This window comes from Astatotilapia calliptera, chromosome 19 (genome assembly GCF_900246225.1).
Source record: "Astatotilapia calliptera chromosome 19, fAstCal1.2, whole genome shotgun sequence".
Lineage (NCBI taxonomy): Eukaryota > Metazoa > Chordata > Actinopteri > Cichliformes > Cichlidae > Astatotilapia > Astatotilapia calliptera.
Genome location: NC_039320.1, coordinates 23053526 through 23125415, shown reverse-complemented (window position 1 = coordinate 23125415; position 71890 = coordinate 23053526). Strand labels below are relative to the sequence as shown.

The 71890-nt window shown below is 40.9% G+C and overlaps 3 protein-coding genes across 4 annotated transcripts; 1 reads left to right on the top strand and 2 right to left on the bottom strand.

The window, feature by feature from the left end:
- Positions 1 to 18853: 18853 nt before the first annotated feature.
- On the bottom strand, positions 18854 to 47520 carry rnf144aa (ring finger protein 144aa). Of its 2 annotated transcripts, none has more exons than XM_026151998.1 (8): positions 47255 to 47520; positions 30149 to 30299; positions 26719 to 26823; positions 25901 to 25961; positions 23650 to 23866; positions 22157 to 22304; positions 21726 to 21815; positions 18854 to 19793 (listed from the first exon to the last, which is right to left on the bottom strand). In XM_026151998.1, the coding sequence occupies exons 2-8, from the start codon at positions 30281 to 30283 to the stop codon at positions 19662 to 19664; spliced, it is 888 nt and encodes a 295-aa protein (XP_026007783.1). In that variant the 5' UTR covers positions 30284 to 30299; positions 47255 to 47520; the 3' UTR covers positions 18854 to 19661. The 2 variants fall into 2 exon arrangements, with proteins under 2 accessions (XP_026007783.1, XP_026007782.1); XM_026151997.1 differs by having other exon boundaries at positions 46774 to 47519.
- A 2347-nt stretch (positions 47521 to 49867) lies between these two features.
- On the bottom strand, positions 49868 to 52299 carry rsad2 (radical S-adenosyl methionine domain containing 2). Its single transcript, XM_026152752.1, has 6 exons — positions 51913 to 52299; positions 51670 to 51831; positions 51326 to 51555; positions 51095 to 51244; positions 50489 to 50521; positions 49868 to 50264 (listed from the first exon to the last, which is right to left on the bottom strand). The coding sequence occupies exons 1-6, from the start codon at positions 52229 to 52231 to the stop codon at positions 50100 to 50102; spliced, it is 1059 nt and encodes a 352-aa protein (XP_026008537.1). The 5' UTR covers positions 52232 to 52299; the 3' UTR covers positions 49868 to 50099.
- A 388-nt stretch (positions 52300 to 52687) lies between these two features.
- On the top strand, positions 52688 to 56416 carry cmpk2 (cytidine monophosphate (UMP-CMP) kinase 2, mitochondrial). The gene is made up of 5 exons (XM_026152751.1): positions 52688 to 53470; positions 53724 to 53838; positions 54229 to 54430; positions 54626 to 54859; positions 55736 to 56416. Exons 1-5 carry the CDS (start codon positions 52877 to 52879, stop codon positions 55854 to 55856), a joined length of 1266 nt encoding a protein of 421 aa, XP_026008536.1. The 5' UTR covers positions 52688 to 52876; the 3' UTR covers positions 55857 to 56416.
- The last annotated feature ends 15474 nt before the right edge of the window (positions 56417 to 71890 follow it).

Genomic DNA, 71890 nt, shown 5'->3' with positions numbered 1-71890 from the left:
CCACAGGACAGACTCAATGACCGCAGTGTAGAACTGGATCAGCAGCTCCTGTGGGAGACTGTACTTCCCCAGTTGTCTCAGGAAGTACATCCTCTGCTGGGTCTTTTTGAGGATGGAGTTGATGTTGGTCTCCCACTTCAGGTCCTGGGAGATGGTGGTACCCAGGAACTTGAAGGTCTTCACAGTTGACACAGGGCTGTCTGATATGGTGAGGGGGAGCAGAGTTGAGGGATGTCTCCTGAAGTCCACTGTCATCTCTACAGTCTTAAGAGTGTTCAGCTCCAGATTGTGCTGACTGCACCAGATTCCAAATGCCACAGTTAGACGAAAGTCTGTCAGTCAATGTTACAGATCAAAAACCATAACAGGCTTGGTGGGTAAAGCACTTATCATATATAACACAGCAGCTGTGTCCATGCACTGTGCCATGATAGAAACGAGAAACTGGTAAGGTGGGACATGAAGCATGGACAGTAACCATTTGAATAAAATGGCAAAATAAAGGCTTTCTCAGAATGAACATTTGGGTAATTCAGAAAGCATTTTTTACTGCGCTGTAACATCTGTACTAGGGCTGCCACGATTTGTCGACTAGTCACGATTAGTCGACGACTGATTTAATAGTCGACGTGTCGTTTGAAGCTTTGTAAGATCGCAAAAGACGCAGGAATAATAGCAGGATTTAAGAGTGTAATAACGGACTGAAACAGAAGATGGCAGCACAGCATGTACAAGGATGCCAGCTGCCGTTAAACCCCGAAGAAGAAGAAGCAGCTGTGTCCCAGAATTCATAGCGCGGCCCAGCTTAGTTTCCAACAATGGCGGTAGTTAGTTAGTTTTAATATTACTCTTATTATTCTTTCTGGGTCACAAAATAAACGTTTAACATATTTTCAGGCGAGAATGTAGCTGTGTAAACCTCAAATATCTGCTCAGTTTATCAGGACACCACATATTTTCAAAAGCGCTCCGACGTTTTCAGAGACGTCTGTTACCCACTAGCTTGATAGCTAGCCGGGGGCTAGGTCACTAGCGCCGTGAGAACACCGGACTCCCGGCAAATTGTTTTCAAACCCACCGCCGTCTTTCGCGACTCAGGTTAAATATATATGAGTCACTTAGATAAATTAAAAATGTTATTGTTTGGCTTTTTTTTAGTATTTTATTTGTTCCTGAGTAAATCGGTTTGGCTGAGATTAAAGTTATAGTTTTTATACAGCTGAATAAATGTCAAGCAGACAGCTGATTATCAGAAGTGTGAGATGCTGGAGAATATACTCCGGTGTCCTGTTATATTTTAGATAGCAAGGAGTTTATTAAACTTTACCGAAACAATCTGCAAATTTCATTAAAATTGAATAAACTATCATCTTGTCTTTATTTTTAGTTAGCACCTTAAAAGCTTAAAGCTGTAAGCTAATGATAGTTATATAAGAGCAGATGCTGCTGGTGCAATAAGCTGTAGTTTTACGTCCAGTGGATGATGATCTGATTAGTCGACTAATCGCATAAATAATCGGTGACTAGTCGACTATCAAAATAATCGTTTGTGGCAGCCCTAATCTGTACTAAATCCTTTTGTCAGGATTTGGATCATCCCTGCTGTCATATGACTCAGACGCATACAATTAAAATCATGGGAAAGTCAGGACTTGCTCATATATTGTGTCCTTGCAGCTTTGCCACACAGTGACACCACGTCCCCGTTTACTGAGTGACATCTGTCACTCATTTAAAAAAAATCTTCACTCTTTCAGAAAGAATGACGTTTTTAAATATATGCATTGCTTTGATTTGAGAACGCCTTGTCACACGAAAGGGTTCAGAAAATATTACAACTCTGCAAAGCCGAAAGTTTTTTGCCAAACTTTCTTGCACCTCTGTGGATCGTGTAGCGTCTGGGTGTGAGGGGAGCCCTTAGTAATGAGCAGACAACAGAACATGGTGAGGTATGGAGCAGTGCAGGTGAGGAGAGGGGAGGTAAAAAGCTGACAACGTTAATATGGAACGAAAAGGAGAGTGCAACCTGGCAGTCACTCAAATCCTGCACCTGCACCTTTATAAAACAAGCTCTCCGGTGTGTCTCTCTGGCTCCCTCTCTCTGTTTTTGTTTCTCTCTTTCTCCCTCCCTCTCTCTCTCCCTTTCCTTTCCATGTGCTGTGGCTTGGGGCGTTGTCATTTTCGGCATGTTTTCTCTACACTGTGCACTCTGTGTGTGTGTTAATTGCAGCCATCCTTGGGGAAAGGGGGAACGATGAGTAGGACCTGTTTGAGAACTGCCGTGCCAGGTTCTGTGGTACGACTCAGCGTGGAGCTGTAGACACCTGGTCTGCCTGAAGGGCACGAGGAAGGCACGCTTGCTCTCTCTCTCTTCTCCCTCCTTCTGCCCTCCCTTCACTTTCTATTCGACCTCTCTCTCTTTCTTTCCTCTCTCTCACTTTCGCACATACTCTCTCTGTCTTCGCTCTCCTCGAACTCAGAGAAAACAGCTGCTCTACAGCCTGCACACAGGCATCCCCCCTTACCAGCCCAACCTATCCCATCAATCATGGCACACTGCTTACCCCTGCTTGTATGAATGCAAGTGTGCTAGAAAGGGAGAAACTTGGAACTTTGTGGGTCAATAACTCTGAAAGAACTTATCCAGGAGGCCTAAGGCCGCTGTTCCAGCTTTAAATGTTTCAGAAATCACGACAATACTTCCCTGACCATCCTCAGCATCTCTTGGTTGAAGCGAACTACTCAAATAAGGCACAGTGATTATTAATAATTATACATATATTAATATGAACAAGATCATGAAGGTTTATAACAAGATGTGGTTTACTTTGACAATTTAGGCCATTGTTTCTTTTAGTAATGAACAAAATGTAGTTACTAAAGTAACTGCAGAGATCTGAAAACATGCCTGCTCCCATTCCTGAACCAAAGTTACTGACAACAGTGGTGAGCTGATCAAGCAGCATTTCAACTGCATTTCTTAAAATGTTGGGATTTCAGGTCCCAACAAGTTCTGTCATGGGACTTTGTGCAGACCTCAAGTTAAAGTACACCTCATGATTCAATAGGTTGTTGAAGCATCTTTAATAGCAGTAACTTGAAGTAATAAGTTTTTTGCCAGATTTTATTAGTCTCTCACATCATTGTGTAGATATTTAGGAACGCTCTTCATTACCACATTGCTTTAGTTCATTGAGGTTTGCAGGCATTTGTTCATATTTATGGTCTCATTACAGCATTTCAACCAGTTAAGGTCTGAAAACCTTGATTCTTTTCTTTTTCAGACTTTCAGCCGTAGAGATGTTGCAGTGCTTGGGATCATTGTCCTGTTGCATGGCACAGTTTCAGTCAAGTTTTAGCTGTCACACAGCTGGCCTCACATCTGACTCTAGAATACTTTGGTATATAGATCCTGGTCCTCTGGCTGCAAAACAAGCCCAAATCATCATCCCTCTACCACCTTGCTCGACAGTTGGTATGAGGTGTTGTGTTTGGGTTTCTTTTAGACGTGGCACTGTGCAGTATGTCTGTCACATTCTTCATAGAGAAAAGAAGCATTTTCCTGGCATCCCTTGCAAACAAGCCACACTTGTTCAGCCTTCTTCTAAGTGCACTGTCAGGAATTTTAACATTTAATATGATAACTGAATCTGAGAGGGGTTAGACATTGGAGTGAAATAGCTGGGACATCAACTCCTGGAAATATTGCGGCATTGTGTGTGGCACCTGAACGTTCCAGAGCAACAAACTGCCAAAGAAATCTATTTTTATAGAGGTGCTCACACTTCCTAATGAGCAGTTGATCAATGCTTTTGATTAGCAGCACCTGGCTGCAACGTACCCTTTCAATTCCTATGGAAACAGTAAGATTGTACTTCTGTGAAAACTATTTTTCACATATGGCTGCAGTGTTACAGTTTGAGCTAAAACACATCATTTAGGTCAACTCGCCTCAGGTGAGTTAACCTGAAAAATGAGTTTTTAAATGGGGAAAATGCATTGTTGCTTCCATAGAACTCAGTAATTTAAGGATTAGTTCTTTGCTTTGTTACAGAGAGTTACAAGTTCATATACATACACACTTCTCATATGAAGCAGCTTGTACTTGTTACTTGTACTTGCAATACCCACTGGCAGATTTTTTGCCGTCATTACATCTGTGAATTGATCTCCTTTAACATTAGACTGATTATTGGAGTGGCCAAACCTAGACTGTGATCTGTGTCTATCACCAGAGTACAGCATGTATTTATAGTCTGTGGTGCTTTGTCACTGGTCCTTGGCCTTTCCACTCAACTTTGACATTCACCATTAGCGTTGTGGCCTTATGTGCACATGGTGGGTGAGTGATGAAAAAGTTGCCCATTTTCATATTCAAGTCTGACATATTGAGCAATGGAAAGATGCTCGTGGAGTGCTTGTGGGCAAAGACAGTGACATACGGACTCTCTCTCACTCTCTCTGATACACATGCGCACACAACTCTTGGTCAGCAGCACAGATGAGTTCTGGGAAAACAAGCAGCTGCAGGAGGAGGAAAGGACCATAAGGCTGGACTGCTTGCCAAATTTCATCATCTATTATGGATTGCCTGAGATGCACACTCTACTGCAACCAGGGGCATGTCTCAGATTCACGTGCACTAACAAATTTCTGTGCACACTCATGCACACTCACATGTGCAACTTGAGATCCGCTTTGGTGGTGCATGTCAAACCTCTAAAGTCTATCTAAACAGAACCTAAAAGGTTAAACTGCACCTTCAGTACTACCTATGATACAGGACGCCACATCATTGATAAAAATCTACTTCTGTTACCAAAACAATTGGCATTCGTGTTTTCTTTATTGCGTACATGTACAGTATGTGGCTTGAATATTAATCCTTAACTTATCATGAGTAAGATGTGCCAACGTCAGAAAGTTTCAACTTCCAGACAGAACCTTAAGGTGAAATGAATTGTTGCATTTTTCAACACAGAAATGTGTCCACGCAAACAATGATTCTTTAAGTGCAACTAAACAGCTGAAAGAACCACTTCACATATAAAAACCAGAAAAAAAACCACCCACATTAGCATTCGTGCCAGATGTTAGGCAATCAAGACAATTTAACTGTAAGTGGGCGACTGCTGGATTAACTTGGTGTATTAGTATTGTGACAGCGAGCCATGAGGACATAAATAAAAATGTATATAGGTGTGACTTCTTGATTCACAAAGGATTAGAGTCTAGAAAATATATTGTCCTTGTTGATAGGCTGCTGAAATCTCATTAGAAGTTATCTCTAAGGGTGCAAAGTTTTGCTGATTTGCACCTCAATTCAGGTAAATATGTGAAGGCTTTATGTCATAATTAGTTAAATGTATCAAGCTGCTATCTTCTTATTTAAGCTCCTGCAGCTCAGATTCATGTTTTTAGTTAATCCATCCCAATTCCCTAGATCTTAGATTCCCTGCCATGGTTACTGCTGCTTTTTTGCCAAACGGCAGAACAATTGCTACAGTCAGCCGTTACTTAGAAAATGATAGATGCTATATTCCCTTCATACTTTATGTTAATAATGCACGATACAAGCTTACGCCATGTAAAAAATAAAAATAAAAAAAGCCCTGACAAAAGCCAAAAATTGTCTTAAGGTATTGGGTCACTATGTTCTGCCAGAAAACTTTCAATATCACGCTTTCTGCAAGTCTTTTGAGTGGTTTTAAAGGGATGGACCACCATTCTTCTAAAATATGTTTCCGCATTTGAACATCTGAAATATTCAAGTTCTGGGTTGTGATCTTGAAAACGTTGAAGGCCACAGTATCGTCTTTTTTTATAATCGTCAAACCAAGGCCTTCTCAGACCGTTTTATCATTTATTCACTCGTAATAACTCTCAGAGAACAAATGGGCCCAAACCATGCCTGCACAATGCATAAAAGAGAACTCAGTATCATGGGTTCAGATTTTTCCTTTTTAAATATGTCCTGTTCAAGAACATCCCATATCTTTGCCTTGAGAAACTCTTGGGTTGCTGTTGCAGTATACTTTGGGTTATTTTCCATCTGCACTGTGAAATGCTGTCTGATCAGTTTCACAGCATTAGCCCAGTACACTTCATAATTCATCCTTCTACTTTTATCAGCAGTCACATCATCAATAAACACCAGTGGTCCTCTAACAGACTGACGGCCATGCATGCCCATGCCATAACAATGCTGCCACCATGCTTGAAAGATGAGCTTGAGATCATAAGCTGTTTCATTCCTTCTCCATTCTTTTCAATTCTCATCATTATGACACAAGTTGATCTTGCTTTCATCATCCAAATAATTTATTATTCTAGAAATGGGCAAGCCTTTTTGTTTTTAGATACTTTGTGTCAAAGTGTAATGGGGTTTCATATTCTTGAGTGTAACTAGTGGCTTGCACCTTGTTGTAAACCAGGAGTATCCAACTCCAGGTCTCAAGGGCCGGTGTCCTGGAGGTTTTAGATATCACCCTGGGTTAACACACCTGAATCAAATGATTAGTTCATTACCAGGCCAACTTCAAGACATGTTGAGGAGGTAATTTAGCCATTTAAATCAACTGTGTTGGATCAAACACATCTAAAACCTGCAGGACACCCTCCCTTGAGGCCTGGAGTTGGACACCCTTGTTGTAAACCCTGTATTTCCATTCAAGGCGTCTCTTGATTATGGACTTTGACAATGATGTGCCGACATCCTTGAAAGTGTCCTTGACTTTGGTTAGATGTTGTGAAGTTGTTTTTCATCACCACAGGAAGAATTTTGAAATCTTTATGGTCTTTTAGTGTTAATGAGCTGGTCGGTGCATTGAGTCTTTTTAATACTTAATCACATTCTTTGCCTGCTCCTGAAGTGTTTTTGTTCTCTGATAGATTTATTTACATTTTTAATATCTTTGGACCTCATATTAAGAGTCCAAGTGAAAAGCTCCCAAAGATGAGTTCAGACCTTGAAATCAACACAAAATATTTTTTCTGCTTAGTCATGGAAGAAAAAGGGGACGGGGCTCATTTGTCCATGAATATCCTTTTAAGTCAGTTATTACTTTTAGCCTAGAAAATGGGAGACTACGTATAACAATGACTGTAATACCTAAAAAGTTGATTTCTTTCTTTCATTAAACCCTTTAAATTAAAGCTGAAACCCTGCAGATTGTTTGATTTAAAATCCACAGTGGCTGTGGATTAGGGCAAAATTTTAAAATGTGTCACTGTCCAAAACAATTATGGACATAAATACACTATATGCAGTTTATAGAAAAAAAAAAGGATCAAATTAAACTTATTTTTACTTTGCTTCATGCAATCTTTTGCTACTTGCAAGTAGGTCTTCCTAAGCATCAAACTTACCCAACCCACCAACCTGCAGGCTTCATCTGTACATCTCTGACATTTGTGTATACTAGGAATTCCCTCCACCCAGACTGTTCACATACTGGAATTACTTACACTCACTTTTTGCTGTTATTTTCCAGGTGAGTAGAGCTTAAAAGCAAGGTTTAGGTTCTAGGTTTTGTGTTTATAACTAAATGCCAAATAAATGCCTTCATTAAGACACTCTCTGAAAATGGTGCAGTTGTCCGCTCTCTGCGATGGGACACTGCTCACCCCAACTGTGATTGCAGCCGTGTGAAGCTGCTATAAAACAGGTTGGCCCTCTAATGTGGTCTAAGTTCATTACCCTCCTCCTCAAATCCTGATCTTTGTGTTTGCTGGTGCTGATTGGCAAGTCTTGACACCGAAGACACGATGTTACTTCTTTTTTTGTTTAGTGCAGCTTTTTAGCAAATTTATCACTTACCTTTTTGTCTTACTGACACTTAGGACACTCATCCAGATTTTTTCCCCTAAAATAAACAAATCCATAACCCTAAAATGAAGTTTAGTAATTTAGTATTGGACTCCTCGGCGAGGGGAGCGTTGAAATGTGTTGCGCAGTACATGCCTTGTGGCCCTCGACAACACGCACGTTCGTCCTGTGGTTACATTTTACAGAGTGGTCTTGGCATTCTTGGTCCCATCTTCAGGCAAGGAAATGGGATAACTTGTTGTTGTGCATGTTTGTGTATCTTTTCAGAGGGAACACTTTGGCAGGCACCATTACAGCCCAGCAGTAAATTGCCTTGTAAATTACAGTGCCGGGGTAATAAAGCCAGATTTGTATATCACCGGGAGTGGAGACTGTGTCTGTCTTGTAAATTTAATTAAACAGCAGGTGCAAAATCAGGTCATATGGCTTTGATGTGCCCCATGTGAGAATGACAACCAGACAAAGATTCTAATACGAGCGGCATTTACATATTTTTGCATGTGGCGTGCGGCTTGTACGGAGGTAGGGGGAGCCTCGCCTATCACCTTGTAGTGTATTAAATTTCCCCCAAATTAAAGAGGATTTTAAATTAGCTGTCACCTTCAATTTTAATAGATCTACAACTAAATAAATGCTTAATCTCTTTAAAGAAAAACATCCCCTTGTTTGTTTAGTGTGCATATAAATGCTGCTATTACCTATAGCTAGTGAAGACTGAAACACTTTTGGACTAATTGGCTCTTATTGCCTGTCTCCTGTACATTGCACCTCATCACTAACCTATTAGAGTGCAATTAAAGAACTTCTAAAACTTCTCAACTTAAGTTAAAAAAAAAAAAAAAATCAATGCATGCTGGATGATATTGAGAAAAACTGCAGTTTTTCTGGCCAACTGGAGTTGTGTTTTAATATAGATCTCCTTCAGGCTGATGTGCACTGAAGCCAAAAATCATCCTCTTATGGCTATGCTTGACCTCTGACACTGTCAACGCGCTGTCTGGGTTCCAGAAGGCCCTTTCCTGTACATGTCTTTGAGCTCTCTGCCAGAGAGCCTACAAATGTGTCAGCGGCATCAGTTGACCTGTCTGCAACACCTTCGCTTGTTTCTTCTACATTTTTTTCTCTTCTTCTTTTTTTTTTCTTGTTGGGAGGAAGTGGTTGATAATTACCACCTAGGATGTAGCCATCTGTGCCGCCCTTTCACGGCCTGTTAAGCTCGCTTTTCAGAAAGTTTACTGTTGACAGAGGGCACGTGAGAGGAGTGAACACCGGGGCATGCTAAAAAGATTGCACACTCAAGCAGTATTAGAAGCAGCGCTAAGGAGCTGATTTACAGGCTGAGGAGGAGGAGGCGGCAAAGGAGTAGGTGCTAAAGAAGGATGGGGTTGGGTATGCTCATTAATGTGCTTGCATCCAGAATAGTAATACTGGAAATTTACATCTAGTCAACATCAAACCATTTAATCTGATCATTACTACTAAGCGAGTTTAAAAGTGACCACAGAAGTTCACCATCTCCAGCTTGTTTTCATCCCAGCGCGCACGCTCTGCTCGTGTTCCGGCTCTGTAACTTTTCATCAAACCTGCCCATCACTCAGAGCTGCCCATTGTCGTCAGACGTGAGGGACACCTGTGTTTCTGCAATAAAGCACCAGTTATCGTCAAGCTGTCGGATATCTGTCACTATGGCAGGCTCGATGTGGAAGCCTTCACTGTCAAAACCTGTCACTTCACTGAGTCTTTAATGAGAAAAAGCCAAGTTGGAACCACAGGCACAGACGTGTGCGTCTGAGTGAGTGAGAGATGGAGCAGGCTGAGGGAACAGGTGCATGGCTGGAAGCTGTGGTGGTGGTCGGAGCAGTAGGGGCTCGGTAGAGTACGTCATTCCTGATAGCTGATGATTCCAGTCCCACTAATCAAACGCACATCAACTGCCAGTGACTAAAAGACACATGACTGACATTTCATAAAGAGCAGCGGGATGGAAATCGATCCGGCTCCGTTTTACAAACTTCCTCTTAAACTCGCAAAGGAAAATATTTTTTCCCCACTCTAGCCTCGGGTATTATAAAAAAAATCAATTTGTGAGCTTCAGATAATTTTCTTCCTAAACCAAATATAAACTGAACTGGAGCATCCTTCCATGATTGATTTCCCTGCAGTTCATTTTCCACCTGGCAATATCCTCATTAACTTGAGTGCGTTTGTATTTGCCTTTGCGTTCATGGCAAACCCGACTCCGTAAGATCCTCACCAGTGCGTCATCTTGACAGAAAACAGAATTTGTTAAGATTTCTTCCGGCAATCGGCAACTGTTATCCTCACCAGGCAGGCCTGCTGTCCCGGCAGGCTTTTCAGAGGCCAGGTGAGGAGGCTCAGGTGAATGCCCCAAGGCAAACTTCTCGCAGATAAAAATCGAGAGAAAGGAGGGATGTTGGGGAATGAGACAGGAGGCAAGTGGAGTTGGAAAAAACAGGAATAGTTTAGAGAAAGAAATGGGTTTAGGCGATGAGGCAATGAGGTGCAATCGCAGGAGGCTAAGTCAAACAAAACTCGGTGCAAAGGGAGAGGATGCCGATGACACATGAAATCAACAAAAATGCAGAATACACATTTTTTTTCATCATGGATTAGTCCAGGAAAATACATATTCTTATTTTAACTTCACATAAAAGTGATTTTTCTTCACCAAACTCTGCTGTGTTTGAATGAATTCCAGTACTTTTATTCACTTTCTTGTCCAATTTGAATGGGAATACTCATCTGAGTGTTTAACTAATCTAAAAAAACAGCTATGCAGTTGGAATAAACGTGAAACTACAGTCAGCAGCTTAGCTTAGCATAAAGAATGGAAGCTAGGGAAAACAGCTGTCCTGGATCTGTCCAGAGGAGAGAAGCAAGTGAACCCTGTGAGAGGAATAAGTTTTTAAAAAGAAACTACAGACTATTTTTTGCACATAACTGTGATGTCCTGAAGTTTCTTCTATGCCAAAACCTTGTAGTTTTCTGCAGGCTTAGAAAAACATGTTGGTCGGTAAGATGTTCAGCAGTATCAGTCTTCTTATCCAACTTTCAGCATTGATATTTTGCGACATCCACTTAAAAAAATTATTTTAAGACTATCCATTCTTTTTTTGAGCCCATCTTGCTGAACCACAGGAATCTAATGAGAGCTAATAGGTGTCACAGCCTTGAGGGACAATGAGCAGTACAGCTCCACGCTGGGATAAAATAGATCAGAGGCGGAACCCTGTCACCGTATGTCAATCACCAGCTGATGTACAATGGCCCCTGGTCACAATTAGAGCCCTCTGTGCAAGTATGAGCAAATACACATGCCTAATATTAAACCTTAACCTCCATTGGGAGCTAGCAGGGAGCTCTTAGCTCATAATGTCAATGTGTGTTTACGGCATTCTTTCCTTAGTGGAAGTCTCCATCAGAGTGACACGTGAGAGTGAAAGAAAGGAAAGTCAGAATGGGTGTGAAAGCTCAGTGGGACAGAAAATACTGAACGGTTGTATTGTTGTATTCTGCACCTACCAGTGTTTCCTAAGTGACACATGTGCAAACAAATAGGTGAACAGAATGAATGTGTGGTTTATTTATCCCCAGCTAATTTGAAAAAATGTGTTGCAGGATCGAAAAATAGGTGGAAAAAGAAAAAAAAACATCTTAACCATTCTGCACTGAACACATCACTTAATATTTGATATATTTAAAGCCACTGTGTGCCACTACTCACAAACACAATGGGATGTTTTTCATAGCACTCTAGTTCCCTCTTCTGGCAAATGGATTTATGGTTAATATCGAGTGAATGGTGAATATTGCTTTCAGCACTATCGATTACGTCCCACTGGCGCACCTTATGGACTGGATGGCTCATATGGATGTTTCTACTGATTTCTGGTCACTCAAAGAAAATCTAAAGAAAACATTTATAGCTGCAAACATTTAACTGAAACCTTTTGAGACTGAGAGAAGTGAATATCTACATAAACACATTGACCAAAATCAGAAAGGCATTTTTAAGTACTCTCTAATTCAGTGTGTATGTTTTACTGCGGTCTTTAAATCTGTCTTTTCTGCTCTCACATGAGTGGTTCCCAATTTGTCAATAGCTCTACATGAGGTCATGACATAAATCATGCAAAAATAAAGCTGTTTGATAAGGTAAAATCTGCTGAAGTGTTAGTAGTTTAAAGACTTGAACTGTTGCTTCAGTGACTGGGAATCGAAGTCCAGAAGATTTTGAGTCCCTGCTCTGAATATTCAACTACTAACAGGTCGAGCAGACAGATCATGCAAAGCACCGTTAAGATAGTTCAATTTGTATTTCATGCATTAGACACACTAGGTTCACATGCATTGTATAATCAGTTTAAATTAAAAAGTAAATAAAAGGCTTCTGACTATTTTAAGACTTTCAATTCTCACTTCTCAATTTTGAAAGCTTAAAGCTTAAGAGCATTGTTGATATTGTAAGTACAGAGCAGCAGATGAGGGGGGTGTTGATGGGGAGCAGGATGACGACTTGGCAGCAGAGTGTTGGAAGGTAAAGCCAGAACAGACCAGCCTGATGGGCTGGCAGCCAACACACGTGTGATAGCAGAATCTTGTGTTCTGTAACAGAGCAGGTGCAAAGGCCTCGTCTCTTCTCTTCCCATCCAGCCCCTCTTTCAGTGCCGGGGCTTGGCTCTCGGTTTCCAGTTTCTCTGAGGTTCAGCTCTTTGTCTCGCAGGTGATACACTCATCTCTGTCTCTCCGTCCATCCCCGCACCTCCTGGCACTCTCTCCCTGCATCATACTTCATTTGCTCCAGATAACACATCAGCTTCAGCGCCCATCCACAAACCTTGTCACCATGGTGCCCACAGATGGCAACTTCCTGTGGTCCTGCCTAGTGATTGGTGGAGCGACTTCCAAACAGAGAACAGCTGGTGAGGGATGATATATCACCGAGCGTTTGCACTTTCATTTTCAGGGTTGTCTTGTTAATGCTCCCGATCCAGCATCTGGCAGGAAATAGAAACAAAGGAAGAGAGAAGGAGAGAACAACCTGTTCTTTGGCAGACCTTAACAAAAGGCCGATACATCTTTGATGAACACAAAGAGATGCAGTGGAACAGAAAGAGCCGCAGTGAATAAGAAGGAAAGATGCTTGGTGCAAGTTAAATAAGGACTAATCGAAATATTATTGTCTATATGATTCAAAGTCATTTTTTTATACAAGTTATTAAATGAACCAGACAGGAGGGTTAGAATAAATTAAAGAAAAGAAAATAAACCTGTGAAAGGTGACAAAATTAGCTTTTTGTCAGATCTGTTACTCTCTTCTCTCTTTAAGTCACTTTGGACTTCAGGTATCTCTTAATAGAAAATTACACATTTGGAACACTAGAGGAAGCTATTTGACAATTGCATGAGCCAAAAGGCGTCTTTGAGACATGTTAAGAGATTTATGGAAGCCTGTTTCTGCCACTAAAAAAACCAAAAACAAAAAACAAGTATCCATAACTCGAAATTTCTAAACATAACGTGAAATTACAAGAAACTTTTCTCAAAATTTTAAATTAATAACTTGAAATTTCGAGTTAGCTCTGCCAATCAGTAATGAGGTCACTTTCTTGTTACCCGGAAGCATATGGCGCAGAGTAACGCGCACTCAAAAACGGATCGCAACAAATTGGCGATTTCGCGAGTACGTTTGCTGATAGTAACGCCATGTGATTCAGCTAATAACACAAGGATTTCATCATTTTTGAAGTCACGCTGAAAATACTCTGCAATCTGTGCATTCATGACTGGATGTAATGCCGGTAGCTTAGCTGTAGCATTTGTACCTGAGGGCTTCAGCTTCCGGGTAACAAGGAAATGACGGCATTCACGTAGATTACTGATTGGCACTGCTAACTCGAAATTTCAACTTATTAACTCAAAATTTCGAGAAAATAACTCAAAATTTCAAGTTATGGATCCTTTTTTTTTTTTTTTTTTAAGTGGCGGAAATGGGCTTCCATAGAGATTCATTTCCCCTGCATGCCACACTTAAATACGAACTGAAATTAATCACAACTGTAAAAGACGTCTCTAGGTTACATTTTTCACCTATTTGTAAGCAGCTCCAGTTTGAGAACCACTGGCATCAGTGAAAGAAGAGGACACAATCACGAAAACAACAACCTTTAATACCTGGTGTCACAGTGTTAGTGGAACTGTAGATATATTAAGATGCCAATTCTAAAGTTGTACAGAATGGATTTAATGCAATTTTACAATGGTCATAGCTTTGTTATCATTTAACCTTTAATTACTCAGTGAACTAGAGACATTGTTTTCTCATAGTCCTGTGTATGCAAAGCAGTTTCTTTGAAAATAACCCACCTACGGGAGTGACCGATAATTGTAACTCATTATAATTAATATACGACCAATAAAGGGGCGAAAAATCCCTCTATATAAACGGATAATACAAATACACAAACTGATGTAACAAGTGTACAAAACATAAAAAAAGAAAAAAGTAACAGACACATGAAGGCCATCTACTAAATATAGGAAGGCTGACCAACATATTTTATGGCTGAACATCAAAGTGCATTTTCTAAACGAAAGAAGAAGAAGAAGAAAAAAAAAACAAAAAACCCAAAACAGGATGACGACTTTATCAGTGCCACCATATGAAAGCTCTTTAGAGGCTACAATATTATATTTACCATGTAGAAGTCAAAGAAAACTCATGCAGCTTCATCTCTTGACACAACAAGTTATAAAATATAGACTGCTGCTCGTAACCAAACTTGATCTGATAGTTACAAAGTTGATTTTGAGCCTTTGTAAAATACTCTTTCCATTCAGGGCCCCAAGTAATGACAAGCAAGCCCTTACTCAGGTCATCCTATTCTCCAGCACCTGTGCTGATGAATCATCTGCATGAAGTGGTTGTACTCTGTAGGCCTTTATGTCGAGCCCTGAAAAAACAAGTAATTATGCTGCCCTTATGTTTGTTGCATAATACAGTATCTACCTGTTTATTAATGCCAGCAGACATTGGTAAAGAAGAATGTTGAGTTTGAAAAAGAAAAGAAACAAAGTGTCCATGATTTGTTACTTTGTGCCTTTCAAGAATTTGATGGACTTTTAGTTTTTGGACTTAAATGTTTACTAGTGGTATCAGCCCCCTCCTGCTGTTCCTCAAACTGTTAAAACCCCTAAAAAACAAATTTAACAAACCAAACAAACATTTGTGATCATCTGCATCGACTTTTCCATAGAGTTCATTTTAGCTGCTAAACTCTTCCAGTAAAACACAGCAGGCACCATATCACGCACGTCACAGATCATAGCAAGAAGTAAAACGATAAAATCCATATTATACAGTGCAGCGCTTACATAAAGAAGCAATCATTTCAACCCTGTAAAAACTGTTAATACATTACAAAGACGTGATCAAAATGCACACACAGCTCAGCTTCCTTTTGCCTTCTGGGAAATCTGCTTGGCACGATTGTCATTAAAACAATGAGAGTTTCAGCAATTTAAATGATTTGCAGCGAAGAAATGTTGCTTTGAAAGGTAGTAAATTTAACCGAATTCAGTGTCAAATGATCATGCTCCTACAGAAGGCAAGGCCAATGAAAGCAACCCAAGCTACAGGTAACGCATTCAAACCTGAAGGCTACTAATAATAACAATGTTTTTTCTAAAATTTTATATAAGAGTTAAAAACAGGTGAAAACTGGTGGGAGGTGCAGGTGATCAGCTACTGTTTAGCTTATACAGTATTAGCTACTCTTGTTAACCCCTTTATTGGCAACTGTAGCCACACTTTTAATGAAATGCTACATGAACACTGATGAATTGCACCAGAAGGGAAGCGAGAAACCGAATGGCTTATTAAAACACTGGAATGGCTATGACAGGTTGGCACAGTGGTTAGCACTGTCGCCTCAAAGCTCGAACCTGATGTTCAACTCTGGTCTTTTCTGTGTGGAGTTCACATGTTTTTCCTTCTGCGCCTGTGTGGTTTTTCTTCAGGTGCTCTGGTTTCCTGCCACACTCCGAAGACATGCAGGTGCTATGAGAGTATAAATTAAATGTCTCCATTTTAAACTGAAAGGTTTCTACTTTTTTCCTAAACTGACTTACAGTTTTGGTAAAGAAACAAACAAACAAACAAACAAACAAAAAAAAAGCACAATCTCTTTCAATTGCAGGCTTTACGTGTTGGGACATAATAAAAGAAAATCAGTTGGTCTTTAGAAGGTCTTAAATTGGGTAAATACCACCTCAGATGATTAACAAAACATGATGTGTCACACTGCTTCAATATTTATTTAACAAAAACTGAGATAAAATGCAGAAACCGTGGGTGAAAAACTTCAGTGCAGACTTACTGCTTCCATAGGAAATAAGAGGGGACAATAGCAGCCAGATGCTGCTAATCAAATGCACTTGTTTAACTGATCATGTGCTAGTGTGACCAGCTCTATAAAAGCAGGCGTCAGTTTGCTGGTCTGGAGCACTCAGGTGGCTTTTAATGAGGGAAGACCTCGGCAATGATCTTAAAGAGCGACCGCTGCTGCCCATCAATCGTGGAAGGCCTTCTCCAAACTATTTTACAGTGAAAGATTTTTCACATCCATCCAATCATTCTCTTCTACTCTCTTCTATCCTTACTGGGGTTGTGGGGGGCTGGAGAATATCCCAGCTATCATAGGGTGAGAGGCGGGGTACACGCTGGATAGGTCGTCAGTCTGTCGTAGGGCTAACGCAGAGAGACAGACAACCACTACTCACATTAACACCTATGGGCAATTTAGACTCACCAGTTAACCTAACTCCTCTAACTGCAGGTCTTTGGACTGTGGGAGGAAGCTGGAGTACTCTGAGAGAACCCACGCAGACACAGGAAGAACATGCAAACTCCCTGGAGAAAGGGAGATGGTTAAGGCTAGATGGTGGAGTCGAACTCAGCACCTTCTTGCTGTTAGGCAACCGCTGTGAGGGAACAGTGCTAACTGCAAAAACCCATTAACTACATCTCAAGACTCTCCAGGCCTCAGTTAGGATATTAAATGTTAAAGATGACAGTACAATTAGAAAAAAGAGAAAAACAAACAAGTATGGCTTGTTTGGAAGTGTTACCAGGACAACGTCTCTTCTTTCTATAAAGGACTCCTTAGGTTTGCAAAGCTGAATCTGAACAACTTGCAAGGCTTCTGGAACAACATAGATGAGACCAAAGTGGAGACGTTAGGCTATAAAGCCTAATGCCACTTATGCTGTGTTTGGTTTTCACCAAGTCAACACAGACCCCTCAGACCAACTATCAAGCACGGTGATAGAGGGGTGATGATTGGGGCTTGATTTCGAGCCACAGGACAACTTGCAATCTTTGAGTTGACCATGCACTCATCTGTAAGCCAAAGTATTCTAGAGTTAAATGTGAGAACACCTGTCCATAGCTGACCAGGACAATTATCCAAAACACACCAGCAAATCTACAACAGAATGGCTGAAAAGAGGGGGAAAAAAGGGTGGGGTGGGACGGCAAATCAAGGTGTTGCAATGACACAGTCAAAATCCAGACATCAACCCAACTGAAATACCGTGATGAGACACTAAGAGAGCTGTGCATAGATAATTGCACAAAAACCTAAATAAATTAAAGCAACACTGAAAAATAAGCATGCCAATATTCCTCCACTGGACCCAGAGGACCAAATATTTTCTTTTATTATGTCCTGGTCTGAAAAACCTCCGAACTGACAGTTGGCGTACTGTGATTATAACCAGGTAAGATTGTTTTTGTAAAAAGGTCATTTCATCTTTCTGAAGACTGCAACTTCAGGTTTCCAGAGAAGACAAATTTCTTCTCTGGAAACCTTAAAACTAACCTAAGGACAAAAAAACCAAACAAAAAAACCCAATGCACTGTATATAATGATCATAAAATGGATATTTTCCAGATGATTCCCTGATTAAATTAAAGCGACGATATGCTGACATTCTGCAGCTCTCATTACACAATACTTCCATACAATTAATCATGGCCAATCAATAACCTTATCATTACGGTAATGCACAAACTTGCATAGATAAAGTGATATAGTATAGAGCAGCTTGATATTCATGTGCCCAAAGAGTTAACATGCTTTTTAAATTTATTCTATAGGCTTTTCTGACATTCCTGCAAGGAATAGCTGCTTTTTGTTGGAGGTCTAACTACCAACAAAACAAAACAGACACTCGGACCACTAACATATGCAAGTTTGCAGTTTGAGCCAGCGGGTATTTGTTAAGACTCAAAAAGTGGGAGATCTGAGTTGATCTTGAGATCATTCACAACCATAGCTGGATTGATCGCTCTCCTGCTTAAAGAGGCTCAGAAAATACAGGGCCTAGATCACAAAGAACACCATTTGAGAACAATTGTTTATATTATATGTAGAGAGAGATATCCTCGGTTTTTTTGTTTTTCTTTTTTTAACAGTATGGCTATTAACAGAGTGGCATATGAATGACATCATAGAATCGTCTGGATATAAAGGGCTTCACTGACTAGTCCTTAAAACATGCTTTCCCTGGGATCATTTGGATCTGACTTGTTCTTTTAGTGCATGGGGGGCTTGCCTGATTTTCACTACTTTTAATTTAAGGCCATTCATTTCTATTTGGCTAGACTGCCGCCTAGGGACTGAGAAATACAGGAGTGACATCTCTTTTAGTGAATTAAATTAAAACAACTCCACAGCACGTGGATACGAGGTCCTTTGATAGAGTTTAATTTAATGCTAAAGGGGAGTGCCGCTCAATTTGTGACATTTGTGAATTTAATGTAGAATGCAAAGACAGTAAAAGAAAGTAAGGTGATAGTTAACCAAAACAAGACGCGATTATCATTTTATCACAGGAAAAACTTTTTTTTTTTTCCTTTTAATGTATTTGAGAGGCAGTCCCCTTTAATATGTTTGCCTAATAGTTGGAAAAACACTGTAAAGTACAACACATAGACACTACTTTGAGCACAGTTCTATTAAAAGCGCAGGATTATAAAACATTGACATCATCAAGAGGACGTGCTATACACTGAGCTGAGAGTGACGCTAGCCTCCCATCTCTACCTCAGTCGCAGACATGACAAAGAAATCATGTTCTGTGCGCAAATCGAGTGAACACCAAACATCCGTGGTGTAACTCTATTATGCTACTGACTGAATCTGTAGAGCTACATCGAGTGTGGTGGTGAGGGAAAAGCTTTTGTTGCGCATAACAAACCGACAAAACAGAGCGATGAAGTAAGAGTTCTTTCTAAGGTGGCTCCTGCATGACATGGTCCATACAAGAATAATAATAAAGAAAAAAAAATCGTTTCTTAATGTTGATTTTTTTTTCCCCCTCCTTCACTTGCAATTACCCACCAAAGTGCAACAACAAATTAACCCACACCTCAGGAGAGGAGAGGGGGGGGGGGGGGGGGGGGGGGGGGGCAGCTGAAGTGGTGCAGTCATCCTCCATGTCCCCAGTCTGGCAACTTCTCATACATTTGGACACAGTAGTCCCTCAACGAGTCTCATGTCCACTAACCTTTGACCCCTGCACCTCTCTCCCTTGAGATAAACATGTAGGGTCGCTTTTCTGCCATGCCTCCCTCATGCAGAGCAATGGATCCCCAAGCGGCTTGGCCTGGTGCAGGTTGAGCCCAAAAAAGAAGAAAGCTTTCAAAGCTGGTGGGATGGGGAAAAAAAATGTAAAAGGGGTGAAAAAGGACAAAAATAGATAGGCCCATCCTTGAAGCGGCTCCCTGTGCCAACTCAGATGGTGTTTTTTAGGTTGGCAATGGGTCATCATCGCCTTTGCTGCACTTGCACTTGCAGCAGAGTACGATGGGAGTGGCCAGGAGGAGGAAGGGAGAGGCAACCAGCAGGAGAAGGCCAAAGCCAGCAAAGATTCCCACAACCTGCAGGGACACAGCAGCGAGACATTAAATAAAACAACAACAACAACAACAAAAAAAAAAACATTATTTAAATAAATGCAGCACTCTTTTAAACATACAAGCAGCCATGCATTTAATCTATTAATCCTGCAATTCAAGTAGCGTTAACAGCTTTCAAGGTCATTTCTGAAAGTTTTATTGCTGATTTTCTCTTCAGTATGTGTCATATAAGTTACCGATATTTTTTTGAGCAACTGTGCATATACTGTTTCCCAAGTGTCCCAAACTATGAGCACGATTTCTGCAGTAACACATGTTCACCAGTGGATGTCACCAAGTGCTTTAAAATTATCTTTTTTTTTTCTCAACATGTTAAGAATGATCGGTTTTATTCCAGTTTTACAATCTATATTTTCATAATTGGGCAAGCCCTTCACTTCACTTCTTTTCTTTTTTTTTTTTTTTTTTTTTTTTTTTTTACTCAGAGGGAAAAAAAGGATATCAAACAGTGGAGATGCCATTTTATATCATTAAAATAAGTTCTATACTGCAGTACATAAAGACAGAAAGCCTTTAGTAAAATGTTCTTACTCCCACAGAAAAATAAAAATCTAAGGACATCATGATTTTGTCACATAGTGAGACTGTACATAGCAAAGTCACACATTCAGTTACATAATTATGTACTTCTCCAATCAAGTGGCACAAAGGATGCTTATTTTCCAGCAGAACCATTTTGTGTGGAAGTTATGCAAGTGTTCTACTAAGGAGATGGTTTTTAGGAGTTACCAACACAGTTCTAGATTTAAGAACTGTAGAGTTACATGTTGGTAAAATCCAGCTTTGTTTTGTTGGTAGCCAGGCAACTTAAGTAATCCACCACATGGGGGAGCCAAACTCCAGGAAATTCACACAGCATGATAGAATACATAATCAGCTGTCACATGCAACAGTGACTTATAATAGCACAATGGGTTTTTTCTTCCACCAGTTTATTTGGGAAAATATATTTTGCAAGATTGCTTGCATGCAGGGTTCTTTTAAAATAAATAACAACAACAAAAAAAAAACCCCTGCATTAACTGAGCGTTGGCTAATGCATTAACTGTTATTTTTTCAGCGAAAAGGCCTTGTGTAGTGAAAAACAAACAAAAAGTATCAAGTACAGGGTCTTCTTATTAACAGATCGTTGTGGCACTTTGAAGCATAGCATGTGACATTGCTTCAGAACGATGGTACGTGGCTACAACAGAAGATGCTTTGCTCTGATACACCTTGGCTTTATAAAGCAAGCGAAAGGGAGGCTTGCATATATGTGAAAGCCCAAACGGGTGTGAAATGAGGAGAGCGAGACAGAGAAAAGAGACACATACAACACTGAAGCTATAGCTGGCCTCCACCAGCTGAACTGTAATCATATGACTCAGCCTGCCCTACTAGGCAACAGATGCCAATGTGTATGCTAATACTGGGAAAATAGCAAATATGCTGGACAAAGGGATGTGCTAAGCTATGAATAGATTTTTTGGCTAATAAGTGATACTGAGAGGGCATTTGGGAGCTCAGTCTATGAATTAAGCACTTCAATATGTTGTATCATGAGGAAATCTAATCCTTTATATGCAATGTGTAGCTTTATTGGATTATCGCCAGGTAAAGAGAGACCTTGGTTATGTAAACTTTTTTTTTTTTTTTTAAAGCCTTAAACAGCAGGACACTGACCACTAGACACTTGTCGCTGCATGTGGATTGAGTTGTTCTTTTGCTTTTGTGCTGTTACCATAATACGAGCCCATCACTGTATGTGAATGTGTGCACCGAAGGAGAGACAGAAGCAGAGCCAGGGAGCACGTGTGAGGCCACATGCTGCAGCGTGGCAAAGAGAGGGGGAGGCAGAGGGGGAGGGGTGGGTTGCCGAGTGTGACTTGCGGATGGGGAGGTGGGTGTTCTCACCTGTGTTCTGTGCCAGATAACGGACGCCCTGGAGTGCCCCAGTTTGTTTCGACAGGGCCCTTTGTCATAGTGGATCAGGAGAAAGTCATCCTAGCACATGACACACATACAGATAAAGACTTGACCATCAGCTATCTGAATGATACGGGTGGGCGTTCAGAGAAAATTGCTTTTTAAGTGACCTGCGGAGCACGGTCGCCTGTATGCTCACACAATTAGGATTATATAAGGGCACCACAGCTCATTAATCACCAAAATTATATGAGTTCAGCTGAGGCTGTCGCTTTGAACAGTCAAAATAATGAAAATTGCAAATACTCTTAATGTAAAGCTACAATTTTCTGATAATTAGAGATATTGTTGTTCCATGGAGTCAAATAATTAGCAGTGTGAAAATACGTTACAGGATGAGGAATAAAGATGCCACTCACATCCAGGGACTCCAGACAGTACCAGCAGAAGGCATGCTTGCAGTTCTTGCACATCATCTGTGCACAGCCCTCGTCCCTCTCAATGTAAACTTTACATTTAGGACAGCGCTTGATTGGTGCATCATCCTCTTCGTTTTTATAAAAAGAGCTGAGGAGAAGAGACGCAAGTTAAGTGTTCAATTCAATATTCATACTATGTGGCATAACAGGATTTTATGTAGTTCTAAATCAGATTCATCTAAATAAATACATATGTAGGTGTCACCAGTCACTAAAATGACCTTGAACTCAACCCCAGACTAACATTCTCCTGTCCTCTCGGTGTCAGGTTATCTGTATCCATTTCTCCCATTATTTCTAAACAGCTGACTCCGACAACCTGTGCATGAACAGCGCTCTGTCATTTTGCGAATTATCCGAAGACAGCAAACAGGCCCATTGATTTTTCAGGCCGGTCTCCATGAATCTGTCATACTGTTCGTTTGAGTGAAACACAATACAGTCTCAACACCTCCACCACTTTAGCTAGAAACTAGAAAACACTGAACTGTATTTAGAACATGACTTGTTTTTGCCTCTCCCAAGTTTAGCAAATTCTACTGTGTTAAAAAAAAATTCTTCTGCATCATGAAAGAAAAACACTTGTACGACTTGTAGAAACCATAATCTTGTGACAGGCAGAGAGATTAATGTTTAACATAAGCGTAGCCAAAATGAACAAAAAAAAAAAAAAAAAAAAACAAAACAAACAAACACAGGGAAAATGATGCTTTTAGAGATATCTTTATGGTGAACAAGTGTAATTCAAACACCAAGGCTCTTTACAACTATGAACCCTCTTCTCCAGTGTGGCCTCTGAGCTCTTGCGCAGACAGCAGAAGGTTCTGCAGAGCTAATGGCATTTCCAGGGTAAGAGGATAAGACAAAAAAATGGGTCAGCTGCATGCATCTCTGAGCAAGTCTGTTCTACCTTAGGAGACAGATGCTGCACCCTTAAAATTAATGATTAATCTATTTCAGCCAGCCTTACTGCAGGTTAGTTGAAGCAGATTGTTTTATCTCTACCTACAAAATATGTGCTTGAGTGTTGGCTGATGCTCAAGCAAAAAGTGGCAGCAAAAAGACACACTGACTGAATCCTGCCAGGTTTTTCTCACCTTCACTCAGATGGGCTAAGACGGCAACATAGCATTGACAAAACTAGTATTTCTAGCAGGCCTTATACCTGCTGCACTATCACATGCCAAAATGTTATTACTTTACTGAAGTGCTCATGTTTAAATGATTGCCTGTTAAAATTTGAGCAAAAATTAAAAATTAATTATAATTAATGACTTAATAATTATGGATTTCATTAAGGACGCTGCTTAAGGACAAGGACAGGTTTCAGAATTCATTTCATGTCTCATAGCCTGTAAGTATTTTTTGGATTATTGTCCATGAAATGTTAAAAGTGTGAAAGCTAGTGAGTGGATACAAGTAGAAAGCAGCACCTGTTTTCTCCTGGTAGGAAGGACGTAATGGGCAGGTTGTTCTCCTGGCAGGCCTGCCCGGGGTGCCAGTTGGCCTTGCAGGCTGAGCAGAACTCGAGGGCACATACAGCACATTGGACCAGCTGGGGCAGGGCTGGAGAATCCGCTTCCTTTAGCTGGCACACCGCCTGGCAGGTCGACGAAGGGCACCATGTTCGGCACGGGTCCAGCAATACCTCTGACGACACAAAAAAGGTCCAGGTCATGAACACCGGCTCTCTTATTAGCTCATTTGAGCCAAAATATTTAATGAGTTTCAGATGCAGATTTCTGAAGATGTAGCGCAGTAGACTAGAACCTTCTCTGGCTGCTTGGTGATTTTTTAATGCCCCGGGATTTCCTGTTACGTGTGAAATAATGATACATGTATTCAAGAATAATGTTTCTCTCTGCAAACTTCTTATAATTTGATATCATGCTCTCTGCACTTTATCTTTATGCAACAAAAAAAAACCAACCAAACAAACAAAAAAACATCAGTACTGGAAGAGAAACAAAACCATTTTCACTCATTTTCATTTTCAATTCTTATACAAATAGCAGATGAGTCATGTTAGACATATGAATTTCCCTCTGGGATCAATAAAGTTCTTATTCTTATATACTGAAATGTTTCTTTTGTTTTTTAAAAAAAAAAAAGTTATTTCTTGTGTTACTGCATCTATTATTTGGTAACTTGTTTCCATGGCTTCCAAAAATTCTTTCGAATATTTTTAAAAGTGGTAAAAACAGATTCTGCCAATTCTAAGTACATAGCATGATGCACTTGCCCTTGTATCCCGTCCTTACATCTCCTTGCCTCTCTGCCAAGAACTATGAGCACACATTCCACTTGCACTTTTGGCTCAGCCTGAGAAATATGGAACGGTTACAGAAACTGTTCTGCCTGACTAGACTGGGACATTGATGAGACGGCTCACTGCTTTTATCCAGAATCAACAGCTCTTTCTGAGGATTTTTATTAATTTACAGGGTCCCTTCTGTGTTAATGAATGTGTGTTTGTCTTTATGGATATGCATTTATTCCTGCAAGCGTGATCTGCATGTTCTGTGTATAGTTTGTGCCTCTGTGTAGGCGGAGAACCTGCAGAGTGAGTACCATCAAAGAGTGATAGCACAGCATGGTCACTGCTGTCTCTTGTAGGGATGGAACTAAAATATTGCTGATTAGCATGTCTACACTGACAGTGTGAAGCAAAGCGACACAGACCTGCCATCATGTTTTCAGCTCTGAGATCCAAGCTATTTATTAGAAAATGAACTGCTGACACTAAAAGTACACGGGGGAAAGAGACAATGGGAATTTAACAAAAATACAAGGGATCAAATGGTGATGATCCCTAAGGCTAAAGAGGCCAATTAACTGTAGTTCCTGCAGTGGCCAGTTGAAGCTGGCTGCAAAAGTGGGTCAATCCCTTAATGCACATTACCTGTTAGTTTCATCCAGCCATGCAGTTTGTATCGATGCCCCCTGCTAACCAAGCTAGCTAGCCTTAGCTAATAGCTTAGTACACTGCCCTCTCTTGTACACTACTGTACACTACTAAGTCACCCTTCAATTCTTTAGACTTCGCTTCTAAGCAGCCAGATTTTCATGTAATCTTTAAAGAGGTCTTTAACAATAGCTCCCCAGGTTTTCTGAAGGTCTGAGCAGTGAATGTCTACAGCTGTGAAACACAATCGAGGTTCTTCATTTGATTTGGGGCTGCATTTAAGCCAGTGGTGTTCGGGAGCTTGTAAAAATTGCTTTTTGCTTACTGTATTTCCATGTATTTTTGCACATTTCAATAAACTAATGACTATTTGTAGTGAAATTCAATTTAATTGAATCAAGAATGAAATCCAATTGTTCTTCATTTTGTACATAACAAAATGTATGCAAAGAAAACTTGAAAACACCTGTCAGTGTTGAAGAGTGAAATTTATGGGGCTAAGAAGGATTTTCCAAATCTATTCTAGCAGTTTTCCACAGACACCCCCTGGTGTAACTCAATAGCGAAAATGTCCACAGGGGTAAAATGATTAAGTCTAGATAGAGCAAGCAACAGTTTAGCTCCACATGCAAAATGAGACTGTCATCCTTTTGTGTGTAGTATCTCTGCAGGACAGACGGGTCCATGTGACTCCGTTTGATAGTCATCGCCCATACTGCGCCTACTGGTGAACTCTGAAGTGATCACTGAGGTACTGAAGCTGCCTTGTACTGACTCACCCCTTTCAAACTGAAGTTTCTTGTATCTCTGCATCATCTCTGTGGCCACCATGCACTCAATCTGCAGGAAGTGAGGAGAAGAGAAGTGGGAGTGAAATGAGCAGGTCAGTGTGGACATTTGTAGACAGAAACTGCAAGAAGCAATTATAAATTCTCCACGCGAGTTTCATTTCCAGAACAATGTCATAATCAAAATTCCACAAAACCTGAACTTGCCATTTGTTTGGGCCTTAAATCTCATCCCCACAGTAAAATAGAAATTGATTGCCAAGTGCAGCCAAGGTGCGTACGCAGGCCCACACATGGTTACTCATTTAATGGGCATTGAAAAACATTCAGGCTTTGAGAATTACAAGAATGGAAAGGGATGATGCATGCTGTGCCTGACTGGCTAAAGTGGCTTTGGTTCTATTAAGGGCCAGGGACGCTAATTAGAAACTGAATGCTGCTGTGTGCTAAACTATGCTGCGTCCTATGGTAAACTGCCTGAAGAAGGAGCAGTTTGACCTCAATGTGACACCTGCTATGGAAAAAGACATGCAGGATTGCTCATTGTAATTGAATACACACATGAAAGTGAAGTGAAATGCACGTCTTAGTTAAGGATGGTGCTTTAAATTGACAATGTTGTTTTAGAAATATAGGTTTAACCGATATACTCAATAGTTGCACAAAGTGCATTAACTCTGCTACATCTGCACATACAGTGCTGCGCCTGTGTAGAAATTTAAAAAATGACTACTGCTAAATGGAAAACGAGTGACTGAGTGGTCCCATGTCCAATGCAGAACTAAGACGTTCTAATAATGGAAACGCACCTCATTTTCTTGCAAGTGTCCTCTTTTAGGACAGGCAGAGTCCGGACAGCTAATTGCAGTTTCAAGGCCATCTTTAATCAGGAGTTCCACATACTGCTTCAGGCACTGAGGAAAAAAAAAAAAACAGACAAGTATAACATAAATCCAGTAAAATCTCAAGTTAATCAGCAAGATGAAACAAAAATGAAAGCATAACCAGCGGCAACAGATAAGGCAAACAAACAGTGGCCAGTCTTGGGATCACTATGCATGTTAGATGTACACCAAATGGTGGCACTTTTTTCTGAAAGGCTGACAGCTGCACTAATCAATTGTTTTACACTACCAAGTGATCTGTCTGTGAAAAGCATGTCTGTGATGCTTTTCAGCTTCTTTTGACTCACCATTCTGGTTTTTTAATGATTAATCAAATGGATAGTGCTGTAAAAAAAACAAACAAACAAAAAAAAACCCAACCCAAAAACAAATTCTATTCACCTAAAACCTGTAACATGCCCATCCTTCACTCCCTGGTCAAGATATATGCAGACTATGCAAAAGCCAAAACAAAGCTAAAGACAAGTAATTATCAGACTGAATGATAGCCACAACTATTTTTCTAATGGTACAACAGTAATAGAGATGCCCTGCTTTAGCATGTTATAACATTTCTTAGCGCAAACACATGAATTATGCTTTTCATGTGAAACTTCTATGAGTCATTTAAGGGAAGCCAGTAAGTTTCACAAAGCTGAGTGTTACCAAAGACACACACCGACATAAACCTTCTATGTGCCACGGCTGGCTATTTTCTAGTTGTTGTTTTTTTTAAACTGTTCATTTTATGTCAGCCAAAAAAAAAGGGAAAAAAAAAAAAAAAAAAAAAGGAAATGGTGAGTTATTAGTTACAGACTGCAGTACGCTTGCACTCTGGAATAAAGTGTGCTAAAGAAAGTTTGGCAATTACGGCTGCACCCCAGACTGAGTTCTAGGAAATGGCAGCTATTTTTAAGTTGTCATTCATGAGCATTGTTTCCTCATCCCTGGAAAAGATTGGTTTACATCTGCTAACCAATTGAAGGGGGGGGGGGTTATCGTTTCTTAGCCTCAGCTGTTACACTGGAGGGATGTGAGACTGATACTGCAGCCATTTCGGTGTATGACTTTTACTGGGTCTAAATTTAACACAGAAGTTACATTTACTGTACTTCAACGCAGAGGCAGATCTTACTTAATCTTACTATTATTAGATAATTGTAGCCTGTTTAATAATAGTAAGATTTATGTTGTTTGAATTGGAGTTTTAGGAAAAAAAGAAATTAAAATGTATTTTAATCAACAATATTCAACATTTGGACACCACGGCTCCAGCTGCAGGCCCAAGGCTGGAGCCCACCAAAACAACTCCCTGATAACGACTGTGTGATGACTATTCTTCCCGCCCCATGAAGGACACCTGGATTGGCTGGAGGACTGTTTACTTAGCCTGATAGGCCGAAGGACACTGTCTCAGCTAAACTATGGACACGCACACACACACACTTACACTGATAAGCACTTACTCATCCCCCTCCCTTTCCAACGCCTTCGATGCTTGTGCCCTACCGGGGATGATAGCAGTCAACTGGACCAGCACAGATGCTGCAAGACCAGATGCGCTGTCTACGCCGGCTCTCTCTTACCCTTTACCCGCCCTGTTGCTTGTCTCGTGTTTCTATGGTGTATTGATAGTCATGTGCTTTTGTGCTGAGGTGTTTTTTCTTTTATCAAACTGTTCTCCCACTAGGAGCTCAGTCTGAGTGGAGTCTTTTTTTCTCCTCCTCTTACCTCATGTAGTGTATTTTCGTTGTTTTTTTCCTATCAGCCTACCTTCTGACATGTCTGCCCAATGTGATGTTTGTGTAAAGTTGGTCAGGAGGTTCCTTTGTGAGTGCGCATGCGCCATTAGCGTGCTGCCTGCTGTAACCCCTAATTTCCCTCGGGATGAATAAAGTATTCTGATTCTGATTCATATAGCGCTAGTTCACAACAGTAGAACCCCATTGATTGCAACATCCCTTATGAACAAAAGCTTTGCGGGGGCAGGAAGGAAGAACGCTCCTTTTAAAGTTAGAAACTTTTGGCAGAATGTGATTTAGAGAGGGACAGCTGGTACCCAGAGCATAGAGAAGCAACAAACAGGACGAAAACACAAACTACGAGAGAGTGTAGTCAAAAGTTAAGGACATATATTAGTGGTATATAAATACACAACTGAAGTTCAGCTGAGTGGAGGAGAAGTGCTAAGTGCAATATGGAAAGAGCCCTAGCAGGACAACTAAAGCTGGGCAAACACTGTGCGATTTTTCCAGTCGCGTTATTCAGCTTCAGCTCAAACTGTACGACTGACTCGCAGGGGTTAGAGGTTTGTAGGTCATGATGCAGGGTCTCACACAATACGGCCCGATGCTCTGATGCGACCTGAGTGCTCACACTGTGCGTCCATAACATGAAGATGATAACACAAAATCTGTCTCTCCCTCTTACTCACACTCACACACACACACACACACACCATCAACTTTGCTAAATTGCTAATGAAAAACATTGATCAGGCAGCTGTGATTGAGCAGCAATGTCCATGGTTGTTGTAGTCGTGATAATTTTGTGAGGTGACATCGAAAAGGCTCAGATGAGCATGCCAAAGTTCTACAAGTTGTGCCTCCATCGCTTGTGTCCAGATGACATGCTGCACTGCCGTGCTGCTCCGTCTTTTCACTTTCATTTCTTTGTTTGCGTGTGCGCAGTGTGAGAGGCTGCGGTGACACCCTCATGACGGCCGACAGGTTTTCAAACAGGTTTGATCTTCTTACGACCAAACGATTGATGATCGCGAGCTGGTCGTGAGGTGTTAATCGCTTCTCGTTACCCCATATATACTACACTATGCACGACACACGATTAAGGCGAAACTCGGGCCGATCCCCAAAACGGTCGCACGACTGAAAAATCGGCTCAAAATTGGGCCAAAATTGCACAGTGTATGCCCAGCATAAGTGATAGCTCTGAGTCAACAGATCCAGTCATAAGTGTAAGGTTTATCAAAAAGGAACATTTTAAACCTAGCCTTAAAAACAGAGAGGATGCTTGCAAATAGCTGATGTTCTGCTTCTCATTGTACTTTTGGGAACTCAAGAAACTGCAAGTAAGCCTGCAGTAAATGCTCTATTGGGATCATAAGGTACTACAAGTTGTTAAAGATTATAGAATCTTATCGCTCAGGACTTTATATAGAAGAAAGAAGGGTTTAAATTCAATTTTGGATTAAGCTGGGTGTCAGTGAATAATATCTTCTGTGGTATTAACTTCATCTCCTTTTCTGGTTCAAAAAGGACTCCAGGGTTCCTTAAAGTAGTACCTGAGGCCACAGCAATGCCACAAGAAAAGGGAAAAAAAAATCCCCAAAACTTACCAGTGTACAAAAGACACATTGGCACTGTGTGATGGTGGTCATCTGCTCCAGAGGGAACTCTCCAAGGCACAGCTTACATGAGACCAGAGGGTCCACGGCCAGCTCCCACGTGGGACGGTACCGCGCCGTGGTCATCTTCACCGCCACGGAGCTGAAACATCAAAAGACACAGCAGGGAAGAGGAGAGAAAGCAATTAGTTAAGCTCAATGTTTCCTGGAAGATAGTGAAACAAATACTGCTGGTGACAGAATAAATAAAAGAAAAAAAAAAAAAAAAAAAAAAAAAAAGAGTCTGTGTAGCTTCGAATTGGTTTTTTTGTCTGTTCACTTAATAAATCCCCCGTCCAAGATTTGCTCTGACTCAATGCTTTACGAATTGTGTCCATCGAGATTGTGCACACACAAATGGGCTCGCTGTATGCACAATGACACTAGCTCGCCGCCTAAATGGCCGTTGTCAGTTCTGTTCATTTTTATTTCAGGCCTCATGCTTTCTGGCATTAAAGAAAACACGGTTCAAAAAGCTTCTGAAGCTCCTGTAGTTATCTTCAACAGCTTTCACAGCTCCCTGTGAAATTTTCACTTGGTATGAAGTTACACTTTTTTTCCTTCACTGCGCGTCATTCCATGTCTCTTATGAGAGTCAGAAAGGGTTATTTTAGGCCATCTCGTCTCACTCTCTCTTTCTCTCTACAGCTGAGAGCAAAGAGCACCCACTCGGCTGTTTACAGGAAGTGCTCCCGCACATACACAGCATCAACACTGTCAAGCTCTCCCCGTGCTGCTTAGCAACTGGCTAAAGGAGGATTTTGAAGGTGGAGGGTGAGCTGATAGGAGGGGGAGAAACGTGGCAGAGGGAAAGAGACATGGAGAGTTCGCAGTTTGCCTTCACTGGTCGCAGTCTGCTTCAATGTGCAGCTGCCTGTTTGCAGAAGAGGGAAGCAAGTGGGACGAGATGGGTTGAAGAGTTCATATCCATGGACTCTTGTGCTGTCTAAATGTGCTAGTCAGCGATGAGAGAGACACACATCCCATCCTCCTCCTTAACAACACATTACACATTCTAAGTAGATTGGGAAATGCAGGTCATTGCATCCACCACTGACTGACTTCATTAAGCTGTAAATTAAGCGCTAAAGTCAATCCACAGATGATGTGTGCTAGGATATTAAAATAATAAGAGTTACAATCTGCTAATGTGGCAAATATCTCTTTGTAGGATTGTGTCTGGTTTCTTCTTTTAGTTCACTGGCCACTTTGAGGTGCTGGAAACATTCAGCGATTTTGATCCATATTGACATGATGGCATCACACAGCTGTGTTCTCCTACTGGAAGCAGCCATCAAAGAATAGGGAAGCAGTGAGGTCAGAAAGAGGTGGACATGGTCAGCAACAATACTCATCAGCAGATCGGCATTTTCTAAAATACTCAGACAAACCCATCTTTTGCACGACAACCATGCCATAGTTCAACAAGTCATTTAAATCACCTTTCTTCACCAACCACATGGCAGCAACCTAATGCATTTAGGCTTGTAGACATGGTAAAGACAATTTGCTAACATTCAAACCAAGCAACAGAATGGGGGTCAAATATAGAGGAACTGAACAAGTGTTCCAATTAAAGGGGTAGATGTACTTAAGGAACATGAGACTTTTTCAGATAAATAAAGGCAAATATTGCAAACTACACAAAAGGCAGCCGCTAAAGCGTTTAAGTTTCAAAATAGAACAAACAAAACAGACTAAACTGTCAATTCCACTTAGAAACAAAATATTAATTCTAAAAATAAATCTTAGTTTGTTTTACAGAAGAACAGACAAAACTGACTAACTTTTGTCAATATCAAATAAACTGAGAACTAAAAGGAAATTCTCAATCTCTCCTTGTTGTATAGCTGAGCTTTTCAAACAGTTTTAACAGTTACTTTAGTCTGACAAAAGCCGAATGACGAATTAGCGCTTCCAGTCAGAGATTGAGGCTACGTCCGCACGTACACGGGTATTTTTGAAAACGGAGATTTTCCGTTCTCGTTTTAAAAAATAATCCCGTCCACACATAAAGGCAGAAATGAAGGAAAACGCTGCTATGAACATGCCAAAGCAGCAGGTGGCGCTAGATTCCTAACCGTGCAGAAATGTTGGCCAATCAGAAGTCTACAAGCCTCGGTGGGAAAAAGTAAACAAAGCCGGGGCATAGAAGCAGAACCGAGTCGTATGTGTGGAGGGACAGTAACTGTGTGTATGTAAGCATTTAAACACTGCAGAGAGTACAATTAACAGTAACAGTATTGTAGAAATTCATTTCACCGAAACAATAACGTGGCGCACAGTGTGACGCATGCACCAGTTTATTGTATTTCCAGACTTGCTTTCGGCACAATTTACAGTGCACGCTACTCTGTTTGTCAGACCTGAAATAGCCGAAATACCTTCACACTACGGAACTTCTATGGCTCTTCCGTTCGACAATCTCTCCGGCGTTGGAACCATCATCTGTTTTCTCTTCGGTCACGCTCGGTTGATTTTTCTAGTCGGCACACTCATTTCCTCCATTACGCGCTGGCTCCATTACCCGCTGGCTGCTTCCCAAACAAACACACGTGCGGCTTGGCACTTGTGCTGTACGTAAGTATATTTGGATTGTTGGTACAAATGGTTCTCTTTAGAGAGAATGGGTTGATAAATGATAAAGGGAATAATTTCAGTGTTTTCACTATAAATATTTCCAAACATTGTGAGACAGCCTCCTCATCCTCAAGTTAGTAGAAGTAGGAGGAAGAAGAGTCATGATTAAATGTACATTAAGATGGAAAACTGCTCATCTGAAAGTACAGGTTTAAGCAATAATACATAAAATGTGTCACTACTCTCGTTTGTGTAAACAAAAACTCAAACTCTCAAGCTGGGAAACTGTTATTAGTAATTGATGCTAATTCATTTGCTGCTTGACTGGGGGCAAATGTCTCATTTGTTACAATTGGACTGCTTTAGTTGTTCCTGTTTTGCATCTCTTTGTCGTGTTTTAAGTAGGAGGGCCAAGAAGGAAATTGCAAAGTGAGAAAAACTGAGAAGATAAATTAGAAAAATGAGATGCAGCTCATGTCTGACTCACTCAAAATGCCTGGCATCCATCCATCCATCTATCCACCATCCATCACGCTCACCAGAAAGCACTGAGTGGTGAAGAAGCTCCTTTATGTAGCTGCTGAACTCATAGAAAAGCTTAAATGGCAATTTGTTATCAGGGTGTTGCCAACTCATAAAAATGACCCTCGGGGGAGTGCGTGGAGGTGTGTGCTTTGGAGGCCAAAAGGAGAAAAAAGAAAAGTCAAAAGAGAAACCAATTACTATATTAATGATGTCACAACTGCAAATGCAGCCAGACAATTTAGTGTAATGGTGTGTAATAGCCCTTTTTGTTAGCTTAGGAAAAAAATTATATATATATATAAACATGTTAAGACAGCCTGGATGATCACCATGCAAAAATGAATAATAAAGTAAATGTGTGGGAACTTCTATAAAAACAGAAGCAGCTTAGCCACTGTTTCATTCAATCAACAAACTGCATCACTAAAAATGATTTGAATACGAGTTGAACCCCACCAGCAGGAGTGGACTGACACTTCACAGGATAGATGCTTAACACTACAAAGCTAAAAGCTTTGCTGATGACTAGAATGATAAGATATTCCAGGGTGACTGAAATTAAGGGGGGGGGGGGTGGGGGTTGACTCTTTGTCTAAATTACTAATTAATATACATTTACATTCCACGAGCAGGATCTCCTAATACAGTGGGTACTTTAATACTTGAACCTTTTCCTCTAATCCCAGGTTTTATATCGGCTGTGCAAACACTGACAGACTGGGTCGATATGGACAAATGAAATGGTTTTGTAAAGCCCTGACATGGCCTGAGGAAAGGGGGAGTGAGCGAGATAGAATGGCAAATGGAAAATGAGTTTTCACGAGAAAAGGTGGTACAGTGCGATCCCTCTGCTGCATTATTAACTAGATGGTCCATTATCACTGAGAAAAACACGCGCGCGCACACACAGGTACACAGGATATTCAAAGCAATGGACTACTTGGTGCTATCTTTTCAAATATAGCCTTCCTGAGTACGATAAGTCTGAAAAGGTCAGGTCAGAGAGTTAAAGATTAATAAAGTGAGACTCAGAAATCAAACATCTTTCCTGTGCAGTGTCCACCATGTGTCAGTCAACAGTCTAAAATAGCCCTCACTCACAGCTTAACCGGCTACAGCACCATACATGCCATAATGACTCCATATCCAGGAGACAAACAGACACACACGCATTAACAATCCATTGCATAACAGGGTTGGAACAAGTCACAGAGGAGTGACTGACTTCTCCAGGGAACAACAAGTAAATGGGATTTCTTGCCGCAGTAGAAGGCATATGATGCCACCCATTAAAGTTTTTTTTCCACCTACATCATGTTATGTAAAGCAAAGGTCAGCCACAGTACACAAACCCAAGCACAGTCAAACAAACACACACAAGCCATGCAAGTAACAGCAGAACCTTAACCAAAAAGCATACTGCCCGAAGCCTCACATCACAAGCTGACCTCGCTTCAACGATTTCAAGGTTTTCATGGTACATATGAGGACTATGATACAAGACCAGACACAGACTCACTCATCACCAGCATATAAACATTATGCCTCTTTATTATTGGGGAATTCATGTATATCGTCTTACAGATAAACCTGTTGAACTGCTTGTTAACACAAATATCACCAGAACTCAATCCAATGGAGCAGCTTGGAAACAGAAAATCTGCAGCAGCTGGGCGATGCCATCATCACCATGACAGGTGGGTACAAATATGGAGAGCATAAAGAGCAACGGTGAATAACTACATGTCAACATGTGTTTTTAATGAGTAGCAGTACTCTAAATTCCTTTCTTGGAAATGTTTGTACAAATCCGCAACAGTTACAGTGTTTTTCCAGTCAAAGTCCTCCTGAATTGTGAACATTGCTTTCTTTCTACTTACTTATTAAAACCAAACAACCTACTTTAATGCATCAGAAAGTGTGTCATTTATGAGTAAACAATTACAAATGAGTCTACTTAAAAAAAAAAAAAAAAAAAAAAAGCTAGACTGATATTAATACACTGCTCCCAGTGTTATCTTCTGATCAGAGTGTGCATTCATATAAATGCTGCTTCCTAGCTTGTAAAGAAAATCCTAAAATGCTAATTCTCACCTGAACCCCCTCAGAGAGACTTTAGAAGTGAGAGCACATTTTCACATGCTTCAAAAAGCAGCCTCACGCTGAATAACAATGCAAGCCTTTACATTCACTAGGAATCAGCCTCAAATAACAGGTTATAATGCACCAGTGTGTACAATCTGTACTGTGTCATTTGCTTTGATGCAGATGGGCAAGCACGGAAAGAATCAGTATTTCAGCTCTTTGTTTTCAACTGAGCACAGTTTCACGTTGCATCCTATCTGAAATTAAAAGAAAGACAGCAACCATCAGCTGCTTTGCAAGTTTGAGCAACCCAATTTTTTCTTTTTCTTCTCACAAATGTGGACACGCACAAAAATGTCTATCGCCTGATTCAGAAAGAAACTGCTCTCACCCAATGAGACGAGCCAGAGACAGTGTGATGAAGGACACGCAGTAAATACCGAATTGTGTTCAGCTGCAGTAAACAGCTCATATTGTCCTACGTAAATTATGAGAACGGCCCAGTGCAGTAGATGCTCGCCCGTGTGATTATTTGCCACAGCCAAATGAATATTGTTAGAGGAATGATATAACACCAGCTGTCACGAACAGTTTTCGTTCTGACTTGCTTTATCGGTGAAAACAGACCTTTCTCAACTTTTCTGAGCAACATTTCTGTCTGGCACACAGCTACAATCATTTCCTTGTCGTCTCATTGGACTCGGTCCTTTAATTGCATTTCGCTGGAATGCATCACTCTTCACAGAAGCATGATTCATTGCAACTCAAGAATCCATGCTCAGACAAATAGTTATTGAATCTTCTGAAATTTCGATACAGTTAACAGAAACTGGAATTTGTTTGTTTTTAAAGAATTATTAACAAAAAGTAAAAGAAAAAAAAAATACTCCAGGCTGAGCTGTGTGCACACTGATCGTCAGTTTGAAATAACCACATCGTGATCCTGCTCTCTGCTGCCCCTGACCCCCGCCCCCCATTTACTTCCTTCCTTCCCTCCCTCAAAAGCCCAGCCCAGCTCATTGTGGCCAATTAGTGCAGCCTTTAAGTTTATGCCATATTAACTCTGCGAGGAAGAAGACGCAGTGGAGAGAGAGAGCAACAGGCAATCTGCCAACTTTGCCTTTTTTTCCCCAGCCTCCCTTGGCTTACCTTTACTGCCTGATATTTCTACTTGTCACCTCATGGTGCAAGCTTGTGGCTTTTACTCGCTGTCCTAGGCAACCACACAAACAGGCATACCACGGGCTTTATTTATAACCACAGCCTACGCACAAATCTGAGCAGATAAGATAGGTACAACAATACAAACTTCTTGAGGATGAGCATCCTGTAAAGCAGCTGTGCTCCATGAAGGGGGGGGGGGGGGGGGGGGGGTGTCAACACAGATGCTTCAAAGTAAGTTTTATAATAAATCATCTCAAGTTTAACTTGTGAATTTGCAGAAAAACAGTATTACACTGGACTTGAGCTTCACGTGAATAATTTCTTAAAAGATGCAAGCAAACAAACCATTTACATATCTTACTCTTAATTCAAAATACTGAGCATCTGGCTCATTACCATGTTCCCAAACCCTCTGTGCTGTGAGGTTTCTGTCAGTTGACTCTTATTTAAGCACAACTCCATAAGTATCTGTAGAAGGTATGCTTTTAAAATCCTACGAGCTTGTTCATCAGTGCTTTTGTTGCTTTCTGAAAAGTCAAACTGCTTTGTTGGGGTCAGCACACACTCTGCTTGAGAATTGCATTGTGTTGGCATCATAGACTGTGTATAAAAGAGGTAAGCATGTAAGCTTCTGCAGGTACTTGATATTGATATTGATATTGTGTTTGCTCCTGTTCTTAGCAGTTTCACTGTCGCACACTGGTTCCCTTTTGCAATAGGTCATTTAAACCCTCAAAAAGAAAGCTGTTCACAGTTACAATTTAAGAGAAGTGATGTAACAACAGCAATACACTATTGTGCAACTGCACATCCAAAGACAACATCATGCAGATAGTACAGAAACCTATGTAGCAAAAGTAATGGCATAATTGATGAGCTGTAATGTGATTGCTGAAGCTATAACCGTAATGCACTACCGTGTATATAATGACAGCGTAGGTTATTCTTTAGAGCAGCTAACCTACATTTTATACGTCAAAGTGCACACAGAGTATTTTTGGGTGGCTCTATTGCTAAAAGTGAAAGGTGACTTGCTCTTTTTGACAGGCAGCGGTTGGGGACAGACGCCGTCTGTCCTTGACACAGAGGTGGGGTGGGGGGAGGGGAGCCAAGAGTTGTGATAGGCCTAGTTTTTATATGCCCCAGTGAGTTACACAGTCACCCAAATGTATTTTGGCATTGTGAATGCTGTGTGTGTGTGTGTGTGTGTGTGTGTGTGTGTGTGTGTGTGTGTGTGTGTCAGTCAGTGGGCTTAGCAAGTCAAAGTCCATCTTGCAGTGTGGGCCAGACGGAGGACAGTGAAATGGTGATTAAAAAATACCCAACTAAATATAATATAAACTCAGTGCACGCAAGCATGTCGATACGGTTAATACGGCCTGCTGAATTTCAGTCTGAGTATCGAAATGGTAATTTAAGCAGCTTTGAACATGTCTTGGTTGTTGGTGCCTGATCTGAGTATTTCAGTAACTGCAGATCCACTGGGAAAAATCCCAGTGGATCTTTCCCAGTTTTACAGAGAATGTTCTGAAAAAGAGAAACTATGTTCTCTGGGTGAAAATGTCTTGTTTATCTCAGAAGTCAGGAGAATGGTCAGACTGCTTCACGCTGACAGAAAGACAACAGTAAAATGATGTCACAACCGGGGTATGCAGAAAAGCAGCTCTGAATGCTGAATAAATCTCACAGCAGCAGAAGACCACACTGGGTGCCACTCCTGCCAGCTAAGAACATGAAACTTCGCCAACAATTTGCACGAACAGAAGCCGTAAAAGTAAAAATGTTGCTGGCCTGACGAGTTTCGTTTTCTGCTGTGACATTCAGATGGTAGGGTCAGAATTTGGCGTCTGCCTTGTATCAATAGTTCAGGCTACTGCTGCAAGTTTAAAAGTTTCAGATATTTTCTTGGCAAACTGTAGGTCCCCTTAATACCAGCTGAACACCATTTAAATGCCACAGCCTGTCCGTTTATGCTGTTTTCTGTGGTTTATTTTTCAGTTCAATTATTGATATAGGTAGGGCTGCTCAATTAATCGAATTTTAATCACGATTACGATCTGGGCTTTCAACGATCATTAAAAATGACTGAGCCGATTATTAGCCCCTCCCTCATTTATCCGCGACACCTTAAAGGCCGGTCCGTGAAAATATTGTCGGGCATAAACCGGTCCGTGGCGCAAAAAAGGTTGGAGACCGCTGATTAAGAGGACCCGAGGGAAGCTCGGAAAGCTAAGCAGAAGTTATTTGGAGAGGAGAGTGACTGCTGTTGGTTGAAAAGAGAGGTAAAAAAACTTCAGTGGTGTTGCACACTATTTTATATTATTTTTTAAAGTCATTGTTAACCCTTTAAATCCGGTCAGAGCAGCACGCTCCGTGTTGTGTAACTATTTTTAAATCCCTGTAGAACCTGAACCGTGTAAGCTAGCGCAATAATTTGTTTTGCATATGAAACCGGAGGAGTTGTACTTACATCTGATGCCATCAGCTTGTCCTCGGTCACGGTTTCCTTCCACATAAAGCTTTGCAAAAACTGCATAAAAAGCGCTTGCAGGAACAAAAACATAATATTCCAGAAACACGCTTTGCCGATCCATCAGCTGTTCGTAACACTTCCCACAGTGAAATGATGCACCTGCTGTTTTCTTTGCAAATTTGCATCATAGGACTGTTTTTTGTTTTTCCTGCAGTATATAAAAACTGTATCTCCAAAATAAAACTATGAAGACACTCAAAATAAATTTCCTGTTGTTGTAAACTATTTTTTGCAACTTTATTGTATTTAAAGTTTTGAGGGATAAACCTCTTAAATTTCTCCAAGTAGAAATATATGTAAACAAAACAAAAGCGATTTTCAATATTTTTTGTAGTTTATTGCACTTTTTTGCAATTTATGTAATTACTATGGACTTAATGCATACATATTATTAAAATATGGGCTATAACAGTTGTATTGATGTATAGCAACTTGAAATGCTCTCACAAATGGCACTACAGCATGTAAAAAAAATAATATAAGCTCTGGTGGACTTGGTGTTCTTTTTTTCAGTTCAATTTTTGATATAGGTAATAACTATGACCAGATGGAAGAACAGGAGGGTAGGGTCTTGTTTTCCCCAATAATTTTCAATTTAACAAGAATGACAAAAAGGAAAGATTGCAGCCCATTCAGGGGTGACAGTGGCTTAACTGCCATTATCTTTGTCACCTACCATTAATGTGTCAACAGCTAGAGGAAATTTGGGGGAACACAGCAAAGCTATATTACATTCAGTGTTAATGCCACCTGCTGGAGCTGCCTTCAGAGAAAAGAGAGAAATAAACTAGAATGACGCAGACTAGCAAGACGGCAAACAAAAAAGAAAAAGGGAAGGAAAGAAGATGTAGATGAAAGCATGAGTGAGCATGAAAAAGAGGGAAATGGGTAAAAACAGACTGAAAGAGTGACATTAAAAAAAAAAAAAAAAAAAAAAAAAGACTGGAGGAAATACAAGAAAATAGCTGGAATAAAAAGGGCTCTTTTCTTTTATGCCTCCTAACTAGACCATTAGGCAAACAAGCTGAAGCTTTGGCAGTACTTAATGACTGAGTGTAAATATTCATGAGATTTTTGTAGCATTTTGTTTTTTCCTTCAAGTTGTAAAGAGCCTACATTGAAGAAAGTCGACTCGATGTTGGGCCACACTCATCGATAAAGTTCACAAAGCTCTTTTTTTGTTAATATTTGATCTCCCCCACCCCATTTTCCTTTATACAAAAAAAAGAAAGAAAGTACGACTGAATACTGAATGACATGATGGTGAACAGCAGACACAGAGCAAAACAGTCAGATGGGGGCTAAAGCAAGGGGGCCAGTTCTTGCCTACAGAGTCTTATTGTCAGTGGTAACAACACTTACAGTTCTCTACAGCACAAAGAATAAACAAGATACGGACGTTATTGTGGAGACAGTAACAGGAGATACTTGTTTCTTACCAAATCAGTATGCAATAAAAAAGAAAAAATTTAAAAATGAGGCTGTAACCAGAGACGGCGAGCTAGTTCTCACCTCCTAAAAAACCCATGCTGCCACACATTATTGTCTCGCAAGCTGAGTGAAGATGACAGGCATGCCACACTGAGCCCATTTCTATTGACAGATGGAGAGAGCCTGGGCGAAGGGTCGACTTTGCTGGGTATCTCTTGTCACTCACCGCGTTGCATCTTCAGTCTTTATGTTTACATGTAGGGTTTGACTAAATTACAGCAGACAATAACAGGTAAAGTCCAAGGTCATTATTGTGGACGATTTTGACTTATTTATATATCTGTAATCATGCAGAAAAACTTCTCCCGGCTTTAGCTGACAAAGAACACTTATCTAATACCGTAACACTGCTCAGCTGGGTATGAAATTGTGTGAACTGCTTTGTCTAATGAAGGAAAGTTAGTTTTAGTTTGTTATGCAAATGCGTCCAGAATTCACTTTGTACTTCTGTCCAAAACAGAATCCAACAAATATCAGCTGGCAGGAATTTTTCTCTTTCCAGACTCTGTTTAGTTGATCAGCGCTTTTGGCTTTCATCTTGTAAAAGTTCTTTATGGGGTTTTTTTTCTCCCTACCAGGTTGTTCTTTATTTATTTATTTATTTATTATAATTTAACTCTGAAATCAGACTCATTAGAATCTCTTGTGAATTTTAATACAAATCAAAATGCTAGAAAATACTAATAGCTGCTGAAGAGATGGACTAAATGGACAAAATCTTGACTGTTACGCACACAGCCGACAAACGCCAGGACACATCCACTGAGAGCAGCAGCTGACAACAAATAAGGCCCGTATTCGCACGCTGATAGAACGTTCCTGAACTACACATATTAGGCTGCGTTTCTGAATAAAGAAAAAGGCAAGAAGATGTCTGTAATGTTTGCATTTTCTAATATTGAACAGTTCCTGATTTATTTGGACTTATAATGGAGGTGATGCCACTCTGTCTTCACCCCATCAGTTTGACGATTTAAGGCAAATAAACCGTAACAGGTCTTGTGTTCATATCATGAAGTGACAATGGAGCTATGTGACAAGGAAAATAGGATTTATTATTTCTTAAATTTTGCTTTTGAAAAAATGAGAAAATTTACTATGTCAAACACACGTCTCATATTCTTTAAACTGGTGAAAGAGTGTTAACACAGAAATTAGCACATAGCATTGATTCCCTTTACATGTCAGGCTGAACACTCAGTGTGTGTGTTATGCCAATCACACACACACACACACACACACACTCTACATGTCCCTCATTAGAAAAAAATGCCCTGGGGACAAATTCCTTATGCCACTGCACTGTGCTAAATGAACTGAGAAGGTTATGTCAAGATCTGGCAAAAAAGCTAATTGATGACATGAAGTAAGAAATAATAAAAAGAACTGCGTGTCCTTTTACACCACAGCTTTAAGCTACTAAATAGTACTGATCGAGACACTTAAGTGGAGTCGGGTCGTGTCAGCCATTTTAGTCTTTCACTGAAGTTATTTTAATGAGGAAAATACACAACAAGGGCTAAAATAACAAGCGTGACTCTTGCATGCTGAGTACTGCCGTCACTCCACTGGACAATAGTGTTTTCATGGACAAAACAGGAGTGAGAAGCACTCCAACAGAGAGGCACTCAGAGTCTAATCAGTGGGATACAGTGGCACTCTCACCAAGCAGTGGGCTAAACAATTCACAAGCAATTTTGCTAATCGCTGAGTCTGCAAAGCAGACAAAACAGAAGAGTGGATAGAGTCAGATCCCCCAAGAGCTCATGCCCCAGTCTGACCCTCCATACTCCCTGTAGTCCTGCCATGACATCACAGCTTATCATCTTGTACAGAGTGCTTTCTTGTATCACGTAAAAATCACCACCACAGCATATTATTTTCTCTTTGCCTCCCAGCTCTTTCCTTCCTTGCTGTTGTGGGATGCTACCCTGTACAGAAAACCCAGTCTACAGGTCTCCCGTAGAAATGGGAAGGAGGAAGCCCCAAACCCATGCTAGGAAATGTTCTGTCATCCTGTTGTTGGGTTTGTTGTAGAAACACAGAGGATACTATCTCACTAAAGGTAAGCAAGGCCCTCAAAGTATCTACATGGGGGAAAATATTACAACACCCTGGTGACAAAAGAAAGCCCCATTGGACTTTTTTGATACTTTGATATATTCTCTATCAATCCTTATCGGGTTGGGCTTCACCTATTTGTAGTTTGGACATGTGTCAGGCATTAGATGTATATAACATATTGGTCATAACCGATTCAGATACTTTTGTTACACTGGAGATTAGAAAGAAAGGGAAGAAATTGATCAGAGTTACTGACAAACTCTGACTTTCACATTATTTTTGCAGAGAATGAAAAAAAATGGAAAGCTGGAAACAGAAAACCCCTCTGCAATGTTCTTGATTAAAACTTACTCATAAAAACACTTGCATTGACCACAGCTTCCCAAACATGTTCACGCCACTTAAAGTTAGGATCTTTAGGATTTAATTAAATAAGCCTGCCTTTCCAATATCATTCTGGATTACTGAAAAAGTAGCCCGATTAAACAGGCCTAAATTTTAAAGGCCTTGTATCCAAACAAGTCTGAACACTAAATTGGAAAGTTGGAATCATTAAAGCTGCAGTAACCACTTGGTGTTGTTATTGCTTAGTGCTTAATGCTACTAAGGACACGGCTGCAAAGTCTTATTCACTCCAAAACAAGAATGGTGCAGGAAAAAACCTTCGATATCTGCCCAACAGGCCAAGTTGTAATGTGATCACATCTCCTCTAACAAGGGGATTTTCACATTGTCAATGTAATTTTTCCCTCTTTCAATCCCCAGTGGCACTAATCTATGCTTTACAAAATGCCAGGCTGCACCACATTTCGCTTCAGTGGTGTCGAGATCCCAGCCTACCACTTGGCTCATCTACTTCACTTAGCGGTTTTCATCATTTCTGCGAATGATTCTCAGCTGAGCGCGAGCCCGAACGTGTTCCATTTGCCGCTTTTATCTGTAGGTGGAGAGCGTCAGTGATGGAGACAGACATAGTAGGACCAAAGGGCTGGCTTAATCCCAGTAGCTGAAGTGTGAGCTGTACCCCTTTAATGAACAGAAAACATAATTTGTTGTTGAACTATAGTCTACTGAGAGTACTGTAGGAGGAAAAACTTCCATCTCCTCCTACAAAATGTTTCTTCCTGACTCTTTTCCAAATTATTAACCAACACGTGGTGTGTGAATTGCGAGACACAAAATTCTCCTCTTTATAAAAGCTTTACAAAGATGTGCTGGAAATACTAAAATATAATGATAATAAATTATCAGTATTCAAACTTTTCTGCACAAGTCAGTAAAATGCATGACAAAATTAAAAAAAATGGACCTAGAACTGCAGTGAAAGTCAAATATTTTATCCCTGGATGGTGCAAATACATCTGCTGGAACACGGGAAACTTTAATATGCAAGAAACAGATGTTTAGCTGGCGTTCACTTCTCCCTCACCTAAAATTCTTTGTTCTTAATCTTTGTTTGTGTGAAACTATCCTGAGCCTTTAGGACTAACTGAAATGAAAAGAGGAAGACCACAGAGAAGATTCATGGATGTAACGAAAGAGGTCACGCAGAGGGTTGGTGTGACAGAGGATGGAAGGGATAGGATGAGATGGAGCCAGATGATCCACTACGGCGATCTTAAAGGGAGCAGGCGAAAGAAGCAGAAGATGAAGAAGACTGAAATACTCCGTCGTATAAAGTGTCCCGGTCAGCAGATAATGCGTTACATAACAGCGTCTCAATTTGCAAAGCCCTACCTGTCTGAGAAAAATAGGGCGTGTGAGACCAGTTCAAAATGCCAAGTGGCTGTCTGGAAGAAGCACGGCGCACAAGCACCAAATAATACTCTCATAACAATCCCTGTCTCATCCAAACATAATCCTAACTGGCTGGATACAAGCCATAACACACAGAGCTAAAGTGCTCTCGGAGCAGAGAACATCATTTTCGGGAGCTATTTAGGGCTCAACTGACAGCAGTATTGCCTGTTTAATGTGTACACTATCCACTCTATCCCCAGCCACGCACGCGCGCGCACACACACACACACACACACGGAAACCACCACCACCACCCAGAATACTCACTCCAAGCAACACCCTGCTGAAATGGCATTTAAGCTGTTGCATAATCTTTGGAGGACTCGCAGCACAAAGGCAGAACACGACCCCTGAAATCAGATTACTCTAAAATGACTTTTTCTCTGGAAGTGTAAATGTTACCAGAATAAAGGAGTAATTTAACAAAGCTGGACTGCAGTAATGAAGTGTATACCTGAGACAGCTAAGGCTTTAGAAAGTCCAGTTACCTAAGCACAGTCATTTGACATTCAGTGTCAGTCCCCCTAAATTTAGCCTTACTTCTCTAACAAGGCTTTACTGCCATTGGAGGACTGACGGTAATTGAGATCTGATCGCTGGTTAGGGGTATTTAAACTGAAAGCCTCACTTCTACACCAAGTCCAACTCAAGGTAATTAATCTTCTTAACATTAGGTGCTTTTGTAGTGACCTAAAGATGGACAGAGCACTGACAAACAGCCTCTCCAGGATGTCGATTACAGCATAGCACTGTTTCACCAAAAAACAAAACAAAACAAAAAAACCCAAGGCCCTGCCTAGGTTTATTTCCCAGAGACCCTTCTGTTATTAAACCAGAAGGTCCAACCTACAGATCACACTGGAATCACTACCCTTAGTATATGATTGCCTTCAATATAGCTCAAATAATCAGCCATGAGTCGTTGCAGACATGCTCTTTAAAGAATGCATAAATGCCCAACCCAGGGCTTTCCCCAAGTCTCCCAGATTGCCTTATTTGCAGCACAGCAATGATGTATCCTGCTAAGATCGCTGCATATTTTTTAGTACGTAGCAAATGCCAAGGTCAAACAGACCACTGCAAAGCTTGGATAAACACGAAACCGTTTCTAAGAAAGTGTCTGCCCTGTGTGAAGCCCTTGTAGCACAACAGGACAATCATAACACCTCCTTGTCTATATAAAAAGACATGTATGAAGTGCCCTTCATACATGTCTGTTACGTATAGGTTTCCATGTGCATTCATGGGTGTGTTGTTTGTGACAGTCTGTTGACTTCAATAGCAGGCTGGGTTCTCGACATCATGACCTCATTCCTTCTGGCTCTTAAGTCAACTCAGCACCCCACTTTCCTCTGGGAGTGGGCTGAAAGCTGCCGGTCATTCCAAGGAGCGTGTTGTACAAAGCAAGCTACAGTATAGCTCGCTTTGGACAAATTTGCTGCAGAAGAGAGGAATAGCAGCTTGATGTATTTTATTCCCTGATGGGAGCAAGCTGTATCTGAGAATAATGGAGAAAGTGAGCAAATTATTATTTTTTTCTCCAGCACATTGATAGGGCACCTAAAAGCCTGTTTATGACAGGATTGGTGTCAAAAATGGAATTTGATTTCACAAAACAATGCTGAAGTAAAACAATTTCTCCTCACATTGATGTGTCAGATAATGTTAATAAAACACAGGCAATACTAACTTCCGTTACTAAAAATGGTTGTTTAAGAAAAAAAAGATTTTCCCCAGATTTACTGACAGCCCTCAGAGGGGAGATGACACCATGTGAGAGGTGTACAGGTAGCAAAGAAATTAGCAAAGGAGTATTTTAGCACTTCAGAGCCTTGATTACAACATAAATCCTTTGATTACCTAGCAGCCTGGTTTCACAGCAATGCATGTAATCCAGCTGCACCCTGAAAGGACTGCTTTACGTGTATATAGCAAGCGCTGAGTGACCTTTTCAGGGCTCAGTGGAGCAATCATCTCCGAGCATGTTATGCACCCTGCAGCTGTGGCATAGGAGACGAATATGACAGAAGGATGTGGGAAACAACCCAATTACACAAACTCCAAGCAAGTGCCAGCAACAGCTACTTAGGACCACTGCTCTGCCAACTAACTACAACTCTTTATGTTAAAATTCGCTAACACAGAGGGGAGCTATCTCGTCAGGCATCGGCATCAGTCAGCTGGCTGTAAGCCAGGTAGCTACAGCATATCTTGCAGTAACAAAAAAAAAAAAAAAGAGAGAGAGAGGGAGAATGTCGGAAATATGCGACAGCCGTGTGCTGACAGTGACAGCTCAAGCAGCTCTCTCACACTGAGTAAAAGCGCAAAACCTTACCTGGCTTTCTGAGATAACGCCGTCTTGATAGTGTAACCTCAGGAAGGGCTGAAGAGATGATCTCTTGAATTGGATTAACGAACAGGCGGCCAACCAGTCAGGCGGAGGAGGTGGCGGTGGTAGAGGAGGAGGAGGAGGATGATACCTCTGAAGGGGTGATGCCCATATTCAATATGTAGCCCTGAAACGTCGGGGCGGACACATTTGACCTGCTACTGTCGCCTACAGCGCCTGAGTTCGAGCTCTGGTCAAACACTGACACCAAAAAACCTCGAGTCAAATCATAAAAAAGCCTAAGCGCAGATAAAATAAGCAAACGGCGGGAAGCACGAGCCGCAGCTGACACTCTTCTTTTTGTTTTGCTTGACAGGAGGATTGTTTGTACACCGGAACAGCGGTTTACTCTCGATTACAAAACAATGCGCAACATCCAGTCGTCACCCTGCCACACGAATCGTACAAAAAAAAAACAGTACACAACCTTGCTGAGAAGAGATCCGGTGGCGCCCTGTTTATCTTTCCGCCGTTCCTCCTGCCTTGCTCGGTAGGAAATCAGCTGCTTCGCACTGGAGGGACGCCATTTGTTTGTGAGAGGTTTTCCGTCTGCTGTCCTACGGTGCCCCTTAGAGGAGAGCTCAGCACCTGCCACCTATCCAAACAACAGCTCCCCCTGCTGTCAAAACACTGCAATCGCCTTTAAGCGTTTTCTCATTTGCCTTCACAGCCTACATTGCATACACATTGCCTAACAAATGTCTTTTATGTACTCATTTATCTGGGTAAAAAATTAGAAAATACGGTTTGTCAAGAACTTTTTAAAACTAACAATTGATTTAATCAGTTGTTACGGAATTCACGTTTTTTATACAAGCATATTGGACTATTAGTGTGAATCACTATTTTTCAGCTTTTTGTGAAACAGTAAATTTGACAACATTTTAACAACAGTAATTATATTTTAGCTTTAAAAATGTCATTTTGATTAAATGCATTAAATGTGTATACTGGTTCATTAGCCATTACAGTAACATAAAAAGTGATTTTAATAATTGACAAGGCTGTTAATTTAGAAAAGCTGTGGCTTAAAATGGCATTTTTTTAATTAAATTTTTTTTAATTTCAACTAGTATACATGCTTGTTTCCATTAATCTTTTGTCTGCCAGTCAAAATTTTATTTATTTGCCTAAATTTAAGACCTAAAAATGAAAAGAATTACAAATAGAAAAACGTGTTTTCATACACAAGCTTTTATACAATCTAAATTGTGACCTACATCTCAGTACTCAGTCAGCTGCAGTGAACTGCAATAACATTAGTTTCAGTTCAGCTATGTGTGAGTGTTGCAAAACATAAATCAGACATTGTAAAGTATGTGTTTGACAAAAAAAACAACTAAACCATATCCAGATAGAGGCAGTGACAGAAATATTGAAACCATTCAAGCTATTTGAACTTCTATACAACATTTTCAGTAAATTGAAAGTAGAAAAGTATTGCTGATCTTGTTGGAACCAGCTACAGTCTGCTAGGTTTATACAACAGATAAGATCAGTGTACTTAATTTTCCAAGGCCTGGAAGGTCCACACAATGGTGTGGCTTTGTTGTTGTTAGCCTCGTGGTCTGGCCTCTTGCTCTGAGAGGAGACCACCGTTCTTTCATATCAGCGCTATCCATGTTTATCTTACTTTGCATAAAAGTGTGTTCTTATTTCTGTTCTACCTTAAGAGGAAAACAAATTATAGTATCAAAAAAAGTTTAAAATGTACAGTGACAAATAGTTACAGTGGCATGCAAAAGTATTCGGCCCCCTTGAACTTTCCCACATTTTGTCACATTACAGCCACAACCATGAATCAATTTTTTTGGAATTCCACGTGAAAGACCAACACAAAGTGGTGTACACGTGAGAAGTGGAACGAAAATCATACATGATTCCAAACATTTTTTACAAATAAATAACTGCAAAGTGGGGTGTGCGTAATTATTCAGCCCCCTGAGTCAATACTTTGTAGAACCACCTTTTGCTGCAATTACAGCTGCCAGTCTTTTAGGGTCTGTCTCTACCAGCTTTGCACATCTAGAGACTGAAACTCTTGCCCATTCTTCTTTGCAAAACAGCTCCAGCTCAGTCAGATTAGATGGACAGCGTTTGTGAACAGCAGTTTTCAGATCTTGCCACAGATTCTCGATTGGATTTAGATCTGGACTTTGACTGGGCCATTCTAACACATGGATATGTTTTGTTTTAAACCATCCCATTGTTGCCCGGGCTTTATGTTTAGGGTCGTTGTCCTGCTGAAAGGTGAACCTCCACCCCAGTCTCAAGTCTTTTGCAGACTCCAAGAGGTTTTCTTCCAAGACTGCCCTGTATTTGGCTCCATCCATCTTCCCATCAACTCTGACCAGCTTCCCTGTCCCTGCTGAAGAGAAGCACCCCAGAGCATGATGCTGCCACCACCATATTTGACACATTTTGCATTTTGCATTTTGGCCAAGAAGTTCCATTTTGGTCTCATCTGACCAGAGCACCTTCTTCACATGTTTGCTGTGTCCCCCACATGGCTTGTGGCAAACTGCAAACGGGACTTCTTATGGTTTTCTGTTAACAATGGCTTTCTTCTTGCCACTCCTCCATAAAGGCCAACTTTGTGCAGTGCACGACTAATAGCTGTCCTATGGACAGATTCCCCCACCTGAGCTGTAGATCTCTGCAGCTGGTCCAGAGTCACCATGGGCCTCTTGGCTGCATTTCTGATCAGCGAATTCCAATAAAATGGATTCATGTTTGTGGCTGTAATGTGACAAAATGTGGGAAAGTTCAAGGGGGGCCAAATACTTTTGCAAGCCACTGTATTGTGGAAAAAATGACTTTATTTTGCCTTGTTACTTAACCACATAAAAAATAAATTATGACAACATCATTGACAAGTTGTCCTTCAATCTAAATTTGTTGTGTAAAATTATAATTTGAATATAACACTCAATGTTACTTTGTTCAACAATCATAAACAGTACAATATATTTCCAATACAATACAATACATCTTTATTTATAGAGAATATTTAAAAACCAGCGGTATACCAAAGTGCTTAACATAAAAGACAGATATTTAGATATTTAATAAAAAATAAAGAAGAACAATACTTCTGGATCACCTTCTATTTGGTGACCGTAACCTTCAAATAACCCCCCCAGAACACACACACACACACACGCCTAGATATATCTGAATATTTACATTCCTAGTGCAAAATGATCATACTGTAGAGCATATCAATGCAAACACTTAGCAAAGGAGCATCAAACACAAGCTGAAGAAGCGTTTTACCACTCTAGCTTCATATCAGCTTTGCTCCACACATACTTTCCCCCTCTTTTTAGAAACATTTTTTCATCGAAGCCGCTGAAGCGAATCGCCTCCTTTACTCCAACATCAAGGATGGATTTGGAAGGATCCTTCCGTCCCTCTCGACAGTCCAGGAAACGCATCTGTAACAAAAAAAAGGAAGAAAATCAACATATGAAGTAAGTTTCCTTCAGCTAAAATGCCTAGCAAGTTACTAATTTAAACAATTATACCAAATTCAAGCCTTTTTACTTAATTTGAGCAATCCACATTCATATAACTCAAACATACAGTTCATTTTTTTACTTAAACATCTGATAAAATGGCTCAGCCGCACTACCAGTTAGTAATAATCTGAAGTACTTACATATTCATCCAGGATCAGATAGGAGTTCCTCATCTATTAAAACAAAAAAGACCACAAATTTTAATTTTTGTGTATCCTAACGTTGGATTTTCAACCATTAATTACAGCACAACAAAGAATTATTTTAGGCAGGATGACCTGAGCTCATGTTTCAACCTAATATATATGTTTAGTTCCTACTTTTCATGCCATAGTGCTGCAAAATTGAGGAGTAATGCAGAATGAGCACAACGCAGATATGAAACATGGATATTCTAGAAGTTATCATAGCATTATAAACTATACCAAAAGTCTATACCAAAATATCCCCTTATATTTGGTGGCCATCTATACAACAACAAGAAAACAACATCAAAATTCCTAACTGACAGTGGTGTTCAAAAGTCAACTTTTGTATAGTTTGTTTGTTTAACTGTGCATTGTGTGTGTTTACTATAATAATATTCACATTTTATTCACTCTAGGCATACCAAGCTCTAATTGTACGCCCTTACTTAAATCAAAAAATTTAAAAAAAGGATGAAAAACATGTTTCCCACAGAATACATTATGGTTATTGCATTAAACATATTTGCCATACTTGCTGCACATGTCTGAGAATTATACCTTCTCATTAGACTCAGGAACAAGGCAAGAGACGCTGCTGTGTCTGTCCAGAAACTCCTGAAACTGCTGATCACTGATGACAAACCTCTCTGCCTCTCTCAGGGCTGTCTCGCCTGCGTTTTCCCCGTCAATCAGCAGGCACTGAAAGACCTGAAAACAAGAACGAGACGTTCAGTACATCCATGATTACCCCGTACAAACATATTTATTTACTTATTTTTTCATTTTTACCTTCCAGCGGACAGGATTAATCAAATTGATTTGCTGTGTCATGTCTTCGTCATAGTTGAAGATGTTGATGACGGAGTTGATTTTCAGTGCCACTTTATACTCCTTGCACCAGCTGCAGATCTTGAAGAGGTTGTCAAGGTGGCTCTTCCTGCCTTGAGTTCTGCCAATCAGCTGGTTGGTTGCTTCATCAAAGCTGTCACAGGAGATAGCTAGAATGTCCAGATAGATACCTAGAAGAGGAAATTAAAATGAAAGAGATCATAAATGTAAATTATTTTATGGTATATGGCACAGCTGGAATGTACCCATAAAAAAAGAAGCTGTTAATAACTTAGCTACATTACCATATTTCTGGAACCATTCTTCTTTGATCATGCTTCCATTGCTGACAATGCTGACACTTGGGAGCTGAAGGTCCTGTTTGCAGTACTGGACCAATTTCCCAACAAACTCTCCCTTATTATGCAGGAAGGGCTCTCCGCCAGAGAAGTTGATCTTTTCCATCCCTTAAAAAAAGACATAAATTTAATAGCATGCACAGCAATTTGACAAAAAAAAAGCTTATTGTTATTAATTTGTCAAATCACCTGATTCCTTTAGAAGTTTAAGCCCCGTCTTAGCTTCCTCCAGGGGTAGGACGAAGGACGTTTTTGCAGTGTGGAAACAAAATCCACATCTATAATTACATTTGCGCGTAAAGTGGTAGTTGACGCTCGTTGGGATCGTTGGATTTTGGTCTTTGTTTTGGTCCAGTTTATCACCAGCAACGAATGAGTTTGTTCCCTTGCAGGCTCCTGTTGTCCAGTAAGTGAGTTTTGAAAAGGCGATCTCAAAAATGCAGTAGATGGTGCTGATGAAGCGCCGCAGAAGCAGCCTGGGAGACGAGACAGCAGGAGAAAAATCCATTTTTTAAATGACGAGTTGTGCTGTCAGACTTGCTGCTGGCGCGTCATAAGCCGAAACCCGCAGGGCTCATGTTATATAGAGGGTGAGGGGAGTCGGTCAGCTGAGCGACTCAAAAGTTTCTGTTTACAAACAACGAAAACGAAACCTAGCCTGGTTCCATCCTGCTGAGATGCAAGAAATAATTTACGCGCGTCATGACAACGCATTCTTTGCATTTCTTCACAGTGTCATTCGTCCATTAAACCTTCATTAGAGACCTTTATGTACAGTAGTGATATGCCATTAAATAGTGCAGGACTTATAGATCTTTAGCTCTAATGGTCAAACTTTCAGTGATAAATGCTTCTTTGTTAAAACAGTTTCTGTTTCGAGTCTGGGTGCATTCAGTTGTTTTCACAGCCTCGCTACTTGTCCAGTCTCTTGGTGTCTTTCATTTTCATTAAACACGTTCAAGAAACACAACTTGGATTCCTGGAAAGAATGAGCTGCCCCTGCGAGGCGTTGGCTTCAATAATAAACGCGTTTCACAGTAAACGAAAAGTTTCGTTTTCTCCGTTTGGCGCCGTTACTATCGTTTTCCCTTCAGCTCACACGATGCGTCTCGGGACATATTTTGGAAACAGATAAGGGCATTTGGTGTACAAGATGTCAAAACACGCAATGTCTCTTCTTCCACGGTGGTGCTCTCGTGTTTTTTCAGTGGAGTTAAATGGAGCGCCTTTTTATTTTGCTGTTAAGGAAAAGCACCTGGGAGAAGACGTGCCGAGGGTGTTCAGAGAAGTTCAAAACCGTGACAAGTGCTACTCTGTCCTTGTTTACTGCAGCAGAGACAGAATCAAAACGGCGAAGTTTTACGGGGAGCTGAAAGACAAACTGCTGAGGGACTTGCCTCCGGAATGTCGCTTGTCTCCCATGTCTTCATTTCTACCAAAAGTCAGGGATTCTCTCGTTAAAGGTTACTTTTTAAAAGGGAATTCTGACACTTCCTCCCCGATAGAGCGGCTTTTGAGTGATTTAATACAACATGACCCAGTGTTAGTTTGTTCGTACTCTCCAGCTGAAGACGGCCAACAGTGGACGCAGCACATGTGGTCAGAGACAGCAAGCCAGGTGATGGATGTGGCAAAGGGATACTATGTGGTACCCTCAGAAGCGCCAGAATATCACCCATCTACTCTCAACATTATCAATTCAGATGTATTCTACAGCTTTGATGAGGCCTATGACGTGATGAAAAAAGTACGTATTTTCTCATTTTAATGTTTACAAGACTGTTTTATGTTTATTTTAGTATACCGCATAAGATTTTGGCAAACGGGCGCACTCTTGTGGAGGATGTAGGGATAGCAGTTTATACCAAGAGACCCAGAGCTCTTGCTTCTAACGTTTATCTATCAGGGAGGGCCAGGTGGCCCACAGCACTGTGTGCGCTCATTGACAGCACAGTCTATGACTCACTCCTGCCTGCTTAACTGATTTGTCTGTTCTGCAGTGTGGTGACATCATCCCAGAAGCTAAAGCTGTGCTGGAGCTGCTGCCCAGCAGGGTGGAGGCCAGAAATAAACCAGACTTCCCTGTTATTGTCATAGAGGGCCTGGATGCCACAGGTTAATGCCATTACCTCATAAATAAATATGTGATCAGTCTGATGCATAGATGTCATCCTAAAGTGGTGGCTGGTTGTTCTCCGCTAAAGCCATTATCTGCCAGGGAGCTTCAGTTAATGGAATATCATGTATCATGACCTCAGAAAAGTTACATCACTTTGAAATGGTTTACTGTGCAGCTCGCTCCTCTAATACTATTTTCAAACCTTCATGAAACCTCAACTGTGTGGTTCAAGAGGGAGTTTTAGTTGAACTTTTCAAGGGCCACCGCAGTTTCTTTTAATATGAACAAAAAGGATGAATTCCTCCTTTTGTGATTCGAAAATGTTCAGACCTTTGTTTTCTTTGGTTTTGAGGTGAATCTATTTCCTGTCCTTCTCTGTATCACAGGTAAGACCACTTTGACTGAGTCTCTGAAGGATACACTGGGGGCCACTCTTCTGCCATCCCCACCAGAGTGCCTTTCCCCCTGGAGAGCCCGCTTTGATCAGGAGCCACCCCTCATCCGCAGGGCCTTCTATGCTCTGGGGAACTACATCTCAGCAGATCAAATAGGCCTAAAGGGCGTGAAGACACCTGTCATTGTTGACAGGTAAAGACAGCTGAGATGTTGCAGGTGGAGTGAGGTCTGCCTGTTTTGTGACCTTTTTTTTTTTTTTTGTAAGAACTTGTAGGTCCCGCTGAGATCCAGATCTATACAACTCAATATTCAGTGGCTACCAAGTCACCTGATGCGACTTCCACCTGTCATTCACCTTTCAATTCACCATTGATTACCTGTCCCCAGATTTTGGCACAGCACAGCGGCCTATGCCATCGCCACAGCGGTGAGTGGTCCAGTGTGCAACCTTCCAGGAGAAGGTTCAGAGGTGTACTGTTGGCCTAGCGACCTGTTTCAGCCCAGCCTGGTGGTCTTACTCACACTTGACCCCGAGGAAAGGAAGAGGAGACTGAGAAACAGAGGCCAAGGAAAGACTGATGAAGAGGAAGAGCTGGATCACAACCAGCTGTTCAGACTCAGGTAGTTGGAGTGCTTATGCATAATGTATTATTTACTCAGTTAGCATTATACTTGCATTAGAACACTCATCAAGCAAGTGAAAATGCCCATTTAGACTGAAAGCGTAAATAATTGGTTGTGAACTTGTGATAACATTAATATGGATCTTTTAAAGTAGTTCTCTGTGCATATTGCTGGCACTCTTAATCTGATTGAGGACAAGTATGATGATTCTAGGTACCCAGACTTGGTGATGTCAGGCACGTCAGACAAAAATGAAAGGCTCCGCTATGTTATACTTATATTAAAGAAAAAGAAGAAAAAGTATGAGTGTTAGAGCATGAAAGCGAAGATCAGTACAAACCCGACTGTGGATTCACAGTCAAGTCAGCTCAGTCTTCGTCTGATCCATCAAACACTTAACAATCAATTACGGTCCCATGGGAGAGGCAGCTGATGAGAAAGAGCAGGTGATTAGTTGCTGAGCTGCTGTGCTCCATTAAGCTGGTCAAAACTGGCAGGCACTGCCGGCCTAGTTAGTTGCTACACAGACAGGTCGATGGCTACTTTCATTCGTCTTCTGTCCTGACATAATGGCCTTTCCACACGGGACAGCCAGATGTTGGGCCTGCAGAATTAGAAAATGGAGGGAGTTGACAGTCAGCCTGTGAATGAGTGAGGGATTCTGCAGACTTGGCCCGCCACTATCAAAAGGACAATTCTTCACTGGTAACAGGAATAGCAGAACTCTGAGCCATCTGTGTTGTTTCTCAAAAATGTACTGTATTGTATACCTTACTGTGCAGCAAAGCTGTAAGCAATCACAATACTAAAATTTGTCTTGTGCTGCACGCCTCCTTCACTCCTTGACCAATGTTTGCGTGTGTGTGTGCGCAGAGTGGAGGAGGCTTATCGGAGGATCAGCGGCCCAGCTTGTGTTACTGTGGATGCTAGTCCTTCTGCAGACCGAGTGCTCCAACAAGTACTGCTTTTAATTAGGGGCAAATGCCACTTGTAAACAACTCTCCATCTCCCCTGCTGGCAGTCAAGCATCAAGTGTATGCAGTGCATCCCGTCACCACTAGGTGCCAGTAAGGCATCGTAAATGTGATTGCAGACAGACTAGTGGGCAGATTGGAGTGTGGAGAAGAGATTCTATTCATAACGTGTAAAGGTTGAATGCCAGGGGCCAGAATTGCATGCTACAATCAGAAATACATATTCATGTAGACACACACACACGCACACATACTCACACTAATGTATTGTCAGGAAGAAGTGTACATCTAACGACTGTTGTGACCTCTCAGAAATTAGACACTGTGTAGCCTCCAGATACCTTGTAGCAGCACTTTTTTTTTTTTTGCAGACTGACGCTCGCAAAGTGGATAGGAACATTTATATAAGGGCGACGAGTTACTGCAGATTGAATCAAAATGCACAAATAAGAAAAAACAAATCTTAAAATGTACGTTGAATGTTAGCTTGTTAAAATAAATGCAGAACCCAGTCTATCTTCGGATAACATATCTTCACTTGTTAAAAAAAGTTTTTGAATTAAAAGAAAATGACACTAAACATCTGTTTGTGTTTTCTCTTCTACAAACTGTGTATAGCTGCATGTTTGTGTTGCTTATATAACTGGCTATGAACATGAGCACAATGTCCTGCTCTGTTTGCAAGAACATGAACTCAGCTGTGTGATACTGACACAAGTGATGCACTAAGATCACATGGCACTATCTGTACTTGATGCTCTCATAAGCACTGGCATTTTCAAGTTGACACACGTAAATGTACACACGCCTACTTTTGTAAAACACACACACACAATCATGCACATCTACTAAGAGCATATACTGTAACTCATTTATATAGGGAGGAAGTGTATATTTGGCCTATGTGATGGGAAGATTAATTGGGGGTTTTAGTAATTATGAGCTTGGCAAAGCTGCAGGGTGGAGAAGACAGAGTGACCCATCTCTTTTACTGCGATGCATCAGCAGAGTGCCAAGCAATGCAGACCCTATTCATATGGCAATTAATGGAGCGCTGTATATCAATGTCATTTCATTGGTCCCCCACATAAGTGCATGGAATCACTCTTTCTACCAGTTATAGCAATTCAGTGTTTTACTGAATGCAGAGGTGCTGTGGATGCAAATCTTACCATCGCATGCCGTCACACAGACTAAAATTAAGTCATTATGTTTATAGAGTATGGTTTCCTACATGAGGCAGCTGTGTACAGTTTGCTGAATTCATAAGCTCCTTAGCTCCCCCGTGCCTCAGTGGATGTTCTGTATGGCACAGAATGAATGTAGTATAGACCATGTGGAATTTTGATTACCATTAACACAGAGAGTCCAAAATGTATGAAGTTGGGAGAGCAAGCCAATTAGGCCTCCTGCCATATTTCATACCTGAATGCAAAGCTGTGTGCGCTAGCAGTGTCAGCCACATTTCCCCGTCAGATGTTGTTAAGCACTGATATTTTTGGCAACAAAAAGTTAGCGGTGATATCATGCCATTACTGCTCCTCAACACAGCCGTAATACAACATTTATGGCCCATAATCACATCGCATTACACATGCAGCGAAATAATTCTGTTCACATTTGTCGTAGCATTTTCTTTTTCCTTTTGGAAACATTTGTGGCTATTTCTTTTGTCAGATAGCCAGAATATACTCTGGAGTCTTAACAACAACAAGAACTCACATATTCACCCACTGAAAATATTTCAAAGCTGAATTGCAGTTCGAGGAAGAAGTTAATAACTAACGCAATCTGCTTCCAATCTGTGACTTCACTACTTAAAGTTTCAAGATAAAAGTCGGAGCCTCATATAATGAAAAACTAAGATCCATCTGAGAGCGGCAGAAACTCGGCCTTACAGATATATGTCTGTGCACACAAATGCACTGTACACTTACAAAAGCAGAGGAGACACGCACACAGACACACACCTTACTCTGTATGGGGCCACTTTGCACTACACTCCTCAACTTCAATATTTCATCTGCACAACAGAGAAGGAGCAGCGGAGAGGAGGAAAGCCCTCCATGAAATAATTAAAGATCCAGCAGGGATGCAGCAGCACAGCAGCCGCCGTCCCGTCCTAAGTAATAGATCAAATGAAAGCTGTCCCTTAGATCATTAATAATGAGTGTGGTATGGAGACTGAAGGCATAGGCAGGAGGGGAGTGGGAGGGCATAGGGCTGGTACAGGTTGGGAGAGGGAAAGAGGGCACTGAGGAAGCACAGGTTTTCATATTGTGTGTGGGTGTGTGTGCATGTTAGGAGTGTGGCTTGTTGGGGTGTGTGTGTGTGTGTGTGTGTGGGGGGGGGGGGGTGTTGAATAATAGTCTAGGTCCCTTGACAAAAACCAGAGTGAACCTCATTTGGCAGCCACATGAAGCGGCATGGCAAGAGGAGTCATGCATATGATTTGGCACCAAGTGTCTGCCAAACTCTAAAGACCCTCTATAGCAATATCTGTATGCATCCACTGTCAAATAAGCAACATTTTCCACAGTGGATGGGCAGGATAGCGGGAGGTAATAATGCTCCTTTCAATCAGTGAGACCTCAGAGCAGCAACCGGATGGAGTGGTGGTGGATTTTGGGAGAGCTAAGTCTGGCAGGGATGGGCTGTCTACAGTGGGGGGAGGGGAGGGATAAAAGAAGGAAGAGAAGCCTAGGGGAAGACTGGAAAGAGGAGAGGATGCAGGAAAAGGGGGTGGAAGTGTTGAGAGTGATGGGAGATGTCGCGTACGCTGCCATCTGTGGGCTCAGGTCCCTCCAGATTCCCCTTGCTACTGCTCGCACCTCCAAATACAGCACACGAGCGGCTTCAAATACCAACTAAAGTCTCCTATTTTACATTTGTGATAAAAAAAATCCAAATTATATTTATAAGGAAATTTAAATCAGAGTACAGCCTCATAAACTCATATTTTAGAGCTATTTAAACACCTTTAAGGACAAGTATTTTGATTTCATCACCCAGTTTATGTCATCAGACCAAGTTAGATGATTAACAAAACAAACAGATTGATTTTTAGTCTTTTTTGACCCTAAATCTTAATACAATTATTTGTCCATCCAGACCAATCTCCTCAACAGTCACTCACCCTAACATAACATGCCCTTCAGACACTTCCACTATTGTACACACAAACACCGCGTATGCAAGCACACCATCGAAACGTCTCTCTGAACACAGCAGGTGGTGGCAGACGCCCCAGCACCATTCTCTGTGACTGACGGGCGGTGGGATGTAAAAACATGAAGAGTGTAGGAGTTGAACTGATCGCTGGTGAAATGTTTCTCAGAAACATACAGAAAAAGCTCAAAATGGGGATTACTTTGTTGGGTGGGGGGGAGGAAAGAAAAGTTTTGAAAATATCCCATCAAAAAACAGATGTATAATTCAACAGCTTTTCATCATCACGCTCACCCTTTGTCATGTTGCTTATTTGCAGAGGCAAAGACGGCATGTCTGTCGATAGGTGCAGGTATTAGGCACAGCAGGCTGTGTATTCATAATGCCATTATGTATTCAGGTTGTGCTTATTTTCTGATGTTTTCGGGGGATAGGTTCAGTATAGTTTGTGATGATTGCATGAAACCTCACCAGTTTTGCCTGGCGGCTGTTGGGGAGGCTTCACCAGGAACGGTTAAATATTTAAACACTGCTGTGAGATCTCATTAAAAACGACACATCAGCCCCCATAAGGCCCCTACAGCACTCCCTCACACACTCCCAAAAACCCAGTTAGAACTCGGTGGAGTGTGACAAAACAGTTATTGTCTATTTACTGCGGAGAACTTGTGATAAATCATCATATCCTGTCAAATAAGGCAGCTGGCAGATGTGTTGACAAGTGGTAAGTCGGGGAAGAAAATGATTGAGATTCAGTTCTGTTTGACAGCTCCAGACAAGCAGAAATATACCAAAACAAAATAACATGACAACTAGACCAGACTAATATTTCCATAACACACATTTGAAAACAAGACGGAGAACAAACTTTGGCTCTCTTGAGTCTTCTTGCCTTCTCACAAAAATCTGGGCAATTAATTCCAACACTATTGTTTTGGGGCTTCCCTATTTTTAGCCCGGCTGCCCTCTCAAATAAATTGATTTCCTGTGGCAAACTTGGAATGTTCCTTGTGTGCCATGTTTTTTTTCTTTCCCTCCCCTTTTCATACAAACAACGTCCTTCTTCCCCAGAGGAATAAATGAAAGGCAGCACTGCCAAGTTCTACGCAGCTTTGTATGCGCATCTCTCTTTATACATGAAAATGGTTTATTTTTGTTTTAGTTCCATTAATGTTTAGGCATGTCTTCTGCTTCGTCGGGCATCAGCAAACAGCAGAGAAGCTGCTTGCTTGACAGGCAAGTGGATGACTAACTCTCAAAATACCTAAACTGACTGGCTGTCTCTCTCCCTTCCTCCACATCTCTGGTCTTACTTTTTGATTCAGTCTCTCATGAGGCATGCAGGTCTGTTTTTCTTTTTTTTTCTTTTTGTGGTCCCCGCCACAGAAGTAATGGCTGGGTCAAAACAGACCGAGCTCTCACATCGCAGGAAGATATTTAAACTCCCGGCACTACACATAAATAAAAGTAGAGCAACTTGATCCTGGTTTCTTGTAACAGTATCTGGAGAGTCACCGGTCTTTGATGAACACTACCACAGACAGATCCAGGGTGGTTGGGGGAAGCTGCACTCGCGGAGAAGTGAGGAATTACAAACGCACAGACTGACAAAGAAAATCAGAATAATTCTGAAGGATATGAATCATTAAGCAGAGCAAATGTTTGCTAAACTCTGCAAAAGTACACCAAACTGTGCAATTTACATAACAATTTGCCTTTAATTTATAATGGTTTTAAGTCAGTGTATTTTTTAAAATGAAATAACTGAGATTTTGGTGAGGCTTATGTTTTAACCTGTGCTGTTGTCACAGACTGCAGCGTGAGAAGCAAAGGATTGCAAATAAGGCCTTTGGGGTGAGAAAGCACAGTGATAAAAAGAGAGAGAAAAGCAGGGAGAGAGGCAGAGACACAAATAAGAGAAACATACCACTAGATCCCAGTTCCTATCCCGACTAAGCCATCTGAATCCCTCTACACCCATTTAGCTTGCTCACTCTCTGGCTCGCCCGTGTGAGAGGGAGAGTGTGTTTGCTTGCTTTACAGTCTTCTCACTTCAGCACGGAAAATATTGAGTTTATGGCTCTCATCTCCATAATCAACACCATATACCTCGCAGCCAGCTGAAGGGACAGTGAGCTAACAGGAAAAAAGGGATTTACTCTGGATTCACCTCCCAACTCTTCCCACAACTCAATCCTTCTGACTTCTAAACAGAGTCTAATGAGTTGTCCTCGGGGGTATGGTTTAACAGTAGACATGATTTTATAAATCTAAGACCTACTCACTTTTAAAGCTGTCCATCTCTGAAAAGAAAACTTTAGCGAGTAAGTTCTGAAGTCAAGCATACGTATAATAAGATATGGAGAAAGGACGTTGTGATGAAATAGCCAAGGCCTCATCCTGCTTTGTGTTTTCTACGACTTTATAAGTAGACATTCACAGGTACAACAGAAAGTGGATTCCTCGTGCCTGAGATGAAATATGTGCCATAACAGAAAAGCCAAGAAACACTGAAACAAGAAACAAGGTAAAGCACACTATAAAGAAGTAAACTTAAAAAAAAAAAAAAAAAACAGTAGATAGAAAAAGAAAAAAAAGAGAAACTTTTGCTTTCCTAACTACCTCTACAGAGCCAAGTGATGATGTAGCTGGCTAAAACCCGACTCGAGCAGTTATCCATCTCGCCCTGTGCTGCCAGCTGTCAGAGTACACAGCTCCAGCTAGCCGCTGGTGGCAGGTGTAATCAATATAGACTCCACAGAGAGTTGCACTACCAGAGGCCAGTCTCTACTCTCTAACCCATCTCTGTCTCTCCAGGGGAAACAGTAGGCAGGCGGGCAGGGGGAGTACGTTTGATGTCTCCTGCGGGCCAAGATGGAGCAGCTCAGCTCTGTTGCAGGGAGATGATTAATCCTGCCTATTCGATGCAGCATCATGTTTGACTTAAAGTGGCCAGTTTTTATCTGACTGAGGTGGGTATGATGCTCCTGCGAGAAGTTTCCTTGCCAGAGATTTAATGTAGTGCCTAAAAAGACAACTGCAGGACTTTATGAACTTCTTAGAAAATTCATTTCGGTATTAAAAATCCAAATCGCTCAGAATATAAAGCAAAATCAGCAAAATTTAGCTGAAATTTTTTTTTCTTTGTCAGTATTTTTTAGGTATTAAAAAATACTTAAATAAACCAGCATGAAAAGCCTGAAAACATCATTGTTAAACAACAGTTTTGACCTGACATTTATATCAGCAGTTATATGGAGTGGATTACATCCTTTTTGTTAAACGCCATGGATTTTCTATTAAACATTTTACAGGTTTCGCATTTCTGTATAATCTTTCTATTAAATGTATCCCTAAGAGTCATTAGTAAAAATGCCAATGTATAGTTACAACTCAACACTATACACGTATTAAAATTCCCTATACTGTTAAGTTGTGGAGTAGTTTTGACTGATGTATCATTAACGCTCATTTGAGCAAAAGACTGGCAGTCTTGCAACACACACGCACGCGATAGTGCACCCAAAGGTATCCGCTTCTCCGGCTAATTTAAAGCGTTCTCACAGCACAGCAATACAGAAGAATAAACAGTGAATATTAAATGATCTTTCATTTTAATGACTTGTTGTTGTCTTTAAAAAATAATCTTCTGGAATGTTTCCAGGGGATCTGTGGAGGAGTCGAGCTAATTTAAAATTGTATAGGTCTAGCCTGAAGAAAAAAAGTCTTATGTCTTTGCGTGTACTGTGTTTCTTTTGTTCCATATGCACATATAGAAGTATTTACAGTAATGACAGATTTAGGCAAGGGGGGCCACATTCTGATGTCTCTAAGGTATTTCTTCTGTAATTACTAAACTCTTGGTTTTGCTGTTTAGCTGTTAACTTAGTTTTGTTTGGTCTCAAATTGGATTTGCATTTAACATGTAGGGCATGGCATCAGTTGCAATAGTTTTAGTTTTCAAATCGTTTTTAAATATCTTAACCACTTGACAAAGACTGACCTCTGGGTTACCCTGGAGGAAGTCTAGCAACAAAAGACAAAGATACTATTACAAAGGTTAGATCTATCTTACAGATGCATGCAACAAAGGCTTGCATTCATAACATGGGAGGAAATCTCTGTGACAGCCAATCCACTGTGAAGCAGACTGTTGGAAATGGAAAACAGTATAAAATAAAGCAGGATAATCTACTGTGATACATCGGTGTAATTCCAGATGATCACTCTTACTCTGAAGTAACTAATGGAGATTTAACAATAAGAAAGAAACTTTGGGGTAATATTTCTCCATCTTGGCATAATTAATATGCATAGTGCAGCGCTTTAATTTGAAAATTTACTGGTCCATTGGATTTCTCTGGTAAAGCCATGTCAGCCTAGAGACACCCACCTCGCTTTGCAGGACTATCTAATCTAATCTCTAGTTGCTTGTAAACCCTTTCTGTCAATCTTCCAAATCTGGCATCATCTTTCCTTTTTGTTCTACAAGACTTCATGGAAGTATCTAAAGCAACATTCATTGCTTACTTTGACACTGAAATAGAGAATAAAAAAACAAAGTATCAAACCATGCAAATAAGATGAAAAATGCTGAAGTTGTCACTGTGTTTCAGCTTTTTAAGCAAGCTTTCAAGCTGGAGTGAGTGAATGCCATTATGCCATTATCACTTAAAGTACGGTCTGAAATTGAGAATATTTTATTAACTGCATCTACAGAAATGTGAGAAGAAGGCGTGTCTCTCTTCTACGTAGAAGACCACCCTAGCAGTGAGTATGTGTCAGTGGAAATAGGTGTCTTTCTATCACTTTAAATCCTATAATCTCACATCCTCCTCCTTTTTTCAGTCTGACCTGGATTTTCTGCTCTCGTAAACAACTGATCTTTTCCTCTGACCTCAAACTAGTAAGACTGCTCCGTGAATGATGGATTGGTGCAACACGGTGGCCCATTTAAAGTTAACTCCTCTACTTTACGGTACGTCTGATGCAACCACGTGATAGGCCTTGCAGTATGCCAGTGTGTCAGCCGCATGCTTGCAACAAAACTCAAAGCTTTTTGGTTTATTTAATATTCAGACTGTATTCATACCCTGTTATACCGCTTTAAGAAGACTATCATTTGGATATACTTCAAGCAGAATGTGTTCTTGCAGCCTGTAGCACAATCCTATGCTTGATGTCTCTTATTACTTCTCACAGTTGTATGAAAGCAGAGAGGCAGGGATCACACCTGTTCGCATGCCGTAAAAACGGCTTACTGGAGGGTTGTTCCTGACTCTAATGTTTATACCATCCTCTACATTGTCCCCACAGGCCACTGAAAACACTGTGGATTATTTAATAGTGCTGTATACTGATGGTAGGCTACAGTTTCACTGCCGCTTTATTATCCAAAGCTGGGAAAGCTATCTTTCAATTGAAGATATGGAGACTGCATAAGCAAGAGGCATCATTCACTGCTGTGGTTTAAACGCCCTCGCAGAACACCTTATTCAATTGTGAAGTGCACACAAGTCAAGGGGCAAGGCAACCTCCCTGTACACATTAAATCTAGGTTTGCAGATAAATTGGCCAGAGCATGGCCAGAGATTGCTTTGATTTATGGGGTAATTACACAGGTTTGTTGCAGCATTGACATGCTGGGCTGTCTGTGCTTCAGTTTTTGTGCATGGTTAATAACAATGAGGCTGTCAGGTCTCTGAGGCAAGCAGACAAGTCTGATGTTACCGGTAGTATGATGTGTGCGGTGGCATATCTCATGTAGCAACCACAACTCATATAGAGGCATGTTATATTACACTGCAGTCTCCAGCATGTCTGCGCATCTTGGCTCAGAGAGTAATCAGATAAGATAATGTAGTCAAGAGAGAGGGAGAGAGAGCAATAACTATAACACCCCCTGTCAGGATGGGAGTGCATCCCTGGGAGGGAGGATCTATCACTCTCGGCGCTCACGTACACAGTCACGCCTGATGCACACACTTACACCCACACCCACGCACAAAGCTGAGCAGAGAAGACGGGGCTGTGAGCACTGGCCGTAGACAAGGGAGGATGTTTATAAAGCTGCCAGGCTCAGTGCATCTTTCAGGTTGCATTATGTGTGCTATCCTAATTGGTGGTGGTGGAGGCAGAGGTGGGCCTCACTGGAGGTTCAACCAGAGGCTACAAGTTTCATACCATCGCAACAGCTCATATTTCACTGTACTCAGTGTGCTAAGAGGGTCTCTCTCACTGACACACATTCGAAACTTACACATTCACAAAGTGTGTTGTGAGCGAACGCACATGGACACATCAAAATTCATAAAGAAAAATGTTCTCTTTATGTAACGGTTATGTGACTACAAATCTACTCAGCACCACAGTCACACCAAAATTAAAAAAGGCATTCTTTTACAGATCCCGAACCCTAACCCTACATCTCAGATTCATTCAACTGCAGTCACTCCAGTGATCTAATGCAACTATAGTGCTTTTCTTCATCAGAAAGAAGAGTGAAGCAATTCCTTTTTAACTGTGTTCTTTAATTACTGTTCTTTAACATGAGAGAGTATAAAGTACAAAAGATGCTGCAGTGTACTTGAAAAATATCTTACAGTATTTTGCATTTAATTTGCTGTAAGTAATTGTTAAAATTACCCATTCTAGGCTGTGAAAGTCTCTACTGAATTCTCTCGTACAGTAGCTACAGACGGGATAATAGATGCTTTTAGAAGATGAAAAAAAAATCTCAAAAGGCACAGCTAAAGCCCAACGGTTTTAGTGATGTACTTATGTGTGATAGTTTTTCAGTTATAATATGCAGTTATTTATGGATAGAAATATAATGATTTATTATCCTAGATGAGAGACAAAATACAATTACACATCCATTTATCCATTTCAAGTCTTGGGGGACTGGAGGCTATGTTAGCTGTGACAGGGGGGAAGGCAGGGTACACCCTGGACAGAGAACCATTCGCACTCTCTCTCACACCTACAGCCAATTTAGAGTCACCAGTTAACCTAAAATGCATTTCTTTGGAATATGAGAGAAAGTCAGAAAGGCCCTTCAAAGACTGGTTTGAATCCAGGATCTTCTTTCTGTGTAGTGACAATGCTAACCGGTGCACCACCTGTGCCACCCAATTGAGTTAGTTTTTGAAATATAAAATTGTTTTGCCAACTGCGTATAGTCGTAGGTGGGTGAAGATATTGAGAAGTTGTGTTCTATTCTCCATAGTAACCTCTCACACTATTGCAGATGCTTTCTGAAACAGTTCTCATTTACTAAACATATTTTTTTGACCACTAGTGAAAAAGAAATTGTCACTTTATGTACCAGTCAACATCATTTTATCCATCCCTCCATTTTCCTATCCAGTTCTCGAATTCAGGAGCCCCCAGCTGTCACAGGGTAAAGGGCAAAGTACACCCTGAACAGATCGCCAGTCCATTACAGAGTTAATATAAAAAGACAGACAACAAGTTCACACTTGCAGGCCATTTACAATCACCAATTATCCTAGCATGTATATCTCTGGTATACAGAAAAAAGCTTGAGCATGCACACACGTGCAGGGTAAACATACAAACTCCACATAGAAGGAGCATAACCAGCTGGTGGATTCAATCCTGGCACTATCTTGCTTCAGGTGACAGCACTAACCACTGTATTACCTATAGAATATGTAAATTTTCCAAGCCCGTGAGATTACGACACCTTTTTCAAATGGATCTTTACTGAGCAAATGAGAGAAACAGATTTCCTCTGAGTCAGAAGCCCACTTATAGCACACAGACCTCACATGCAGCACTAGGCTTTTACTCTGACTGCATCTTTCACTGTCTCAGCTACAATTCCCCTGGATAAAGTTTGCATCAAATGTAGTGCCTCTGCTCTGCCCCCTCCAACACCTTCTCCACCCAGTCAACCAGCAAGGACTTTGCTCTAGTGCAAAGTGGTGAGCTCTGTCTGATCACTGGGCTGAGCAGATCCCACTGCAACAGACTTGAGGGGCTCGACTGTGTGATTAAGCAAGCCTCGGTTCCACCAGAGGGCCACCGGAGCAGATGTTCTCATTAAAAATGCAGGCTCTGTGAGCGAAGAAGATTGCCTTGTTCCAGGCAAAACCTGGCCGGAGGTTGAAAGCTCTCATTTCTCTCACTTGTAAAGCCAGCCAAGTTTCAATGCCTCTACACCCTTTAAACAACGTGGCAACCACAAAAAATGAATTATTCCAACAGAATCATGCAATCTTGGGTTATTCTACTTACTCCACTGGTAAAAGGAAAATGGATTGCTTCAGCTGTGTGTTATAATTAAGCATGTGGTTTTCCACTTTTTCTGGCTTCCTCACTTGTATCATAGTGTTTATAAAATGTAGTAGGCTGGCTTAGATCTCTCATTCCTGGGTAATTTTCAAACATATTATTTGGCGACCGGAGCAAAGAGAGACAAACATTTTTACCTTTAAAAGGAAAGATGACTGTCTATGAACACTCTGTGTTTTAGGGCTTAAGAACAAGGTGCCGATGACAGCTTTGGATATTCCTCGGTTTCCCAGCTGGCACCTAGACGAAGACTGCTACAATTAACATAAAACTACAGTGCACTAAAAAGTGATGCAGCACTCCAGAGGGTACAACTAAACCCACAGTACACAGCTGCTTAATAGAATTGGGGATATCTATCAAAAGCTTGTGTAAACCCTCAGTGAGACAGCAGCGGTCTAAAAATCTTTGTTGAACCCTGAAGATAATCCCTGGGCATTAAATATTGTCAACACAGACAGAGTTTGGTCTATGAAGCTAAAGTTGTTGGAAAGTTAAAGGGGGGGGATTTGTGTGATCTTGTGGGGCATTCTGGTTTTCATCAAACAACCAACAGTGGGGTGGATGGAGTTTGACGGTAGGGGTTACACGAGCTAGTCACAGTTAGTGAGTTTATGTGTACTTACATGTGCAGATGTGCAGAGCATGTGGGAGGAAAGGTTACTGATGGATTATAGCCCTCACCTTTGGGACTGAACCCATTACTGCCCTTTCTCTCACCCTCTCTCCAACATGCTCACCACCTCTTATTCCTCCGTTCCATCTCCTTCTTTCTCCTTTTTCTTCTCTTCTGTTCTACTCTGCAACACATGTGCACACACACACACACACACACACACGCACACACACATGCTAAAAAACAGCAGTTCCCTCACCACATGAGCAGACACACGCAAACTATTAGGTTGAAATGTTGGGGGGAGGCAAAGCACACACTTAACATGAATGCCAAACAGAGGATCCTTCCCTGCTGCTGGTGGCTGCCGACCAAAGAGGCCTTAAGCTTCCTGCTGTATATGCCCCGACATTATTTCCCAAGGTGTAAAAGAATGCCGCTTACAACAACGCACACCTCGCCATGTTCTCGTTACATATTTTCGTCCAGCTGAGAATGGTGTTAAAGCCACAGCTGCGTGACGCTGATGTTTCACTTAAATGCTACGAAGCGTTTGGATGACGCCTGCTGATACTGCTGTCTGCACATAAAGATACTGAGTGTGAGCTAAAGTTGCTGTCAAGTACTTTGTGTTTGTTTAAAAAATGTTTTTGGCTCTATTTTCGTGTTGTTTGTTTAAGTCCAAGTATTTCTAGAGCGCATCCCGGGATGCGCTTTATGTGGCAAAGAAAATCTATCGCAAGATACTTCAATCAAAGCGTAAAAGAGGATGCTGTTGGTTGCTTTTGGTCACAGAAAACAGCTAATGACTTGTTAAAAAGGTTATTAGAGTAGAGTAATGTGTAGTTTGGCTCAAACTGGGAGCAAGTGCCCCAAAAGGAAACGCATCAGCATCATTAAGGAGGGTTTCGGAGACTACGCTGTAATCTAATGATGCAAATGCAGCCATATACACGTGCACTGGTGTGCGCACATGTATACGCACAATTCTATTCACAGATTTATGGAAGATTCTTGTTTCTTCCAGCAGTTTCAATGATGCTCTTTAATGATTTATCATAGCAATATGAGGTGGTAAATACTACCAGACATTTTACATGATTCACTTTTTTCCTCTTAAATAATGTGCTGATGTCACTTTGTAGATTATCGGGGAGGGAGAGAGTTCATTGTGCTCAGCAATAGCTCTTGGTGTCTGTCTGCTGTTTGTAAGTGTAACTCTCCATGTATATAGTCCATAAAACAAATGGCAGTTGTGTAGAACAGATTGTGTTGTTAAAGGAAACATTGTTTGTCACATTCAAAGGCAAGCAGAATTTCAACATAAAAAGTGCAATAACCTCTACATTACAGAGATTTATGTGGCTCTGGATGGCACGCTTCTTCCATACTGAGGATTGCCAGGTAGTAAATTAGGAAATGCCTTTTGGCAAAAACTGTACCCTCTACATCCAGGCACTCACACAAACACACACAGGCACACTGTAAGGCATGCTTACTATTTTCCATCACTGACTTGTGCACCAATATACACTCACTGGACACTTTATTAGATCTGACCCCCTTTTGTCTTCAGTACTGCCTGAATTATTATACACAGATTCAAGTTCTGGAAACATTGCTCAGAGATTTTGGTCATAGTAACATGATAGCATCACACAGTTGCTGTAGATTTGTCGTCTGTGCATTCATGATGCAAAACTCCTGCTCCACCACATCCCAAAGGTGCTCTATTGGAAGGGGATCTGACTATATGGGTCATGTGAGTACAACAAACTCATTGTCTTGTTGAAGAAACCAGTTTGAGATGATTTGAGCTCTGTGACATGACACGTTATCCTGCTGGTAGGAGCCATCAGGAGTTTAATTTCTCCATCTAAAAGCTAATTAACTAATCCTGTTGTTTACACCAAATCCTGTCTCACCACCCTAATGTTGCAGCAGAAATTGAGATTCATCAGAGCAGGCGACAATTTTCTCTTCTATTGTCTGCAAATTGTAGTCTCAGTTTCCTGTTCTTTGCTGGCAGGAGCAGTGTTGGTCAAGTTACTTGAAAAAAGTAATCAGTAACTAATTACTGATTACTTCCCCAAAAAGTAATCCCGTTACTTTACTGATTACTTATTTTCAAAAGTAATTAATTACTTAGTTACTTAGTTACTTAGTTACTTTTTAAAAACACGATTTACAACCTGAAGAGGTGATAAAGCGATAGATCTTTCAGCCCAATTCTACTTTTTCTACATAATCCATCATACAAAATGTAATCAAATGGAAAAGTCTCTTTTTTTTAACTTGTTTTATCATTTTTAATCTTTTAACTTTATGCATCAAGCAAAAATTTTATTATATGCAACATTCTCTGAGTTGAATAAATGAGTTTAACATTTAAACCTATTTTCTGCACATTCCAGCACATAAAATAAAATAATTTTTTGTGTTTACACTCACTCTTTCAAATAGATGCAAGTAAAACACAGCAGAACATAAATAAAGTCAAAGACTCAGCGGTCCTGTTGCTCTATTTTCACCTGTAAAGCAGGACTGCAGTAGGCGGAGGTTTACCCTGGTGCAGGTGTGCAGCGGTCAGTGGAAGGATACGGCAGTGTCTCTGTGAGTTTCCCATTACATCGTTTCGCTCTTGGTGCTTCCTTGGAAGTTTAGGGTTTTTTTTCGCTGTAAAAAGAAGTTTTCTTCCCACGCACGATGGACGCTAATGTTTTTGTCACTTTTTATGGAATCAAACTCAAAGTAAGGTCAGTACTTCCACACTTTAAACGCTGCATGCTCATACTCTCTCCCGCACTCGATATGTGATCCATTGTTGATCTGCACACAGCTGTTGTCACTAACGGCGCACTCGCTTACGTCACTGTCGTGAGACATTCTCGCAAAAAATCACGGTTTTAGTAACGCAGTAACGCAGCGTTCCTACGGGAAAGTAACGGTAATCTAATTACCGATTTTGCAATAGTAATCCCTTACTTTACTCGTTACTCGAAAAAAGTAATCAGATTACAGTAACGCGTTACAAGTAACGCGTTACTGCCCATCTCTGGGCAGGAGTGGCACCAAGTGTAGACTTCTAATGCTTCAGACCATTCTGTGAAAAAGACCATGTCAACTAAAACTAAATAAAAACTAAGTCAAAAAACTATGACTGAAACTAAATCAAAATTTGCTGGTGGGAAATTTCTGAACTACTGAGCTCATTCTATCTAGCACTAACAACCATGCCACGTTCAAAGTCACTTTAATCACCTTTCTTCTGCATTTTGATCCTCAAACTGAACTGAACAGGTAATCTTGACATGTTTGCATAGCTAAATGTATTGAGTTGCTACCATATGACTGGCTGACTCGATATTTGCATAAACAGGCAGCTGAACAGGTGTACCTAAAACATGGCTGGTGCATGTCTAGTGATATTTTTAAACGGACACACAAACACACACAGAGTCTAAATAATGTAAAGGACAGAAAACTGATTAAACACAATATTCACAATACTCATCTCTCATGCTTTCCCTCTTTTTCTTGTGACATTTGATCAAGCCAAAAGATTTAATGTGAGCTGAAAGCTGTTGTCTGTCACATTCACATATCCACAGACGCACTACAAGTACACACACTAATTTCCAGTGTGACTATGCTTTATTAATGGAGAGACAGGGCTGCATATCTAATGGCGACAGCAAGTGAGAGCGAAGAGGCTGCTGGGTATGATCCATTTACATGCATGCTAATAACGGAGCACATTGGGCCCGGGATGAGCAAAAGATCTCTCTATAATCGACCATCCATCATTAAGATGTGACTTTCCCATCAGACACAGTGCGTCATTACTCTGCACACACAACAGGCAAACAAAGATGCACAAACACACTCACTCAAAATCACTTTATCTGCAATAGTTCCTTGCTTTCATCACCTTTGCACACACTGTGTATT

What these genes read in the sequence shown, in the direction of transcription:
- rnf144aa (XM_026151998.1), bottom strand. Translation starts at nt 30,283, where the DNA reads ATGACCACGGCGCGGTACCGTCCCACGTGGGAGCTGGCCGTGGACCCT. An exon ending in GAAACTTCAGTTTGAAAGGG is followed by an intron (nt 23,867 to 25,900) that starts GTGAGTCAGTAC and finishes TTGTGTCGTCAG; the next exon opens with AGGTATTGCTGGACCCGTGC. An exon ending in TTCCTACCAGGAGAAAACAG is followed by an intron (nt 22,305 to 23,649) that starts GTGCTGCTTTCT and finishes TCTTCTCCTCAG; the next exon opens with CTCTTTTTATAAAAACGAAG.
- rsad2 (XM_026152752.1), bottom strand. Translation starts at nt 52,231, where the DNA reads ATGGATTTTTCTCCTGCTGTCTCGTCTCCCAGGCTGCTTCTGCGGCGC. An exon ending in TTCCTGAGTCTAATGAGAAG is followed by an intron (nt 50,522 to 51,094) that starts GTATAATTCTCA and finishes TTGTTTTAATAG; the next exon opens with ATGAGGAACTCCTATCTGAT. An exon ending in ATCTGATCCTGGATGAATAT is followed by an intron (nt 50,265 to 50,488) that starts GTAAGTACTTCA and finishes TTTTTGTTACAG; the next exon opens with ATGCGTTTCCTGGACTGTCG.
- cmpk2 (XM_026152751.1), top strand. Translation starts at nt 52,877, where the DNA reads ATGTCAAAACACGCAATGTCTCTTCTTCCACGGTGGTGCTCTCGTGTT. An exon ending in AGAGGGCCTGGATGCCACAG is followed by an intron (nt 53,839 to 54,228) that starts GTTAATGCCATT and finishes TCTGTATCACAG; the next exon opens with GTAAGACCACTTTGACTGAG. An exon ending in AACCAGCTGTTCAGACTCAG is followed by an intron (nt 54,860 to 55,735) that starts GTAGTTGGAGTG and finishes GTGTGTGCGCAG; the next exon opens with AGTGGAGGAGGCTTATCGGA.